General features: G+C 62.5%; 4 protein-coding genes across 4 annotated transcripts in view; 2 read left to right on the top strand and 2 right to left on the bottom strand.

Moving 5' to 3' along the window:
* Positions 1-637: 637 nt before the first annotated feature.
* Positions 638-12,892, bottom strand: UMAD1 (UBAP1-MVB12-associated (UMA) domain containing 1). Its single transcript, XM_051963427.1, has 4 exons — positions 12,801-12,892; positions 10,753-10,849; positions 3,905-3,960; positions 638-2,084 (listed from the first exon to the last, which is right to left on the bottom strand). Exons 2-4 carry the CDS (start codon positions 10,832-10,834, stop codon positions 1,839-1,841), a joined length of 384 nt encoding a protein of 127 aa, XP_051819387.1. The 5' UTR covers positions 10,835-10,849; positions 12,801-12,892; the 3' UTR covers positions 638-1,838.
* Positions 12,893-12,990: 98 nt separating this feature from the next.
* Positions 12,991-15,441, top strand: RPA3 (replication protein A3). The gene is made up of 4 exons (XM_051963428.1): positions 12,991-13,141; positions 13,525-13,599; positions 14,216-14,324; positions 15,212-15,441. Exons 1-4 carry the CDS (start codon positions 13,043-13,045, stop codon positions 15,292-15,294), a joined length of 366 nt encoding a protein of 121 aa, XP_051819388.1. The 5' UTR covers positions 12,991-13,042; the 3' UTR covers positions 15,295-15,441.
* Positions 15,442-16,920: 1,479 nt separating this feature from the next.
* On the bottom strand, positions 16,921-26,581 carry MIOS (meiosis regulator for oocyte development). Its single transcript, XM_051963426.1, has 10 exons — positions 25,188-26,581; positions 24,885-24,983; positions 23,853-24,113; positions 23,213-23,382; positions 21,497-21,562; positions 20,776-20,934; positions 20,416-20,568; positions 19,202-19,406; positions 18,407-18,536; positions 16,921-17,820 (listed from the first exon to the last, which is right to left on the bottom strand). The coding sequence occupies exons 1-10, from the start codon at positions 26,482-26,484 to the stop codon at positions 17,724-17,726; spliced, it is 2,637 nt and encodes an 878-aa protein (XP_051819386.1). The 5' UTR covers positions 26,485-26,581; the 3' UTR covers positions 16,921-17,723.
* Positions 26,582-40,369: 13,788 nt separating this feature from the next.
* Positions 40,370-60,948, top strand: part of COL28A1 (collagen type XXVIII alpha 1 chain) — a gene marked incomplete at its 5' end in the record, with an annotated part of 45,525 nt that continues 24,946 nt past the window's right edge. The window contains 21 exon segments of the mRNA XM_052001646.1: positions 40,370-40,754; positions 40,757-40,986; positions 42,775-42,795; positions 43,295-43,351; positions 43,879-43,932; positions 44,414-44,455; positions 44,665-44,691; positions 48,149-48,193; positions 48,510-48,554; positions 48,913-48,966; positions 50,952-51,020; positions 51,898-51,966; positions 52,455-52,523; positions 53,389-53,457; positions 55,630-55,698; positions 57,743-57,811; positions 58,280-58,348; positions 58,990-59,061; positions 59,441-59,509; positions 60,150-60,221; positions 60,540-60,608. Coding sequence (XP_051857606.1) covers positions 40,370-40,754; positions 40,757-40,986; positions 42,775-42,795; positions 43,295-43,351; positions 43,879-43,932; positions 44,414-44,455; positions 44,665-44,691; positions 48,149-48,193; positions 48,510-48,554; positions 48,913-48,966; positions 50,952-51,020; positions 51,898-51,966; positions 52,455-52,523; positions 53,389-53,457; positions 55,630-55,698; positions 57,743-57,811; positions 58,280-58,348; positions 58,990-59,061; positions 59,441-59,509; positions 60,150-60,221; positions 60,540-60,608 — 1,725 coding nt within the window.

Genomic DNA, 60,948 nt, shown 5'->3' with positions numbered 1-60,948 from the left:
AGGTCCGGCAGCAGCCAGGGTCGGAAGCTCTCGCTAGCCAGCAAAAGCCCGTGGGGGGGCTCCGTTCTGGGGGGGCTCCCGGCTGGCTTGGGCACTGGTGGGGGGTCATCAACATGCACCCAGCCTGTCACAGAGGAGGAGGCCGAGTCGCAGTTGGAGGGGCTGCCCGGACACCGAAATCTGTATTCCGTCCCAAATCTTGGGGGGAGTTAACCCTGACCCTCCCTGCCTGCGCTTTGGAGAGCGGTGTCGGCCTTTCAGCCAGGGCCAGTGGTTCCTGATCCTCAGCCACTGCACTGAAAAGCCCAGGCCAGGTCGCTGACCAGCCCGGCCCTGAGCCTTCCCTTCCCCCATGGGATGTGCATTTAAGACCAGTGTGTGTGAGTGTGTGTGTGTGTGTGTGTGTGTATGTGTGAGTGAGTGTGTGTGGGGGGGGGGCACCTCAGCCAACCACACAGGGAGAGGCTCCCCCTGCCCGCCCCCGCAGAAGCCCCCCTTCCCCAAGGCCCCACCTCCCCAGGGCTCCCGCTGCTCAGAACCGGGTTTTCTCGCCCTACGACCAGAAGCCGTTGGGGGCGTTCAGTATTTCTCAGAACCCGCGCTCTCCCCGGGCAGGGAATGACAGAGGACCCCGGTCTCAAGGCTCCACCTTTTATTCTCCCGGCTCACACGGAATTAGAAAAGGTTTCTGCACACGAATCGCGGGGACGGGATCAGACGCCCGGAGCGCTGGTGACAGTGGGACCCCAGCTCCGGGGGGGCCGGCTCCCGCACACTCACGCCTGGGTTAGGGTTTAATGCGCACACACCAGCGCACTCCCAGCCAGTGTAGACGCCCCGGCATCACGCGGGGTTTCACGGCTCAGTCCGGTTAGCAGGACGCAGCGCGGGCAAGGCCGGCGTCCCTCCGGCAGCAGCGCCTCGTTCCCCACGGAACTCGGGCAGGTCGGGGATGCTGGTTCTCGCCGCGCTGACGCAGGCCCTCCGCCGCCGGGCTCGCCGTCTCCCTGAAGGGGGGAGGGGAGGGACGCCACAGCCCCATTGGAGCCGGCACAAACAGAGCCTGAGGGTGGGAAGCTCTCCGGGCTCCCGTCTGCATCCAGTCCCGGTCCTCGGCATTAACGCCGGGATCCGGCTTTCTTTGGGAACGGAGGCTGAGCAAAAACACCCGCTCTCTGCCGGAGCCGGGGCCGTGGCTGGCGAAGGCCGAGTAACAAGCCCGCCAGCATTGGCGGCACTGTCTGCAAAGCATTTTACACCCGTTAATTCTCAGAGAAAGCGGCTACGACTGTGCCCATTTTACAGAGAGCGGAGGCCGCTGCAGGCGCCCGAGTCGCACGTGGGTCTTCCTGATCCGGCGGGCTCTCGACCGAGGGAACGTCCCAGAAAAGTCCGTGAAGACCGAGGCTGGTGAGCAAAGGAAAAAGGCGGGGGGGGGGGGGGGGGGGCAGGTTCCCAGGCAGTGGAAGAGCTTTATGGGGCCTCCCCTTGAGGCAGGGGGGCACGGAGACAAAGCCCTCCCGTCCCCCCCATGAGGCTCCCGTGGAGCTGCCCAGACCGCCGTGAGCCGTGACACCCACGTGAGACCCCGGGGTGAGAGGGACGCGGCCCCCTGGGACCGCGGGGCAGGCGCTACGTCCGGCTGAAGAACTGCTTTTATTTGGCTTTTCTCAAACGCGGCGGAGCGGCTCCACATCCTCCTGCTCGCAGGGAACGGCGCGGAGCCGCGCTTGCGGAGGGGAACGCCGCCGTAGCACAGAGGCGACCACCTGGGAGCGCGGCCCTCACGGAGCGGGACGAGGCCGGGCGGGAGAGTGCTGCCGGCCGGGGCGCCGGGCTCAGGGCTCACAGAGCACCGAGTTCTCCAGGGTGAAGTCGTACAAGAAGCGCGACAAGTCGTCGTGGGCCTCGGCGGTCAGGTGGCTCGGGAGGTCGCTGGCGGCGCCCTGTACCGCCAGCACGTGGGGCGCCAGCGTGAAGGGCACGTCCCGGAGCAGCTCCGAGGCCAGGGCGCTGCTCTCCACGGCCGGGCCTTCCCCCTCCTTCGCGGGGCCGGGCCCCGGGCGCGGGCCTCCCTCGTCTGCCTACGGGGGACACAAAGCACAGGGCGGGCCTCAGACCGGGGGCCAAACAACATCACCCACGAGGGCGCGGGCAGCCGCCCCACAGCCGGGCACGGCCCCTGGGCCTCTGCGGGGACACCACCCCCAAGGATGCCCTTCCCCCCGGGCTCCCTGAGGGGGCGTGTGGGCACAGCGGGGGGTCAGCTCCCCCAGACCCGAGGGGAAGGGCCGGCTGCCCAGACATGCCCGGGGCACACACGCACATGCCGCAGCGTCAGGGACCCCAGGGACGGGGAAGGGACAGAGAGGCTCCGAGGGCCCGCAGAGTATTCCCACTAACAGAGCATCGCTGGAGTCGGAGAAGGGCCACGGGGTACGGGCGGTCGGGATCCCACCCTGGAAGACCCAATATGGCCCCAAACCAGAATGACCGGCCGAGGCCGCGCTGCCAGCGGGGGCCGCCCACCAGGTCCAGGCTCAACGAGGGACCCCTGCTCCTTGCCCCGTTCCCTTCTGCCACAGGAAGGGCTGGGCCTTCAACAGCTTAGAGCTTCTCCACTCACAGCCAAAAAGAGCTAGCAGAGGATAGGCCCAGCACCCCAGCTCCCCGGCTCCCCAGCTCCCCGGCTCCCCGGCTCCCCATCGCCCTGGCTCCCCAACACCCCAGCACCCCAGCTCCCCAACACCCCGGCTCCCCAGCACCCTGGCTCCCCGGCTCCCCATCGCCCCGGCTCCCCAGCACCCTGGCTCCCCGGCTCCCCAACACCCCGGCTCCCCAGCACCCCGGCTCCCCAACACCCCAGCTCCCCAACACCCCAGCACCCCAGCTCCCCAACACCCCGGCTCCCCAACACCCCGGCTCCCCAGCACCCCGGCTCCCCAACACCCCGGCTCCCCAGCACCCCGGCTCCCCAACACCCCAGCTCCCCAACACCCCAGCACCCCAGCTCCCCAGCTCCCCAACACCCCGGCTCCCCAGCACCCCAGCTCCCCAACACCCCAGCTCCCCAACACCCCAGCTCCCCAGCTCCCCAACACCCCAGCTCCCCGGCTCCCCAGCTCCCCGGCTCCCCATCACCCCAGCTCCCCAGCTCCCCAGCTCCCCAGCTCCCCGGCTCCCCATCGCCCCGGCACGGCTCCAAAGAGAAGAACTTTCACAATGAGATGAATGGGGATCACTTGGGCCCTCTCGACAATCCAGGGGTCGGACCATCCAGACCAGAGGAGGACTCGGGCCGGAGCCGCCTCCATCCCAGCAGCCGAGAACCCTCCTCCCCGTTCTCTGGACTATCAGGAGAGGCCCCGGCTTTGATGGGAATGGTCACGGGGGCCCACCTCTAACAGGGGAGGGGGAGGGGAGGGCATCAGGGCAGAACAGTGGCCGGTGGGGGCCTCGAGAGCAGCTGCAGATGAAGCCGGACTCCTGACAGCCCCCCCCCCCACCCCCCAAGGAGACCTGTCCAGAGCTGACTGGGATAACGGGAGGGGGGGCTGCGAGGGAGGAAGGCGCCAAAGGCACAAAGGGGGCGGAGAGCCGGGGGCAAAAGGCTCAGCAACAAGCCCGGCCTCTAAGCAAAAAGAAAAGCCCCCAAAACCAGAGCCCGGCGTCTCAGAACAAGGAGGGGCAAGGACCGAGAAGGCCGCTGTGGAAGGAGGATCATGGGACGGAATCACAGACAGGAAAGGGCCCAGGAGAGCCATAGCACGCTCGGGGGCCGCTGGGAAGTGGGGCTGGGAAGACTGGGAGGAGCCGCAGCTCCTGCACCCCCGGGGCAGGGAGCCCCCCCCCCCCCCAGGAGTTCTCGCCACCCAAGCCCCAGGCCGGCAGGCGCCGCTCTTACCTCAGCCGGCTGCTTCGCTCCTTCTGAGGGGCCCCTGCGCTCGCCTGCCGTGTCACCTTCAAAGCAAGAGAAACAAGGGCGTTAGTGAGGGGCCGGGCTCTTTCCCGGGCTGGCAATCAGCGGGCGGCCGAGGCTTCGTGGTACCAGGAACCGCCAGAGCTCCTCAGCACAGACGGCCCGTGAGCGGCTTTGCCGTGGACAGAAGCTCTTCCGCTGCCTAGAAGAGCAATTACTCCGGACAAGCTGGACGTGGCGAGGGCAGAGACAGGGAAACACGCGCCACGGACAGGGCGCGCCTTCCCCCCGTGGCTCCAGCCGCTGCCGCCCGCCAGCTCCACAGTGGGAGGCCCCGAGGCCGTCTGCTGGTCCCAGAGCCGTGTGCGGGACACCCAGAGGCCAGCCCCCTACCAGGGGACGAGTCGCTCCCATCGGGCTGCCTTGGGAAGATTGTGCAGATCGCCCGCGGGAGAGGGGGCCGGAGCCTGGGGGCCGGAGCCTGGGGGCCGGAGCCTGGGGGCCGAGCATTCCGGCCCCACCGCAGCGGGCACAGCCCCGCCAGGTCTGCCACGTGCACCTGCCCAGAAGAAGTTTCCTGGAGAACTCTAGCACTAACCTGTGCCCCCGAGACCCTGGCCCAGGACCACCCGCACCCTCATCGGAGAAGGGGCCGGGCAGGAACACGGGGGCCCAGAGGCAGCCCCCGGGTGTTCACGGGGACTGTTTGTGGCCGAGCCCCCCGAGGCGACGCTGGTCGGCCCGGACACGTGGTAACTCGAGGCTGAGGCCATGCTGGGCCCCTCCAAGAACGGGGGAGAACCCCAGCCACAGACTCGCCCCAGAAGGTGGGGAGGCTCCAGGCCTGGGTGCAGAGGCCTGGAAGCTGCCGCCCTGCCGCCATCAGGCTTGTGATTGGCCCAAAGTGAGCGAGCGCCCCTGGTGGGGGGGTCCCTGAGGACCAACCAGCACAGGTTCCCTGGGTCTCAGAAACCGCTCCTGTTTTTTCCTTTAGCGTTATTTCTGCTTCCTCATGGAGCATATTGGGAATAAAAATGGAAAGAGACAAAGAAAAAACTAAACAAAGTCCAGGCTCCCTGCCTGAACAATTGTTACCACAAACTAAAGTGGGGGTGGGGGTGGAGGAGGGGGTTAGGGGGGAGAGGGGCGGTACAAGAACTGGTGTCCCACCCCCGGCCGCTCCTGCCCAGTGCCAGCCCTCCCTCCTCCAGCCTGCCACAGCCCAGCCCCTGCACGCACCCTCCCAAGGGGGCTCCCCCAGAACCTGCCATTGATTCTTCTCTGACCCCCTGCAGACCCCCTCCAACACGGCCCCCACCTCTTCCTTTCATGCGTTCTCTTCCCCAGGGCCCAGCTTCCTTTCTCCTAGTATCTGAACCCTCCTCACCGAACAGTTCCTGGTACACAGGAAGTACTCAATAAGTGCTTATGGCCCGCTGCTTCTCCCCTGGCTAGTTGTTGAGACAAGGCTTCCGCAGACATTGTGAGGAAGGGAATAAGAAGTGAGAATACTCCAGTGTAAACGAGCCAGAAAAAGCTGGGGAGAACCCGGCTGAGCCCACCAGGCCCCCTCCGAGGGGATTTAAGGACAGAGGCAGCAAGGAAGGAGGGCTCGAGCCCAACGATGACTCTCGGGGTCTCCCCCCATCTTCCGTGACTCCCTTGTTCTTCCCTTGTTTAAGATGGAGGGTGGGAACATGGGGTTCAGACTGGAAAGAACCTCGGAGGTGCAGCTCCCTCTTTGGGGTTTTCTGAGCGGGGCTGGAAGCTCCCTCCACCCAGGCCAGAGCGCCGAGCTCTCCCGGCTCCCTCGGCCTCCCCTCCAGTCAGCTCACGACCACCTCCTGCCCTGGCTTCTCGGGCCCTCACGCCCCTGCCAGCGCGTGCTCACAGGGGTTTCCACGTGGTCTTTCCCGCCAGCCTGAGGACTCTGTGGGGGCAGGGACGATACTGAGCACACAGGAAGGGCTTAATAAATGCACGCTGACCACAAAGCACAGCCCTAGGGAGTTACTCGGGGCACCCGGCCAGCATGGGAGGTGAGACCTGAACTCTTGTTTTCTCGCCTCTTCCTGCCGGCTCGGCCGCCTTCTTCCGTTCTCCAGAGGGACATACTGAGGCTCAGAGAAGGGCTCTGCAGTGACCACGGGAAGCGGCCCGGCTGGCAGAGGGGAGTCCCAGGGGCCGATGGCTGCGCCCACGTGCGGGGGGAGGGGGGTGACAGGAGGATGCGCAGCTCTCAGCAAGGGAACTGTGACGGTGAAGGGGAGCCCCCAGTGACTGCCGAGCGGGGTCTCTGACGCGGCTCCTGAGCTGGAAAGCCGACGCAGAGGCCAGTCTCCGGCTCGCCTGGACCGAGAGCCTGCCGCGGCGCCACGGCACTAATGGCACAAGCGGACTCACCTCGCCGCCACGGGCAGGATCCCCTCAAGGACCCCCTTCCCGCACCGTGAGGAGGAGGCAGAACTTCTGGAGCCGTCACCCCGACTGACGTCAGCGCCGTCTTCGCCAGAGGCGCGTCGTTTCCGCGCCTTACGGCCCAGAAGGCCCCGGACCTGGCTCCCTTTACCATGAGCCGGGGCGGCACACGGTCCCTCCCCTCCCCGAGACGCAGTCAGACCCGGTCACGTTTCCACTCAAGAAGTCTCCAAGGAAAGGGGGAAGTCGCCGCTCCGTCCGGGGCCAGTCGGGATCGTTCCTCCCCCGGAGGCAGATGGCGCGCCTCGCCCTCGGGAACGCCGCGGATCCTTCCACTGCCGAGGAGAGCCGAGCCGGCACCACTGGGTCCAGGTTCTGGTTCTGCTCGCGTCACTGCATCGGCTCACCAGGTTCTCCGGAAGTCGCCCGGCTCGTACAATAACAGTGACTCGCCAGCTCTCGGCTGCCGCTGACACCCGTGCGAAAATCGGTCCTGTTCCCTTTGGTGGAGCGTCTCTGGGACAGGCGGCGGCCCCTGGGATCACAGGGCACGCGGGGCTGACGGCCTCTGGGCAGAGTTCCGGGCAGAGCAGCTGGACCAGGCCGCTACCCCGCCAACAGCGCGCCCGTGCCCTCGCTTTCCCATGAACCCTCCAACGTCCGACAGCTGCCTTTTTTGGTCACATCAGCCGCTCCGATGGCGTGAGGTGGTGCCTCAGGCTGGCTTTAATTTACAGGTCTCTCATCCATGTGATTCAGAACATTTCCCCATAGCCTGACCAAGAACTTGGAAAACTGCTCATTCGTATCCTTGGGGACCATTTGTATTTTTGTAAATTTGACGGTTCTTTGCCCATCTGATAAACGAAGCTTTTGATTAGACACTTGTTGCAGAATTTTTCCAAGTTTCCTGCCTTCCTTATAATTTTGATTGTATTTTTTTTTCTTTGGGCGAAACCTTTTAAATCTTAATCAAAAGGAATAAGGAGTTTGATGATGCTGCTGGATAGATTTAGCTAGAACTACCAATTTTTTTAATATTGGCTCAGCTTACCCATGAGCACGTAATGTTTTTTTCCATCGTTTCAATTTTTGTGTGAAAGGTTGTTGGTTTTTTTTTTTTTTTTTGCCTTGGTGGATAGACTCCCAAGTATTTCACACCATCTACAGTTATTTTTAATGGGTTTTCTCTCTCTGGCTGCTAGACTTTGTACAGAAATGCTGATTTATACGGGTTTATTTTGCATCTCGCGCTCTATATTGCTAATAACTTAAGTCGTTTTTTGGCTGATTCTCTAGAATATTCTAAGCACGACATCGCGTCCCCAAACAGCAATGGTTTTGTTTCCTCACTGAATGTTCCAGTTCCTTTCCTTTCCCTATCGCTAACATGGAATAACAGGTGACGGTGGGTGTTCTTGCTTAACTTCTGCTCCTCCTTCTCTCCGCTGCAGGTCCGTGCTTACTGATGTTTGTTAGATGAATGTCATTTATCATTTTCAGGCAAACGCCATTTCTTCCCATAGACTCTCTGGTGTTTTTAACTTTAACAGATGCTGCAGCTTGTCCAAGGTGAATCGTGTCGTTGCTTTATCAGTCCATGCTCCGGCTCAGTCGGGCCCGGGCCCCCACAAAGGCGCGTTAATGAGATCCGCAAACCCAAGGGCCGCCGAGGTCCCCGAGAGGAGCCCGGCGAAGCGGGACGAGACGAGTGAATTCTGAGGTCACGGGGAGTGGGCGTCCGTGGGGCGGTCCTGGAGCCTCGATGGGAGTGCACGACACATGTAGAAAAGCCCATTTAGGGGGCATTAATCCACGGCAGCGACACATAACTCAGGACGGCAAAGAAGGGGAAGTGCGCACGCGCCACGGCGGGAAAGCCTCACCGCGGGTGCGATCCGAGGCCCCGCTCTGCCCCCCGATGGGGCTCTCTTCTTACCGGTCACTCTCGGTGTCATGTTCTGGGGTAACCGCTGGTGACCCGCTCGCTGGCCTAACGAGAGCCAGGATGGATCATTTCTGAGGCCGGGGGCGGGTCTGGGCTGGGGGCCACAAGCAGGATCCCGTCAATGGGACTCTGTCCGTTTGTTTACATGGGGAATTACGGCAGTCCTCCTGACGCTGACTGAGACTGAGACGCCGGGTTACGCGTGGTCCCTGGGATATTCTGCCGGGGCTTTATTTGCAATGTTTGCGTCACTAGGGAAAGCTCCTGCTTTGGGCGTCTGTATGGTCGGAGAATCTGGAAGGCCTCCTCCCCTCTTCCGGGCAGTTCCCGTGATTCTGGGATTAGTTGCTCAGCTCATCTGGGTAACTTGTGTGTTTGCAAGTATCCCTCGGTCTCAGTTAGACCGTCACATTCACCGGCACAGACGTGGACAAAGTAGCTCCCGACAATTGTCTCCCTTCCCTCTGTATCAGCGGCGAATGCGCCCTCTCATACCTGGTCCCAGTCACCAGGGCTTCGGCCGCTCTAAAATAGCTAAGCGACGGTTTATCTGTTCGGGTGGGTTTTTGTAAAAGCAGTTTCTCGTCTTATTTGATAACCGACTCTTAAAATCCACAAACACGACCCCACCGCGCGGAGGGAGGGCTTAGGGCAGGCCGCAGGCTTTCTGGCTGGGATCGGCGCAAAACTCACCACCGGACGCTTCTTCCGCCACAAATGGGTCGGCCAACAGACTCACTGGGATTAGAGTCCGATTTTCTGATTGTTTCCGACGGCTCAAGCCGCGCTCAAGACCTGCCACGGAACGGGCTCTGGAAATGGAAGCCAAAGAACGCTGCGGAGAGAACCTTCCTCTACGTTTCTCACACAGCTACGGGGGAGAGAGAGAGCTCGGCTCTTATTTCTTGCAGTCTATGGAGGGACACCGAACAGCCTTGTGCGTCACCCCCCCCCCCCATGTACACACACACACATTCACACTCTACACACACACTCACACACACTCATACACACACTCACTCACATTCACTCACACACACACTCACACTCACACTCCACACACATACTCACACACTCTCACAGGCATACTCACATACTCACTCACACACACATACACTCATACACACACTCACACTCACACACTCACACACACACTCACACACACTCATACACACACTCACTCACATTCACTCACACACACACTCACACACACACACACACTCACACACTCACACACACTCATACACACACTCACTCACATACACACTCACACACACACACACTCACTCACACACACACTCACACACATACACACACTCTCACACACACTCACTCATACACACACTCACACACACTCTCATACTCACACACATGCACACACACTCACACACACTCACACTCACACACACATACACACTCACTCACCCTCACACGCCCTGGGACCGAGGTCGGCCATTCCAGAGCTAACGTTCACCTGCCGAGCTCAGCACTTACAGCCGGCCCTTGGCACCCGCAGGCGTGGGGGGAGGGGCTGTCTCCCGGCCCCGGGTCTGGCCACCCTCGGCCCTTCCGCTCGTTTCTGATGCGCAGGAAGCCCACCCCCTCCCCGCCCGGAGCCCCTCTGCCAGCCTCCGGCCCCTATTTCCCCTTCGGCCTCGGCCCTGTTGCCCTCAGACCACGAGCCACCGCCCGGAACGCCAAACCCGGAATCCCCGAGCCAGCTGTTTGTGCGCAGGAAGCGCGCTCGCCGTGAGAACCGAAGTGCAGCTCGCGATGCCGAACGAGACGGCGGGGCCCGCGGCTGACCCGGCTGCGACCCGCTTCCTGTACAAGCTGTCGACACTGAGAAACGGGGAGGGGGCCCAGGCCCACGGAGCAGCCGCTGCCCCCCCCCAGGAAGTTTAAGGACCCTGACGTGGGCGCCAGCGGAGCCCAGAAGCCGCCGCCCTCGGCCGTCCAGGGCCAGAGCGAGCAGCCCAGCAGAAGAGGGGCTGGAGCTGGGGCTACGGGGGCGCAGCTAGAAGAGAAGCTCCTGGGGGAGCCGGAGGGAAGAGGGGGGGGTCTGGGGGGCAGCCTGGGCGTCCTGGGCCTTTCCCGGTCCTCAGGGCACCACTGGTAACGGGGACCGGCCGGGGGCGGGGGGGCCTCTCCCCCAACATCTGCCTGGGTGGTCTGCGCTGGCCAGGCCAGGCCAGGCCGCAGCCTCCGTGCCTTGGCTTCCTCATCTGTGCAATGGGACTATGCCGGCGCCCCTCCCCGGGGGGTCCCTTTCTAAAGGCTCCGCACAAGGCCGGCCCGCAGCGGGCCCTCGTCCACACCCTCGCCGGGCAGCCGACCGAGGAGCCGGGGCCGTGTCCTGGGCGGCCCCAGAACAGAGCTCTCTCAGGGCGCCCCCGTGCTCCGGCCCCCGGGGAGTTCTAGGGACTCAGGGAAGGGGGAGGGGACGGCCGGCCCAGCCGGGTCTCACCCAGGAGGACGAACCCGTCGGCTTCTCTCTCGGGCACCGGCGCCTTCTTGGGCTCGGGAGACTTCCGGAAGAAGTGGAACATGGCCGGCGGTCGCGTCTGCGGGGAGAGCCACACGCGGGTCAGGGAGACGGAGAGAGGGGAGCCCCCTCCCCCCACCGGTTCTTCTCTGGTGCCAAAGGGCCCGTGCGCCCCAACCCCAGCGATGTGGAGGGGGCCTCCCCCTGGGGGGCACCCCCGCCCCCCTCCCAACCACAGTCACATGTTCCCACAAACCCCAAAGGAGGCTGTGGGAGGTCCCAGGCCAGAGGAGACCCGGGGAGGGAGGGGGATGGGAATCAGCCCAACAAACTCTGAGCGGGGGAGGGGCTGCCTTGGCCCCCCCCCCACCTAGACCTTCCCTCAGCCCCCCCAGAACGGGTCCTTCCTCTTCTGTTGGCATTTGTCTTCTCCCCCTCAGCACAGAGCCCTGCACACAGTAGGTGCTCAATAAGTGACCGATGACAACTGTCCCACAAGAGCCCAACATGCGAACCAGCAGAGGCAACCGCTCCGTGTCTGCACTGGCCCGAGAAGCGGAAAGCCCCGAGTTCAAGTCCGACCTCGTCCCAGCCGGGTGACCCTGGCCAAACCGCCGAGTCTCTGCTTGCCTCAGTTTCCCCATCCGTGCCCGGGCCACTTGGGGGATCCCAGCTCTGCCCCCTCAACCCTGGGAGGCGAGAGTGACGGCGCACCCCCAGCCCCTGCCCATGGGGGAGAGTCCCCCACGCTGACGCGGGCCAACTTCACATGCGCGTGTGCCCACGGACACGGAGGAAGCTCCCAGACCACTGCGGGTCAGGGCAAAGGGCAAAGGGCAAAGTCCACACCCAACACGAGAGGCAGGATGGACACTCCGGCCCTGAATGCCTGAGGCAAGCCCCTTCCCTGCAGCCTGCCTTGGTTTCCCCATCTGTGAAATGGGTCACAGGGCAAGTCACCCGACCTAGCCTCAGTTTACCCATCAGTAATGGCAGGGGGTCCTGGAGACCAAACTAAAAGGGGGGGGGAGGTTTCACAGCGGGCCCCACGGCCCCCCAGGAGGGAGGCTTCCGGCCCTTCCCTGGAGGCCCCGGGGCTCATGCATGTGCTCACACAGTCCGCTCACACATACGTACACGCAGACAGCGGACGGGGCCCCTCTGGTCAGCACCAGGGCTCGAACAAGAGCTTGTGGAAGGAGACCCTCGGAATGGGGCCAAGGCCTCCGGACGCCAACCAAGGAGCCTCCCTCGGAGTCAACGCACGCGCGCGCACAGGCACACAAACACACACGCACACAAACACAAACACACGGGCGTACACACAGGCACACATAGACACACGCACACGCACGCACACACACACGCATACAAACACACACAAACACACACGCATACAAACACACACACGCACACACACACACAAACACACACGCACACACACACACAAACACACACGCACACAAACACACACACGCACACACACACACGCACACACAGACACACGCACACACACACACGCACACACAGACACACGCACACACACACACGCACACACACACACACGCACACATACGCACACACACACACACGCACACACACGCACACACACACGCACACACACACAAACACACACGCATACAAACACACACACGCACACACACACACAAACACACACACAAACACACACACACACAAACACACACACAAACACACACGCACACACACACGCGCGCACACACACGCACACACAAACACACGCACACACGCCGGCCCGCCCTAACCTGGGACAGTCCCTGCTCTCGGGAGCTCAGGCTCCAAGGGGGCCCGTCCCCCACTTCTCCTTTAGCCCCACCCCGCAGGGGCTGGGAGGGGGAAAGAGGGGCATCTTTCGGTCCGGGGGACTAACCACACGGGACGCCCTCCACACTCCCCGGCTTCCGACCCTTTTTCCTGAGGCGAGCGCGCAGGTTCCCCACCCACGACCCCGAGCAGCGGTCTCCCCCTCCCGCCACAGCGGACACCAGTACCTGGCCCCGTTGCGGTCTAGCCTCCTTCCCCAAGGCCACTTCCGGGGCACTGCCCCGGCCCGCACCCGCCCTCCCCAGCTTCAGTCACCGAGGCACTTCCGGGACGCCAGTCGTCACCAGGAAACCAACAGCGACTTCCGGAAGGTGAGGGGGAGCGGGCCAACTTCCGCCCAGGGCGGACCGGGTTGGCGCGCGGCAGCCGAAAGTCCCGCCCCCAGTTGGTCCCGGGCTCCTTTCCCGCCATGGCGGAGCTGCTGGAGCTGCCGCGGACGCGGATCGGAGCCGCGCATGTGGCGCACTTCATCGACCGGCCGGTGTGCTTCGTGGGGCGGCTGGAGAAGGTGCGCGGGGGCCGGGGAAGGGGCCGGGCTCAGATGCCCCTCCCGCGGGAGGCCGCCTCCTCCCGGAGCGCACTCGGAGCTCGGCACACAGCAGGCGCATACTCAGCGCTCGGACTTGGAAGGCTGGACGGCGCCCCCCCCCCCCCGGGCCTAACTGGGCGCTGCAAGCACGGGCACCGCGGCGCTCCCGGCCTCCGCCAGGGGGCGTCCGGCGCGGTGTCAGTGTCAGAGCCCCCGGGGAGGAGGGGGCGGCCGGGAGGGAGCAGCAGCACAGGGCCCCGGGGGGGGGGGGGGGGGGGGGAGGAGGTCCCGCGGGGGGGGTGTGGGGAAGGCGCCCCCACCTCTGCACGCCCCTCCACGGCCCTCCTCGACTTCTCTCTCAGATCCACCCCAGCGGGAAGTCTTTCATCCTGTCCGACGGGGAAGGCAAGCAGGTCACCGTGGAGCTCTCGGAGCCTGTGAGTGGGGGAGGGGCTGAGCCAGGCTGGAGGAGAGAATCCCCGCGGGAGGGGCTGCTGGGGTGATGGGGAGGAACCTGGGAAGGGGGGAGGGAGTGACCTGGGAAGGGGGGAGGGCATCGCCCGGGGAGGAGCTACCAGGGTGACCTGGCCCCCGGGGCACAACCCCCCGGCAGGGGAGCTGCCCCACCCTCTGCTTAGTGTCCCCCAGGAGCTCCTGGGAGAAGTACTCAGGGCCTGCCCACAGTAGGCACTTTATCAGCCTCCCCACCCCCTCTGCTCTCGGGTGTGCCCTGGGCTAAAAACTGCCCCCCCCACGCCTTGGGGAGCCGCCACTGTTTGTGGCTGGTGGGAGGGAGTTTCAGGCTGGACCCCCTCAAGGCCCCCGCTCCCCCCACTTGTGTTATCACGTCGGCCTCCGGGCAGCGCTCGGCGCCCTTGCCAGAGGTCCCACTGTCTCCCTGGGGCTCGGGGGACCCTCGGTCACTTTGTGTAGTTTCCGGGTCAGGGCTGCTTTCCTGGGACAGTCGGTGGTCAGCCTGGAGCGGGAGCCGGGCCTGCGCCCTCGAGGGAGGCTCCGGGCCTTGGGTGAGCAGGGCCTCCCTTCCTTCCTCAGCTCGAAGAGGAGCTTTCCGGCGTCCTGGAAGTTGTCGGCAAAGTGACAGCCAAGGCCACCATCTTGTGCGCGTCCTACATGCTCTTCAGAGACCACAACAACAGCTTTGGTGAGCGGGGCTTGAGCACGGCGTCCCCCTCCCCCTCACGTGTCTGCCTGGGTCTCACCATCCCTCGCCCGGGCCGCGGGGTCCTGGTCTCTGCACCCTAACACAGGGCCCTGCCCACTACACCCGGCCACGGGGCCCTGGCCTCTCTGCACCCGGCCGCGGGGCCCTCCCTTTATACACCCGGGCCGCGGGGCCCTGGCCTCTCTGCACCCCTAACACAGGGCCCTGCCCACTACACCCGGGCCGCGGGGCCCTGGCCTCTCTGCACCCTAACACAGGGCCCTGCCCACTACACCCGGCCACGGGGCCCTCCCTTTATACACCCGGCCAGGCTCATTTTAAAAGGCCTAGTTCCGGACGGCCCCAGCCGCCCTGAGCGCTTTTGCGCACTTTCCCTGGCTTTTTGCTGGCCCTGTTCTACTTTTCACAATAAATCATTGGAGCAGAAGGAGTAAGTTGGGGGCGTCTCCCGGGCCTATGGCTCAGAGGGGCCATCCTTGGGGCCCGATGCGCCGTGAGCGCGGCCTCCCGAGGGGGCTCCGTCTCTTTCTGAGGAGGGCGGCCGGGGGCAGAAGGGGGAGGGAAGGCGTAACCGGAGCCAGTGCCCCCTGGACGGTGCTTGATTGGAGAACGTGAGGAGGGGCCGTTGGCTCCCGGCGGGACCCCCTTAGCCTTGGCTCTGTCTCGTCCCTGCCCCGCCCGTGCGCGTCTGTCCGGCGCTGTCGTGGGTTCCATGTTTCCCCGACGTCGGAGGTCACCCGTGTGTGTGGAGCCCATCTGGGAGGGGGCGCCGTAGACAGCCAGGCGGGAGCCCCGGTAACTCGGTCGGGGGGCAGAAGCGCGGCCCTGCAGTCCGACTGCGGACCCCAACCCTTCTTCTCTCCTAGACCTCAGGCTCTACAACGACGCTCTCAAAATCATCCACGAGTTCCCGCAGTATTACCCGTTTGGGGCCACGCAGCAGAACTGACGGCGCGGGATCCGCTTCCGGCGGGGGGCGTCCCCCTCTGACCCGCGGCACCGGTGGTGACCCCGTGTCTGACTAGCTTAACTCTGGGCTCTCGGGCCTGCAAACGATCCTTTTATTAATAAAAAAGAACAATCATGTGCTCTTGAATGGAGTCCTCCTCGGCCCTCGGTCCCCGCCCGCTCTCGGTGGCTCCGGGTCTCTGAGGCCTCTGGCTCCCTTTGGATCACCAGGCCGGGCCGGGCGCCTCTGGCCCCCGAAGCCAGCAGCGAAGCTCCCGCCAGGGGCCCGCATGTGCTTCCGTCGCCGCCCCGTGCTGCCGGTGCTTCTCCCCCAGCCGCGAATCAAGCTCGTGACCCGTGCGGGGTCCCGGGGCCTCAGTGACGGCCTCCCGCTCCCCGAGGGACGCCTCCCGCCCGGGTGTGATGTTCTAACCCCGCGTTGGATTTGATGCATTTTGGCGGCTGCTCTTGGGCCCTCGTCCGCTACTATTGCAGAGCCTTGGACCTGGGCCAGTTGGGCCCCGCAGTGGCACCTCCCCCCAATCCCTGTGCTTGGGCCCACCGCCAGCCCCCGCCTCCCCAGCAAGCAGGGTCTGCCCCGACCGAGGCCCGCGCGCAGATGTAGCTCGGCTCAAAGGCTGCTTGGGTGTTTGGGCGCCTGCAGGCCAGTGCGAGCTCGGAAACGCCCGGCGGGGGAAGGGAGCTGCCTGCCTGGATGGGAGGGGAGGCCGCGGGAGGACCCGACGCTCCCTCCTGGGAGTGAGTTGGGGGCCGAATGTGGGCCCGGCCCTGAGGGACGTGGGCAGTGTCCAGGCCTGGCCAGCACAAGCCCCTACTGTGTGCCAGGTGCCGTTATCCCACTTGCTCCTCACAACCAGCCTGGGTCAGTGGGGGTGCCCCAGCTAGGAAGCCTCTGAAGGGGGATCTGAACCTCCTGGAGACCCTCGGACGTGCCCTCATGGGCCGCTCCTCCCCACTCGCAATGCCTTCCTTCTCTGTCCTGGCATCCCCGTGCCAGGCACACAGTAGGTGCTTCCTAAGTGCACGCCTCCTCCCCCAGCAGCGCTGGGCCCACAGGTTTCCCTTTTCCTTTGGCAGCCGGCTCCAAGGCGGCAGCTCTAGCACAGCCTGCCCAGAAGCCTCGTCCGCCTGTGGGCCCACAGAGCCCAGCCCAGGGGAGGGCGGGAGGTCACGGACGAGTAATGAGCAGCAGGAAAGACCCTCCTTCTGCACTTGGGACACGGGGGGTGGGGGGGTGCAGGGGGGGCTTTCAGCTGGGGGTCCCGTGATTGTGCGATGACAAAACTCACAGGGAACCCCAAAGAACGGGGATTTCCCTGCTGGAAGTGCCACGGTCATGCCCGAGACCCTGTGACGGTGGCGTGGGCCCCCCTTTCTGTTCCCCCAGACTGTTCCCAGCAGGCGGGACCCCCCATGAGTCAGTGCCCCCGATATCACAGACCCTGGAAGAAGGGCCGACCCCAGCCCAGAGTCCTGGATGCTCTGGGGCCACTGGGGGTCTTTGCAATTGCAGCCCCTGCCCGGGATGGGCCAGTCCTGTGGGCACTGCCCCCCACACCCCAAAATGGTCTTTCTGGAGCAGCCTGGCGTGAAATCAGTCAGTGCAGAGATGAAACACGCCGTCTTTACTAACAAAACCACTTCTGTACAAAAAGTATAAATACCGCCGGGGAGGCCGCGCTGCCAGGGGCACAGGCTCCCCCCACCGCTGTGCCGGCCCAGCCCCCCACCCGGCACTTCTGACCCGGCGAAGGACGGCACCGGGCAGTCCGAGACCCGCGGGCCACCACCCTCGGGGTCCGGCCTCGGCCGGTACAGCCGATTCCCCCGCGCCCATCACGGCCCACGTCGTCCTACTTGGCGGGCCCGATTCCCAGCCCACGGAGGGTCACCAGCGGGGGGAGAGACCCCGTGGGCACGAGGACGGATGGCAGCAGGCGGGGCATCTTCTCCCTCCGTCTGTCCATGGTGGGAGCTGCAGCCTCTGCTGTCGAGGCTCCAGAGCAGAGGGCAGACTGGCGGGGGGCAGGGCCACCATGATCAAGGACGGCGGGGAGACCCCGGCGCCAAATCCCATCCCCCCAGGGAGGGAGCGCTCACACCCACGATGGGCGCCTCACAACCGCTTTCTCGCACAGAGAAGTTCCGTTCGGGCCCCGTGCCCGGCTGGCGAGCACACGGCGGCCGTGTCGAGGAGAAGGCCGGGGGGCGGCGGCGGCTCCGGCTGAAGGCCCGGCTGCCTCCCCGGGAAGCCGTGTTTGCCACCGCCCCGTGACAAGGTCCTGCCTCTGGCTGGCGTCGGAGGCGTTCCGGAGCTCTGGAGGCTCTGGCCGGTGAGTGGGCTGCACCGCGGGAGGGTCGCGGGGCGGGAAAGTTCCGGGGGCCCGTCCCCCGGGGCAGGGGCCCGGGCTAGGGCTGCAGAGTCTCTGCCGGAACGAGATTGCCCGTGGTATCCAGCTGCATGCACTTGCAGGAGCAGGCGGACACGGGACACTCGGCGTGGTCCCTGCGTGGGGGGGAAGGCTCAGGGTCAGAAAGCCGCCTTCCCTCGGCAGCCCCCCCGCTCCCTGCCCCCCAGCCCTATCTCTGGGGTGAGAAAACCGGCCCCAAGGGGGAACCACAGGCTTGTCTTTCCCACGGCTGCAGCTCCTTTCCCCTTGGAAGCCCCTGGAGCATCCCCGGAGCAGCGGGAGGAAGCGCAGAGATGGGGGGAGCGAAAGCCGCCCCGAAGTCTCCACAGGCTCTCCCGAGGGGCGCCAGGCTTCCCGGGACCCCGCCTCACTGCTGGGGCTGATTACAGGGCCGACACCAGCTCACGCCCCTCCCCACCCCGGGGCCGTGGGTCAGGGACCACTCCAGTGTCAGCCGCGCTGGTGGTCACCCCCTCAGTTTGGGATCGGCCCCGCCCACTAGGGACATCAGACAGAAAGCCCACCATGGAGAAGGGGGGAGGGGGCACGTTCAGTTTTAGAGCCTCATGGGCCTCCGTTCTGTGGCGTTTCTGTGCTCACGGAGGTTCCGATCACAGCAGGATCTGCTCGAGCCGGTGCAGAACGGAGCAGGGCCCCCGTGGTCTCCATGGCCGCACTTACCTGAACCAGCTGAGCATGTGGCCCGCGTGGCCCCCGTGCCTGCAGTTGTGGCACCAGGTAAACCAGTTGTTGAACTGGGCCAGCTTCTTGTCCTTGCTGAGGTCCACTTTCTCGTCCGACTTGGATCCCCCTGGGGAAGGGAAGGCCTCTCGTTACTCTGAGGCCCCCAGCAGGAGCCCGTGGCCGACAGAAACATGGCAGGGGCTCGAGCCTCATGCTGACAGGGCCCGAGGCTGAAGGGCCGGGGGGCGGGGGGGGGGGGGGTAGGTCCTGCCCCCAGTCTAACAGTCAGTCAGGCAACGAGCACCTACTGTGTGCGGGCACCGTGCCAAGCGCTGAGGACAGCAGAGGGGACAAGACTCCTCCCCCCTCAAAGGGCTCGCGGCCCGCGTTGCCACAACGAGCCGCCTCCCCCAGCCTCTGGTTTCCTCAGGACACGTTAGATGCCCCTTTACCGGCTCCTGCCAGCAGAGGGCAGGCCCAAAGAGGGATACGGCCATGGGACCAAAAAAGGCTAAAGGAGGCTCGGAGTGTGAGACCTCGAAGGGCCAGGATCTGTCAGTCCCACCCCCTCAGGACTCGCGGCAGAGGCGCCGCCCACCTCGGAGGAAAGACTGAGGAAGCCTTCGGGAGGACGCCGTGCTCTGGCCAGCGTGTGTGGCTAACTGCGTCCGGCCGCTCGCCGTCCCGGGGGGAGGGGCTGGGCGTTCAGAACTTACACAAACTTAACAAACAAACAACAATTAAACGGAGGAACCGCGGGAAGTGCCCAGGACCTGCGGCGCCCAGACCTACCCGGGCAGCTAGACACGGGCGTCCCCATGTTGATGAGGCAGAGGGCGCAGCGCGGCAGGGGCTTGCGGCAGCCGGGGCAGCTCGTGACTTTGGACTTGGTTGGGGAGCCGCTCACGCCGTACTGGCTGAAGCCCCGGCCCTGGTGGGGCACGGCGGAGCAGCTGTAGGAGATGGACTTTCCGCAGAAGTTGCAGCTCACGAACACCTGTGGGACAAGGGGCGGGGAGTCAGGGGCGGCTGCGGGGCCCTGCCCCCCGCTCCCATCGGGTCGGGGGCTTTCAGCCCGGGCACCTTCACCCGCGGCTCCAGCCACAGCAGAGGAGGCGGCCCAGAGCTGACTCTGCAGTTCAGAGACAGCACAGCCGGGCGATGGAGGCCCCGAGTGGGTGCCCTGGGGCCTGCTGGGAAGGGTCACAAATGGTAGCTCCGAACGCCTGCCGGAGAAAGCAGGGACCGCCGAGGGAGGGAGCGGGGTCCGTGCCGATGGGCAGCTCCGGCGTCCCCCCCCCCCAATCAGTCCTGGCAGACGGAGGCTGTTGCCGGTGAAAGCTGCTGGCGGGGGGCAGGCCGCGGACCGTCCCACTTCCAAAGAAAGGAGGGGACGCGGAACATTCACGATAAAGAAACAGATCCCAGGCAGAAAACGCCAGCAGGGTGGAGACCAGAGGAACCGATATTTTTCAGATTTGGCAGAAAAGAACCAACAGGATCTCTACAGTCAGCACGGATTGAGATGGAAGTGATGGTTTAAATCCAGAGCGCTACAGAACACGCTGATCTACTTGGAGCTAATGCCCCAAAGGGCTAAGAAACAGAACAGCTCTGTGGCTTTTCTCCCACCCTGCACACTGGCAAACGCGTCAGAGCGGTTGTAGGGACAGGCCAGTTAGCCAAGGGGGAGGGGGCCGGCGGGAGGGGGACGGGGCCAGGGCCGGTGGGAGGGGGCCGGGGCCGGTGGGAGGGTTCCAAGCCCTTTGCCTCGTCACGTCCCATTTTGTCAGGAGACGGCTACTAGCCACGTAAAAAGGCTGGAAGCCAGGGCCACGTAGATGAGCAAACGAGGCTAAGTCAGTGGGTGGGACGCAGGAGAAGACCCGAGGATGGAAGGGCCAGCAATCACAAGGGCGCTGCCAGTCTTCACAAACGTGCCCGTTTCTTGGGTCGCAACATGAGGGGGACTCTCAAATGGCGTTAGGGCCGAAGCGGGCGTTTACCTGCGCTAAGGGCTTGGAACTGGGATCCAGCTTACTCCTGTGAATGTCGAATTCCGCGCGCTTGTGCCAGAAGCGCCAGGCGTCCAGCAAGTTCCTGTAGTTCTCGATCCAGTACTGGACCCTCTCATCTTTAAGCACGTCCAGCGGAGAACCCTGGCGGCGGGAAACAAGGCTCAGTATCTGAACTTTGTTACAATGTCCCCATTAGAACAAAGACCCTCTTGGCTTCGGTTCCGATGAGAAGCTCTGGGCCGGTTTAAATGCAACGAAGGCCCACCGAGCGCCCGCCGTTCTTCCCCACGTGGGAGGAGAAGCCCCAGGCAGCGGGGCAGAAGCCGGGCCCCGGGCCCCCACACCGACCTGGAGCATGCAGTAGCTCGCGGTCTGGACGTCTCCAGTTCGGTCCACGTAACTTTCCATTAAATCGACTCCGTCCTTTGTTAGACCCGTCAGTAAGATTCCTTCTAGGTTTCCCGCTTCTTTCATTTCATTGGTCAGCTTCTCAATGTATCTGTTCAACTAGATAATTCAAAAGTCAGTTTTTGGTCATTCGGTTCTAACCCTGAGTAGTTCCCCCATAAGATTTCACTCTGTTCCGGACAAACGCTCTGAAAAGGAGCCTGAAGCCCCAGCGGGCCCCGTGCTAGCGACGCTGTCCCCGTGCTCACGGCCTCCCATCCTCGGCCATTTGCAAACTAGCCGAGAGAAGGTCGTAGCTCCCCTTTCCAAGGCAGACATGGCCCTGACGGCACCGATGGAGGCAGGGGGACAGGCCGAGCTCTGCCCCGGGCACAAGGGGCACCTAGGACATGATTCTGGCCGTTGTTCATTAAAAGGAAAGGAAAGCACAAAACCAGCTGATGAAAAGGAAACCATGTTAGAGGACATAAGCCCACAGCCAGAACCCCCGCCCAGGCCCCATCACGCACAGAAAGGCGCCCGCCAGCTCCAGGAAGCTGTTCCGGCCAGACCTCTGCAGCGTCACCATCAGGAGCGAAGGCTTCCCTGCACCCTGGGAGAGCTCCCCGCCCCGCCGGGCTCCCCGCGCCCAGACAGGCCACAGGCCCCAGCCCGCTCTCACCTGGGCATCGCTGAGGAACTTGCAGGCAAAGGCCACCCGGTCCCGCACCGCCACCTTGCTCTCGTACTGAGAAGACAAGAAGAGGAGGACCGTTACTCCCGGCCCCACGCTGCCGTCACCCTCCACGTACCGCTTACCCAGCCAAGGGGAGCCACCTCCTCCCCCATCCTGCAGCGGTGCCGGGGGCGCTGTCCCGCGCCCAGAACCCACCAACTGGCACCGGGGCGAACACCTGGCGGTGCCCGCGGTCTGACAGGGCAGCGATCACGGTGTGAACCGTGAGTTCTAGACAACGGCCAAGCCTCCCCAGGCCGATGGTGACCTAAGGAAGCCTTTACAAAATCTCTGAAATAGGGAAACGTCAACAAAAGGACCGCGCGTGTTTCACCTACATTATCTACTGTCTGGGGGAGGGGAGGAAGATTCAGAGCACACGCGCGGGTTACCAGAATTATCTTGAAAATGATCTTTACATGTATTGGAAAAAATAAAATGCTTCTGGAAAAAGAACCATGACAATCTGTAAGTGGGTTAACGGCTCGGGACCAGACAATCGTGGGGAAGCCCCGGCGCCGGGTCTAACGCCGGCCCCCTTCCCGCACGGCCCCCGAGGAGAGGGCTTCAGACGCCCTCCGGTCACTGCCGAGCCCCGATGTGAGCCCGTCCCTGCCTGACCACCCGTGTGCTTCTCTGCGGAGGGAGCCGGAGCCAAACGCTCGGGACACGCCTCCGAGCCAGACGCGTAGAAGCCAAAGTCTCCTTGGGCCCCAGCCCCGGGGTCTGCTTGTGGTCAGCACGCTGCCCTCCGCAGGCGCACTCAGGCCAGGACCGGGGCTCGGCGGCGCCTTGGGTCTGACGGGGACAGACTGAACGGGGCGGCGAGGGCACAGCCCCCCAAGGCGCCATCGAGAGGCCTGGCTTCCTACGGGACGCCCCCTCGGAAGAGGGTCACTTCCCTGCCTGGGACTGGACTGGACTTTTGTGTTGCTGAGAGGGATCAGAGCGGCCGCGCCGTCCAGGCCCCCTTCGCTTTATAGAAGGCGAGAGGCGACCACGGGGGCAGGAGCCCTTCCAGGCCCGACCTCTGAGCCCGACGGGCGCCCTGGGAGACAGTCACCCCAAGGGTTACTCACGCCCTGCTTGCAGAAGCACAAGCTGAGGGGCAGAGCGGGCAAGCGGCTAGGGTCAAAAGATCCCCGCAAGGGGTCAGGAGTCACCGGGCTGAGCAGGAGGAGACCCCCTGTCTCGGAAGGGGAGCACGGGGCCTCTTTCCTCTCCCACTCCATCGCCTCCCAGTCTGAGAAGGCCATCGGGAGGGAGCAGGCACGAAGCACACGGCAGCCACACTGGCCGAGAGCAGCCCGGCCCCTCATGGAGAGGGGGCCGGAGGCCGGTCAGACTGCTCCCCGAGAAGGGGCGGCTTTGCCTCCTGGGTGGCTCTCCGCAGGCCAGGCCATCCCTTCTGGGGGCACCGGGCCAAGGATTGCTAGGAGTCCTGCCGGGGCGGGGTGAGTGCCGGGCACGGATCCGAGAAGCCGGGCAAGGCGCCGGAGGCCGGCCCCACTCACTGGCCGATTCACAGATGGGGTCATGAGTGGGAGCCGTTCTGGCTGGGCACCCGAGACCCACCACCACGTGCAGGAGGCTCACTCCACCAGACCCAAAATGGGGGCCGAGTGAAGGGCGACCCCCAAGGGAGCAGCCCCCGGAGCTCACCAAGACGCCGTCGTAGGAGCCGGGCTCGCTCGTCAGAAAGGCGAACATGACGCAGAGGTAGGGGTCGCTGAGCTGCAGCCGCAGGGTGCTGCACATCTCCCTCCAGAGGGAGTTCTTCTCGTCTGTGTACCCCGACAAGGCCATGGCTACCACGTTGAGGTTCAGGTCGCCTACGTGCCAGAAACAGCCCTGGTCAGCAAGGGCCCGAGCCCCCCGAATGCCCCTGCCCCACAGCCCGCCGGGCTCCACGGTATACGACGCCACGCGGAGGATGCTTGGACGGGGTCCTCGGGAGGCTGGGGGCTGCCAGGAGCTGACAGATGCCTTTCTAAAATGAGGTGGGCGGTCGTCTCTCTCCCCTCCAGCAGCCCCCAGCCCCACCCCGCAGGGGGCCCTCAGCATCCGGGACCCCTCCAGCTCCAAGGGCTTTCTCTGCCATGTCAAGTCGGGCCATCCTCCCACCTCTGAACCCCTTCCTCCCACTCAGACTCCTTCAGGTCCAGGTGAGTGTAAATGCCCTCACTCTCTGCCCGCCCCCGACAGCAGCCTGGGACTCTCGGAGGGGCAGGAGAGGATATTCAGACTCCCCGGGGACCCCCACGACCCAGGCCCCGACCCCCACCACGGGCTGGGCCAATACCTTTCTCGGAGGAGGCCCCCTCGTTCAGGATCTGGATGGCGCGCCGGATGTCCAGGTTGAACAAGGCCACGGCGGCCGCTCGCTCCCATTCTCCCTCCTGCACGAGGGAGCTGAGGAAGGGGCCCACGTCCACGTCCGTCCCCTTGTTTATCCAGCCACAGAGCTGCAAGGCCAGGATTCTCTCCTCGCTCAGGCTCGGGCCCTCGCTGGGCTTCTCGGGGGCCCCGCTCCAGGTGTGTCTGCTGCCAGTCTCTGCCATGCCTGGAGGAGGGGGGGCACGCTGTCGGGGGCACCGCCGACACCCCCGCGGTGACCTCCGCCCCCTCCCCCACTTCCTGTGTCAGCCGAGCTCTGAAGGCCGGGCCTCCCCTTCCTGGAGCTTGGGAACCCTGGGCAGCCCTGTCATTAGGGGGCGGGGGAATGGCCCTAATTACCACCTGGACCTTGGAGGAGGGAGGCCTGGGGCTCAGCAGCCTCACCCAGGAGGTGGGAGGGGGAGGGGGAGCTGTTTGAAAATCAAGTGCTTTTCTTCAACAAATTCACTGATGTAAAAAATAAACCAAGCCCTGGGGGGTAGAGAAAGGAGGGCCCCAGAACTTGTGGCTTGCTGTGCACTGACCTACTGCCTCCCTCCATAAGGGCGATACCAGGACTGACTGGGAACCCTCCTTAATAGAAAATTGTAAATTTCTTTTAAATCTTTCTTAATTCTTGTTAATTCTCATATGGAAAAGGAGTCTCCTGTTAGGACTGGCCACAACAGCCCGGCCTGAGGCAGGGGAGGAGGGCTGCTGCCCTCAGGGCCAATCACCAAGCGCGCCCCGCCTGCGGGCTCGGCCGCCCGAATGAGGGTGCGTCGGGCGGGGCCGCGGAGGACTAAGGAGCTGGAGGGCCCACTGCCAGCCAGCCGCCCCTCAAAAACGCTGCTCTGGGAGAAGCGCTCCCCAACTCCTTAACTCAAAAAGCTAAATCCAAGCCCCCCAAGTCCTCCGGAGCATTAAGTGACTTTGCCACAGAGAGGGTCGTCCTTACCCAAAGACGACTTCACGATGGTCTTGATACCGGCATAAACCAGCGACCCTTTGTGGCCTGGAGACTTCGGGTCCAAATCCTCCGTATACTGCTTCATGAGTATTGAAATGCATAGGAAACACTAAGGCTGGCCTGGAAGAAGCCTCCTTTTCGGGACGGAACCGGAGTCGGGGCTGCGGCCTTGACTAGACCCCTCGCTCCCTCCCCCACACCAAGGGCAGCACGGCGTGTCCCGGCCGTCCAGACGGCGCTGGCGGCCGGGCCCTTCCCCAGACGCCGGGCGGCTTTCACTTCAAAGGATATAGTAGAGCGTGTACCAGAGGGACTTCAGCTGGGGGTCCTCGTTGCCGGCTAACACGTGGTTCCTCCAGACCTGCTCGGTGTCCAGGCCGTAGCGGGACAGGGCCCGCAGGCGCATCTTGGTGGCGATGTCCTTGTCCGCGGCGGGGTCGCTGCCCTCCTCGGTGCACTCGTAGAGGTGCCGGCCGCAGGCCCACATCAGGGAGGTGACGGGGCTCCAGGCCAGGGAGATCCGCTCGAACACGGTGAAGTCGGACATGGTGCGGTTGGGCGTCACCACGATCATGCGGTTCTGGCTGGTGGGGTGCCAGGCGAAGGAGGCGATGTAATTGTCGCAGGGCTGCACGCTGCGCTCGATGATGGTGGGCTCCGTCTCGTCGGCGATGGGCGTGGGCGTGTGCTGCATGTCGTACAGCCGGATGATGTCGCTGTCCCTGGTGAGCGTGGCCAGCAGCCCCGTCCTCGTGGGGCACCAGGCCACCTTGGTCAGAGGCTTGGGCTGCTCCGTCAGGGTCAGCACGGGCTTCTCGAACTTCCGGAGGTCCCAGATGGCCACCTGGCCCTCGTAGAAGGAGGCCACGCGGTCGTGGAAGTGGGGGTCCACCATCACGCCCTGGACGGCCTTGGTGTTGACGAACATCTTCTGGCTGGTGTTCCGCAGGTCGAAAATGGCCAGGTTCCTGTGCATGCCGGCCAGGAGGAGCTTCTGGTCGCGCGGCAGCCAGCAGAGGGACAGGCAGGCGTCGTTCTGGCCCAGCTCGTACAGGGGCTTGGTCACCACCAAGCCCGCGTCCGCGTCCCCGGCCGACAGCCTGACTTTCTCCAGGGGAAGCGCGGCCTCGGGGCTGTACTTGCTGCAGATGTCCCAGATGAGCACGGAGAAGTCGGCGCGGTGCTTGTCCAGGCCGGCCGCCAGCCAGTTGCTGTCCAGCGGGTTCCAGGCCAGGGTGTTGCACTGCCGCGCGTGCTTGGGCACGAACTCCTTCCCTATCAGCTCCTTGAACCTGGAGTTGTGGTCCTGGCCCAGGCTGGTGAGCACCACGCGCCCGTTGGCCTGGCCCACGGCCAGCAGGCACTCGGGGTCGTAGCTCAGGTACCAGGCCACGCACTTCATGTACGGGGTGTCCGAGTTGATGGAGAGCAGCGTGGCCGCCGTGTCCTCCGACAGCCGCAGGGAGCCCGCCTTCAGCTCCGAGCTGCCCGCCGGCTCCACCTGGTACAGGCTCAGCTCCGAGTCGCACACCACGAACCTGTCCAGCTGGTGCGGGGCCCACAGGATGTCCGGCTTGGAGCCGCTCATGGCGAGGGGCGGGGCCGATACCGGCCTCACGCTGGACCCCCGCTCAAAGCCCCGGGCCGGCCGGGCGGGGAACGGGGCAGCGAGGCCGCAGAGGAGGCCGGGCTCTGCTCCCCACGGCCGGCGCTGGGCCCGCAGGAGCTCCCTCAGTGCGGGCTGCTCCCAACGGGGCCGGCGTCAGGGCCGGCAGGTGAGGGGCCCGAGCCGAGGGGAGCCCGGCCTGGAACGGGGGGGTCCGGGCAGGGGGCGAGGCTGGGAGCAACGGCTCCAGAAAGCTCTCCGGGTCCCCGGCCAGACAGCGGCGAGCCCGACCCGGAGCCCCGTGATTCTGGGCCCAATTCGGGGTTCCACAGCCACCCTCCCGGGCTCACCTGAAGCAGCAGCTCCGGGATCCGGCGGAGCCTGGAAACGACAAGCTCCACAACCAGTTCAGCTGCCTTACACTCTGTAACCCGATTGTCTCCGGAGCCTCTGCGCATGCGCTCAGTCCACTACGGAAGCTGAAAGGGCCCTAGAGGTCATCGAACATGCGCACCCGCCCGATCACATCCCTCTGCGCATGCTCACTTCCTTCTTTCCTGTCGGATTCTCCTTGGTTGGATCAGTCGGGGTCTGTACCCGCCCCTCTGGGTCCCACCCCTCGATCCGGATCCTATCCTGTATCCACCCCTGCTCCAGACCCCGCCCCATGGTCCGCCCACGCGCTTCTCCTTGCTCTAGACCCCGCCCCCAAGCCCGCCTAGAGCGCTTCCTCATCTCCAGGCCCCACCTGTGGCCCCGCCCCCGGATCGGTCCCACGAGCTCCAGTACCCCGGCTTAGCCCCGAGACTGATGCGGAGGATGGGGGACTGGGGACAGTGTGACCCCTAAAGGACCCCACAGAGTCCGGGCTGGCCCGCGGGGCCCTCCCCAGACTTCGTGGTCAGGAACGAGCCGGGGCCTCAGTTTCCCGCTTTGAGTCTGTTGGACCTGATGCGCGGGAGAGCCCACTGTCCCCGCCCCCCTTCTCCTGCCTCCGGCCACAGGTGGCTCCCCCCATCTCACCCCACCCCCCTCCTGCTCGGCTGCGGCGCCGACCCCGGGGAGTCATTCCTGAGCCTAGTGCTCCACAAATGTTCACCCGCGAGGGCGGAAGCAGAGGAGGCGCCGCGAGCGCGACCCGTAGCTCCTATCCGGGGAGGGTCCTTCACGTCCGGCTTCCTCTCGCCGCCTGAGCCCGTGCCTGCGGGTCCTGGAAGTGCGGAACACGGCCGGGGGGGGGCGCCCAGCTCGGAAGGCCCCAGCCGGGGCCCTTCGGGCAGTGTCCACCAGGGGGTGCCCAAACCATTCCCAAGCCGGTCTGGCCGAGCCCTGCCGAGGGGCAGTCTGTGGGAATGGTCGCAAAAGGTCCCGGGCCGGCTCAGAGAAGACAGAGGCCGGGGATCGAGGCTAGGAGAGCCACCAGCCAAACAAGGGGGCTCGGGCCAAGGCTTTCCCCGGCGGGTCCTTCAGCGTGGCAGGTCTCCGGGCTGCCCCCAAAGCATTAGCGCCCCCCCCATCTGCATATTCGAGAAATGTTTGCTGAAAAAAATTAAACATTTATTTCTGTTCATTTCCCTAAGAATATAATTCAACCTACTGACATAGGGCAGAGCTCACATTTTGTGTCTTTAAAAACATTGAATAGGTGACGTAACCTCCTTTCGCTGGAACTACTCTGTTGGGATAATTTGTCCACCAGAATTTGACGCCTCAATCACGAGGGTTCCGTTTGCACTGTGGTAGCCATAAGAAACAAATAACAAAATAAACACCAAATTAGCCTGGATTATGGGTCAGAAGTTAACTTTTTTCTTTTTAATTCAAGTTTCTTTTCAGTTCTGAATTCTCTCTCTTCCATTTCCCTCCTCCAGCCACTGAGAAAGCAAGAAAAAACAAAACCCACTACGAATACTTCTAGTGAAATGAAACAAATGGCCACGCTGACCCGCCCAGGGGGAGGGGACGCGCGTATGCATAAGTACGCATGGTGTGGGAGCAGACATGCGTGCACACGGGTGGGGTGGGCCCTGGAACGTGTGTGCTGTGCAGATGGTGTGCTGTGCATGTGCGTGTGTTGGGTATGTGTGGTGTGTGCAAATGCTGTGGCAGTGATTGTGCACATGCGGTTGCTGTGTGTGTGCGCGTGCATTACGGGGTGGGTGGTGTGTGTGCGCTGTGATGTGAGTGTGTGTCGCAGTGCACGTGTGCTTCAATCTGCCCTCTGGGTCCCTCCGATCTCCAGAAGGATGTGGGCCCCAGATTTCTTCTTCCGGTCCTCTAGAATTACCGATCCCACCGTGTCGGTCACAATTCTGAAGTCTTTTAAAGCTTTTTGTGGCGATAATATCGTTCTTTTTGCTCAAATTGTCCCCTTGGTTTTGCTCACGTCACTTTACATCGGCTCACTTCTCCTGGCAAGATGGTTTTCCATCACAATCCTTACTGAGGCGACCCCCAACTGACAAGCATCCCCTCGGTCGCCAAAAGAGCTCTATAAGTCTGTTTGCAAGGGAAGTTGTTCTCTTTGGGTGACAGATTTAGTAGTGGTGCTCCTAGCTCAAAGGGCACAGACAGTTGTTCTGTCTTGTTTGTGCACAGAGCCTTGTTCCAAATTGCTCTCCAGAATGCTTGGATCAGTTCACAACTCTGTCAACAGAGTTATCAGTGGCCCACTTTTCCCATATCCCCTCTAGCGTTGGTCATTTTTCCTTTCTGTCATATTAGCCAATCTGATGGGTGCGATAAGAGTACTTCTGAGGTGTTTTAAGTTACATTTCTCTAGTCATTCATCATTTAGAGTTTTTCTTGTGACTATTGATAATTTTGATTTCTTCTACTGAAAACTCCTCAAATGTTTTGACCAATTATCAGTTCTCTTATTGCTTTTGCTTTTTTTTTTCTTTTCTTTACAAATTTGACTCAGTTCCATCTATGTTTGAGACTATCCTAGTCTACTAAATTGTTGTCAAACATCGCAACACTTGCAATAACATTCTAAATAAATGTTGCAAGGAGGATAGCATGTATTTAACACTTTAAGGATATAAAGACTACAAATATTGTCTACAGTGTTGCCAGGATGATAGCTAGCATGTATTCAGCACTTTAAGGGTAGAAAGGGCTTTACAGATATTGTCTACAATGTCGCCAGGAAGATAGCTAGAATATATTCAGCACTTTAAGGGTATAAAGGGCTTTACAGATATTGTCTACAATGTCGCCAGGAAGATAGCTAGAATGTATTCAACACTTTAAAGGTATAAAGGCCTTGACAAATAGTCTACAATGTCGCCAGGATGATAGCTAGAATGTATTCAGCACTTTAAGGGTAGAAAGGACTTTACAGATATTGTCTCCAATGTTGCCAGGATGATAGCTAGCATGTATTCAACACTTGAAGGATATAAAGGGCTTTACAAATTATTGTCTACAACTCTGTGATGTAGGGATTGTTATTGGCCCTATTTTGCAGATAAGGAAACTGAGACTGAGAGCTAAAGTGACTTGCCTAGGGCCACTTATCGAGTAAATGTCTGAGGATGGATTTGAATTCAGATCACCCCGACGCTATCATTCCAGCACTCTATCACCTGTTCCATGTTGCCATACCAAATACTCACAAGTTCTAAACTGCAAAGGATAATCCATTTTCTAAGCAGAGACTTAGCAGATGATAGAAAACCACTGGGAGAAAGATGAGGAAAACATGATTCTGCCGGCTGTGGGAGGTGGGTCGGAAGTGCTGTCAGAAAGCCTGAAAATGATGAACTTACAGCCCAGTCATTTTGTTTGCTTAGGAAAGAGCAGCTGTTTTATTCAACTCCACAATAATCTTTTGAACATCAAGAAATAATAGCAGGATAGTGACTTGTCCCCAGATAGTTTTTAGTTGGACTTCACAACGATGAGGAGATGAGATCACCAGCACCATTTATCCTAAACAAATATGTGAAGGAAAATAGGGATCACAAAAGCCCAATTGTTCTTCCTGCGCTGCTGAGGGCGGCTTTCCCTCGGATCTCTCCCATTTCAGCTGTTGCAGGATCATGGGAAGTCAGGTGGGACCGCAGAAAATGAAAGAGATGTTGGTGTGAATTCTCCCAGAAGTTTTAAGGGTGAGCCTGTGAGAGACTACAGGAAGTGGGTTCTGGTAAAGGTTGGCCTTGCTCCCTTCCTCTTGCTGAGGCAAAAAGATGGTCGAATTGGAACCTCTGAAGAGATATCCAGAGGACATTACATGGGAGCAAGAGAAGGGTACTTAGGGGTGGGGCAGTCCCTGGCCAGGACCGGGGGACTCAGAAAGCCCTTTCCTCCCTTTGAGGAAGAGCTCATGAGAGGTGACTACCTGCCCTGGGACATAGAGAGGGAGAATACCAAAGAAGGGCAAGGGGAGATACTTTGGGTGGATTTGTTCCCCAGAATGAGGACCTTGGGCACTTTCTCCTGGGCCATGAGGGGAACTGCAAGGAAGAAACACCAAAAAGGGAAGAGACGCCCAGGAAGAAACTATATGGACACGGGAGCCATCGTTTAACTAGCCTCCGGGGAAGGCTTTGTTCCTCTGGGAGCATCGCTATGAGCTTTGACTTGGATCTTCCGAACAAGCTCTTCCCTTTGTCAACACATGGATTTCTTTTCTGAGCTTTGTGAGTTGGATGCTTGTAAGGGGACTTGGTGGCAACATTCCAACCGGTGTCAGACAAAGAATTTTCAGAAGCTTTGGGTGGGAACAAGGAGCTAGAACATTCTTGTCAAACTCAAATGGAATCAGGGGCCATGAAACTGCACATTAAGGTCCCTAAGAGCTACAAATTGATGTAGAAAACCACATGTCTATAGATTTCTCTCCTTTTTACAAATCAAGACATCACCAATTAAATTTAGAAAGGAACGACATTTCACTCTAGTTTGGACCACACTTGAGAGTGTCGTGGCCCACTTTCTAGCAGCATCCGACACCTAATTGCCAAAGAATAAGAATCCCCACAAATTGGCACCCAATTTGTTCGTGTCAGATGAAAAGCTCTGACACGAGGGCTGGTCGCAATGGGAACCTGGGTAGTTCCCTAGGGAAGTATCAGCTAGTTAAGTAAGGCTGCCTAGTACAGTCTAGAAAGGATCAGAAGGGAGAAGACTTGAAGTCAAATACTCCCTCCCATACTTACTGGCTGTGTCCCTCTGCCCAGAGCTCTTAATCTCGCTTCCTTGGTTGCCTCATCTGTAAAACAGAACTAATGACAATCCCTCCTTCCTGGGCTGCTGTGGAGACCAAAGGCAAATATACGTAACAGCAGTTTCCAATTTTAAGTTGCTAAAAGAGTTGTTGTGCATTGAACAGAAGCCCCACGGACTAGATTTCGACGGCAGGAATATGGCTACAAGAAGAGCCAGTCCCCCACAGCCGGGCGCAGGCAGAGGTGCCATCAAAGCCCTGGCTCCATCTGGAAACAGCCGGGGAGCCCGGCTGGGCTCCTCCAGATCCCTGTGCCTTTAAGTGGCCACGCTCCCACCCAGATCTCTCCCCTGGCGCCCTGCCTGACCACTCAGCGTCCAAGCGAGGCTGATGAGCGATCCCGACTCACCCAGGGTCCAGAATCAAAGCTCATTCTCATTTCCAGCAGAGCAGACCGTGCCCGAGGCGATCTCTCCTGCGAGCCTTCCTCCTTCGGCCGCTGAGATCTGCCCCACCGAAGGCAGGACTGCCGAGCCCTGCAGCCGGGTAAGCCTGTCAGTGACCTGTGTGCAGCGGCGGGGGCCGCCGGGAGAGGACCTCCGGGGGTGCTCCTGCCTTGGAGTCTCCAGGGGGCTCCTTCTCCACAGCTCCCGGGCTGCTGCTGCCCGCGGGCCCCAGGGTGCTAATCCCTTGAGTCTCCAAGGGCGTTCCCTCTCTATAACTCCCGGGGTGCCCTTTTCCTGGTCCCCAAAGGTGCTTTCTCCTTGGGTCTCCAGGGGCTCTCCCTGTCTCCAGGTCCTAGAGTGCTCCCTTCCGTAGGTCCTAGGGTTGCCCCCTTGATTCTTTAGGTTTCTCCCTCCCTCAGGGCCCCTTGAGTCTCTAGGGCTGCCCCCACCCCCAGTTCACTAGCTGGATGTGGGCTGAGACAGTGAGGAGAGCTCTCCTGGATCGGTTTTAAAACCTGACTGAGTGTGGGCTTTGCCCTGTCCGGGGATCTCCCGCCCATCCCTAAAACCTTCTGGGAAGAGGGGCTTGCCTTTGGGATCTGGTTCTTCTCACCAATGGGGGAGCTCCGGAGCAGGGGAAGGCTGAGGGCAGGAGGTCGGCCGAGCCTTGGCCAAAAGCAGGGCATCTGAGGGAACATCTCGGGGACCCGGGGACCGGTCGCTGGCAGCCCCCAGAAGGCAAGGACGGGGCTTAAATGGAAATGTCCTGAAGGCATTTGGTCCAATGTACCCCGACTACATGTGGTCCGGCCAATGGCAGGAGATTTTAGAGTGTGGAGGGCACCCTGGACATGGAGGAGGAGCCACACCCCAGGGAGATACGCAGGCCGACCTCCTGTCACCCCAAAAAGAGAAAAGGTTCAGGAGAACAAGGAGGTAATAGACGGCGGGGATCATGGGAGAATGATAGCTGAAGGACCCTCCAGCCACCTCCTTATTCACCTGTGGTCACTAAGACAGAGAAGTGAAGCTCCTTCTCTGAGATACACAGGGGTCACATGGGTGGTCACAAAGGAGATCACATAGAGGTTCATATTGGCGGTCACACAGGAGGTCACCCAGGGACTGCCCAGAAGGCAGAGCTGTCTCCATGTGGGCTTCAGGCCCCCCGGGCACCGTCCCACGTCTCACATCTGGGTCCCTCGGGTCGAGCTGAGCGGGCAGGACCGGACAGCCGCAAGGACCCAGGTTAGCCCATTCCCATTTGGGGGCCGCAGAGATCTGACATGACATCAGACAGGGAATGAGAGGCCACAAATATGCTCTAACACCGGGAGGGGAGGTGCTGGTCTTAGCGGGAGGCTTCAGGGGGATCTCTGATCTACACGCCAAGAAGGGCGTGGCGCTCCCACTCCGAGCCAAGGGGCAGGAGGACCAGTTGTCAGTCTGGCCTTCCATCGGCCGTCAGCCTCCCACCGGCCGGGCCGGGCTGCCCAGGCTCTCCAGGGCAGTGGGGCCGGGGACTGGCTCCTTCCCGGGCCAGACGCCTTTTCTGAGGGCCTCCGGAGGGGCAGAGTCCAGGCCCGAGGCAGTGCTGAACCACCTGGCGAGGAGTGACCTGAGGTTGAGACCCTAGGCCGGGCTGGGGGAGCAAAATGTCCCCCACCCCCACCCCGTCTGGGGCCAGGACCGGAACCCGGCTGCCCGAGGTGGGCAGATCCTCCTGAGGGGGTCCTTGCCACCCAGGCTGCCGGGTGTAAAGGGTCGGTACGGAGCCTCCCCCCTGGGATGAAGCCAGGCGGGTTCCCTGGCAGCAGGATCCCACCCCTAGGGCTGCCCAGCAGGGCCCCGACAGCAGCAGGGAGGCTGGGCTCAGGAGTCCCTAGTTGCCGGGCCGAGTGCTTCCTTACGTTGGAGCAGCTTGAAGGGAGGCAGCTTCGCCTGCCAGCTTCAGCCCTTTCCCGACCTGCAGCTCTCTTTGCAGAGCCAGAGAGCGTAGGGGAGAAGGGCGGGGTGCCATCACTCGGCCTGGAGGGGCTGGGCCCCCTCTAACTCCCCAGTTGGGGCGCAGGAGCTCCCGGGGGGTCTCGGGATGCCAGGCTCACCAGCCCGAGCACCTCCCCACCTCCCTGGAATGTAAGCCCTTGGCAGGAGGACCCTTGGGCCACATCCGCAGCTCCGCCCCTGCCCTGGCCCCCAGTGGCCCCTGGGAAGTGTTGGCTGGCGGTGTGAACGAGGGAGGGGTGAGCAGAGGGCATCAGCCACGGGCTCCACCAGGGAGGGACATCAACGTGAACTCACGGGCAGCAGGAGCAGAGAGGGCCCTTCAGGAGGGGCCGAGGGAAGCACCCAGCGGCCAGGCTCACCCGGGTGAAAGAGGGAGGGGGTGAAGGAGGGAGGGAGGGAGTAGATGAGCAAGTAAATGAACGAAGGAATAAATGAGTGAGGGAGGCCGAGTTTTCCACCCAACCCTGGACAAAACTCCTCTTGGCGACCTCCCTGACCCGGGTCATCGAGCTCAGTTCAAAGTCCTACAGAGAAGCAGAGCTCGCTCCCTCCTGAAGGTGCCCCCTCCCTCTTGGGAGGGAGTTCAGATTGAGTATTCGGGGTGTTACAGTCCCTGGGGGGATGGCGGGCTGGCGTGAGATTGTGGGGACCTGGGACTCTCCTTAGTAGGCAATAGGGAGCCACTGATGATTGGAGACAAAAGCAGGCGAATGGATCTGTGTTCCAGGGGGAGTGGGAAGGCAAAGGGGATGGAGGCAGATGGGAAATGGCCCCATCCCAGAGCAGTGGATGGCGAGGGGAGAGCTCCCAGAAAATGTGGTGAACGGTGGTGAACGGTAGTACTACAGGCGGAAACCGTGATGCTCTGAAGAGGAAAGAAGTGGAGGGGGAAACGATGGGCTGAGCTTGGGATGGGCGGCATTTGAGAAGCCACCGAGTTAAGGCAGGTGAGATTAAGAGGGACAAAGGGATCAAGGAATCATCTACCCAGAGACCCAGAGGTGATCACTGAAACCCAGAGTGACAGCAGCAAGAAAAGCACTTTACACAGCTCCTTGCAACTGATCCTCACAACACCCCTGGGCGGACGGGGCTGCTATGACCCCATTTTACAGAAGAGAAAACCAAGGCACAGACAGTGACTGGCCCAGGGTCACCTGGCTGCTTAGCATCTAAGGCAGGGTTCAAATTCAGCTCACATAGACTGCAGCGCTCTCTCTACTCCAGCGGCCTCAGAATAGAGGCAGGTCAGAGAGGAGGAAAGAGAAGCTCAGGTCTTGAAGAAGGAGCAGGGAGGAAGACTCCCAGAAAAGAAAGTGACTTTTTTCAATAGTCCCCTGCCAGAAGCAGGCTGCATGGGGGTGGGGAGGCAGGAAGGGGGACCAGGGGCTTCTGCTTTCAAGGTTTCCCTTCCCGCCAGGGGCTCCAGGAAAGGAAACCTCAGAAATAGTCTCTTTTCATGGCTTTGATTTCTTCACCAAGAACTCCCCGCTCAGATCCCCTGACAATACAGCCATTGTGGGGTGACATATTCTTATAAATTTGATTCATTTCTTTAAATATGTGAGAAATGAAGCCTTTATCAAAGAACTTACTGTTGTAATTACTGTGTCTTTCCCTCCAATCTCTTTTCCCCATTTAGCTTTCTCTCCTTTCACCCCATCCCTCCCTTCTGATTTTGCTTCTGACTCCCCCCGTGTGCCTCCCTTGGGTCAGTCCTGCCCCATCCTCAGCCCATTCCCTCCCTCTTCTTTGCAGACTACGATATCTTTTTATACCCAGTTGAGTACAAGTCATTCTCTCTTTAAAGGAGTCAGTTCCAGTGAGAAGAAAGTTCAAGCACTTCCTCCCACCCATCTTCCCCTTCACTATAAAAGTTCTTTTCTACCTCTTTTACGTGAGATAATTTCCCTTCTTTTCTCTCTCCCCTTCCCCTTCTTCCAGAGCTTTCCTTTCTCATCCATTCATTTTAATTGTTTAAGCTGTCATCCCATCACATTCAACTCCCATCCACGCCCTCTGTCTATATATTCTCCTTCTCAGTGCCCTAATAATGATAAAGCTCTTAGGAATTAGGAACGTTGTCTTCCCAGTTCGAGATGGAAACAGTTTCACCTCACCGAAATCCTTTTTCCTGCTCACCGTTTTCTGTCGAATTTTCTATTCAGCTCTGATCTTTTCATCAGCAATTCTTCCAAGTCCTCAATTTCATTAACTATCCATTCTGTCCGTCCCCCCGCACCCCTCCACCTGCCCCTCCTAATGATTATGCTCAATCTTGCTGGATCATTTTGGGTTGTAATACTCTCTCCTTTGCCCTCTGGTATTTCATATTCCAAGCTCTCCGACTCTTTAAGGTAGAAGTTGCTAAATCTTGTGTGAGCCCGACTGCAACTTGATACTTGAATTGCTTCTTTCTGCTTGCTTCCAATATTTTCTCCTTGAATTGGGTGCTGTAGAATTTAGCTATAACATTTCTGGGAATTTGCATTTGGGGGGTTATTTTAGGAGGTGATCAGTGGAGTCTTTCTTCTATTTTGAAAATATCAGGGCAGGGGCAGCTAGGTAGTGCAGTAGATAGAGCACTAGCCCTGAAGTCAGGAAGATCTGCGTTCAAATCTGGCCTCAGATACTTAAAACTTCCAAGCTGTGTGATAATTTTTTGAAAATGATATCTAGGATTTTTTTTTTAAATCATGGCTTTCAGGTAACCCAATAATTCTTAAATTATCTCTCCTGGATCTGTTTTACAGGTCAATTCTTCATCTAATGAGATATTTCCTATTTTCTTCTTTTCTCTTCTTTTGATTTTGTTTTGTTTCTTGATGTCTCATGGAGTCATCACTTTCTATCTGTTCATTTCTAATTTTTAAGGAATTATATTCTTCAGTGAACGTTTGTGCCACCTTTTCCATGTGGTCAATTCTACTTTTTAAGGAATTTTTCTCTTCAGTGAATTTTACAAGTTGGCAGTTTATGTTTTTTAAGGTGTTCCTATCTTCTGTATTTTATGTGCTTCTTTTATAAAACTGCTGACTCTGCCCCCCCCCCACAATTTTCTTATATTGCTCTCACTTCTTTGCTAATTTTTCCTCTTCCTCTTTTATCTAATTTTAAAAAAAAAATATATATATATATATATATATATATATATATATATATATATATTTCTAAGTGCTTCTGGGAGTTATTTTAGGGCCTGAGACCAATTCATATTTTTCTTTGAAGCTTTGAATGTAGTAGTTTTGACTTTGTTGGCTTCTGGGTTTTTTTTTTTTAAATCTTCCCTGTCACCATAATAACTTTCTATTATCAGGTTCTTTTATTGTGATTGTTTTTGACTCATTTTCCCAGCCTATTTCTTGACTTTTAAGTTGATGTTAAAATGGGCTCCGTTCCCAGTCTGGAGGAGGCATTGTCACGAGCTTCAGATTTGGGGGCAGCTAGTTTCAAAGCTAGTCTGAAGTTTTCATTTCTTTCAAGGTAGTATGATATGAGAAGAAGTGTGTTTACTATTCTCTTGGTCCGTGTGAGTGACTGCAAGCACTCTTTTTCACCCTGGACCTCTGACAGGTCCCCTGCTCTCCTGCGATCACAAGTGTTGATATGCTAGTTCTCCTTGCACTGGCACTGTGACCCAGGCTGGAGGCAACGCGACAGAGCCGTACTCAGTGCCAAAAGGGACTCGTGTCATTTCCTTCTGGTCAGTTGTCTGACCCACGTACCTACGTGAGCTGCTGCTGATTCGGTCGTCCCCAAGGCCTGCTGCTTATCTTGCCTGGGCATTGCCTGAGCTGAACTGGACTCCACCCTTACACCAGTGGAACAAGCCTTTCCTGCCCAGCTTCTAAGTTCTTTTGGATTCGCTTTTGTTTTGAGGCATCATATTAAAGTTATTTGGAGAGGAATTTGGGGAAGTTCAGGCAAGCTTCTGCCTTTTCTCTGCCATCTTGGTTCCTCCCTCTCCCCTAGAGATGCTTTTATTAATCCTATTTTAATTTATTTTTAAGTTGGCTCTATAGTTCTGTCAGTAAACTATCATATAATCCCGGGGGGGGGGGGAATCTTGTTCCTCTTTGCCTATATTTGTTCCCTCAGTTTCTTTTTTTCTTCTCACCATAGTTAGTATTTCTGATCCTGTTGAATAGTAGTGATGATACCATCCTTGCTTTATTCCTGATCTTACTTTATCTCCGTTTCAAATACTATTTGCTCATGGTTTTAGATAAATATCATTCACTGTGCTGAGAACAGTATTTCAGGTCTAAGTTTTTTTAAAATATAAATATATTTGGTCAAACATCTGTCATCGATATCATCACATGACTTATGTTGTTCTTGTGATTAACGTCGTCTATTGCATTTTATAGCTTTCCAAACGTGGAACAGCGCTGCCTTCCTGCATAAATCCATCCTGATCGGTTTGTTGTCTTTTTGATATGCTCTGCTGATGCCTTGTTTACAGATGTTCATTGGGATATTTGTCTGGAGTTTTCATTCTGTTTGGATTCTTTCCTTTAGACGCCCAGGCAATATTTGTCTCATGAGACATTTGGCAATCTTCTTTCTTTTCCTATCTTGGCAAGTCGTCTGTCTGGTGCTGGGCCGACTCGTTCTCTAAAAGCCTGGCAGAATCTGTCTGTCCGGCCATCTGGTGCCCATTTTTTGTTGTCGGTTCGCCTGTGAAATGGGTTAATCGTCATTTCACCGGGTTAACGGGCCACGTATATGAGTGCCCTGCAAAACTGGAGGCGCTCCATCCATGCCAGTTGCTAGCATAAAACCGTTTCCCTGCTCATAAGCCTTCGGTGGCTGATCCCGCTCCTTCCGCCAACGCCCCTGTACTTTATAGCAAACGCGGGAGCTCTCGAGGGGCGGGGAAGCCTTGTACCGTGCTAGGCACACGGCTTGTGACCCAGTCTCTGGTCTTGCATTGAAATGAATGCGCCCAGCCTTCGGGACACTTAAAGAGGCCAAGTTAACGTCAGGAGCACAGCCCTCGGCACGTTCACACGTGTTTGTGTGTGTGAGCATATGTGTCAGGTGTGTCACCATGTGTTATCTGGATTGTACATGTGTTGGTGTGTGTGTGTCACTGTGTGTTGTGTGGCTGTGTGCGTGTTGTGTGATTGTGTGTGTCACTGTGTGGCTGTGTGCGTGTGTTGTAGGATTGTGTGTGTTGTGTGGCTGTGTGCGTGTATTGTATGATTGTGTGTGTCACTGTGTGGCTGTGTGCGTGTGTTGTATGATTGTGTGTGTCACTGTGTGTTGTGTGGCTGTGTGCGTGTTGTGTGATTGTGTGTGTCACTGTGTGGCTGTGTGCGTGTGTTGTATGATTGTGTGTGTCACTGTGTATTGTGTGGCTGTGTGCGTGTTGTGTGATTGTGTGTGTCACTGTGTGGCTGTGTGCGTGTGCATCTGTGTAGCTGCATTGTATTGTGGGGGAGGTGCATGTGTGCATGTATACTATGGGGGGGCATATATGTGAGGGGAGGGAGGCCTTGGGGAGTAGAGAGTGGGAGGCGGAGTCTCCTTCTCAGGGGTCCCAGGTTCAGCCCCGGCCTGGGGGTCAGGATTGAGCGAGGCCCCGTAGTGCCTGCCGGCCTTACGCTGCCCAAGGCTGCTGGGCCACCCGCTGCACCTGAGGGATACCAGGTAGCAGGTTCCCCCCGGGAGCGACCCCTGGTCAGCCTCCAGCTCTGGACAAATGTTCCTTCATTCCCAGGAGGGCCGCCGCCCGGCCCATCCCCCGTGCCACGGAGCAGACACGTCAGGCGCCACGATGTGGACCAGCTGCCCCACTCCGCGCCTGCTCCTTTGGGTGGCCCTGGCCACTCTGCGGGTGCTTGGCCAGCGGAAGATGGGAAGCCCCCCATCAGCATCCGGGAGAGGGGACCCTCAGGGTGAGAGCATCTCCTTACCACTTTTTGAGCCACTGGAGGAGGCTGTGTGGTTGAGGGTCCCGGGATTAGCAGGACTTGCTGGGGCTCACGCCTTCTCCTTGGGTCTCCCCGAGTCACGCCCCCCTCCCCGGGGTCTGCTGGTCTCAGTGACTTCCCAAAGAGACCGTCCCAGAAGCGGGACAGACGGCCGGGTGGCCTCGTGGACGGCCTCCCCCCCTCCCCCCCAGCTGAAGCTCGGCAGAGCAGGGCTTGGCGCGTCCTCCCTTCCTTGGGGATGGGCGGGGAGGGGGGACGAGCCTCCGGCCGGACAGGACTGTGGTCCCCTGCGTCCGGGTCTCTGTGGGCGCGGGGGCTGCCCCGCTGCATCCTCCCCCCCGGCCTCACCCGCCCCTTCTCTTGAAGGCTTCGCCTGCCCGGTGGATGTGCTCTTCATCGTGGACAGTTCAGAGAGCTCCAAGATGGGCCTCTTCGACAAACAGAAAGAGCTCGTCAAGGCTCTCAGCGACAGGATTGGGCGGAGGCCGCCGGGCCCCGCCCCCCGCGACGTCCGCCTGGCCGCCCTGCAGTTCAGCAGCTCGGTCCAGATCGAGCAGCCCTTCGCCTCCTGGAGAGACCTGCCGAGCTTCCAGCGGAGGGTGGGCTCGATGGCCCTCATGGGCCAGGGCACCTTCTCCTACTACGCCATCTCCAACGCCTCGCGCCTCTTCCAGCAGGAAGGCCGCCGGGGGGCGCGCAGGCGGCCGTGCTCATGACCGACGGCAGCGACCACCCCCGGAGCCCCGACGTCCGGGGCGTTTCCGAGGCTGCCCGGAGCCTGGGCGTCTCCCTGGTCCCCGTGGGCCTCTCGCTGGCGGCCGACGAAGCCAAGCTCCGGCTGATCTCGGGCGACTCCCCGGGCCGGCCCGTCCCGCGGCTCAGCGACCCCGACGTTATTGAGAACGTACAGCAACAGCTGGTGAGTCCTCCCGCTGGGGGAAGGAGAGGGTCTCTGACTCTGTCAGAGGTGGGACAGCGGAGGTGATGGCATAGACGGTGCTCCGGGGACGCCCCAGTCTGTGCTCCCTGGCGGCTTTCCTGCCTGAGCATCCCCAGGACTGTCAGATACAAGAAAGGCCACTTCCTACCCCTCTGTGTCCCCAGACCAAGGCTCCCCTCCTTGGATGAGGGTGGAGGCTGCTTATCCTCTGAACCTGGCTCCCTTCCTCCCTAACATTGCTCCCTTTAGTCCCTGCTAGCATCCACTTGACCTTTGGGCAGGAATGACACTGAAGCAACTTGTGGCCCACTGTGGCTTTCGGGTCTTCCTCTGCTCTGCCCTGACCACATTTTTGGAACTCTGGGCTGGTTTTATCTCAAAGCTCCCCTCCATAGCCTGCCATGATCGCACCCCACAGTGGGGGGTTAATTCCCCCTGGCGTTCCCTCCCTGTGCTTTGGGCTTGCCTAAATCAGCAGCCCTTGCACCGCAGCCAGCAGTCTGTCTGTCTGGCTGTCTGTCCCCGTGTCCCCCGGTGCCTGTCGTGTACCTTCTGTCACCTCCGCTCAGTTGGGCCCCCTCCTGTGCGTGCTGTGACTCCCTTCCCAAGTGGTTTTTTAAAATAAAGCTTTTAATTTTCCAAATCTCTGCAAGGACAGTTTCCCATGCCCCCCCCCCTTGCAAAACTTTGTTTTTTTCTCTCCCTTCCCTCCACCCCCAACCCTAGCCAGCAAGTGATACAACGGAGGTGAAACATGCAGTTCCTCTGTACAATTTCCACAATTATCACGCTGCACGAGCAAAATCAGACCAAAAGGGGGAAACGAAGGGGGACGCGGGGAAACAAGGGAAAGGCGAAAGCGCTCTGCCCCCCTCAGACCAACCAGCTCCCCCCAGCCCCTGACTCAGCTCGCAGGCCCATCCCAGCTGATCCCCACAGACCCGCGGTTCTTGGCCTGGGAATCTGGGGAGCTGAATCCTTGGGCCCCTCAGCCGCCCGGCTCCCCGCTGGGCTCCTGGTTCTGAGCAGGAGCCGGGGCTGCCTGCGATGACCCCTTCGTGTCACCCCTACCCAGGGAGTGCTGGGAACACTTGCCACAGACACATCATAACGCCTGGTCTTCCTCATATTTTCTCCGTGACTTTCTCAAGTCTAGACAAGGAGCCAAACAGAACAATCCAGGCCAGATTCTTAGCACTGCTGATTTCTGGGGGTAAATGCTCTCCCGCAAATGGAGATAGTTCCCCCCTCTCAGCCTTGGGCGACTGTCTTCGGCCCCACCCCATCCCCCGTAGTCAGGCTGCCCCTCTCGGCCTCCGGGCCTCCCCGGGCCTCAGCCCGGCTCCCTCCCTCCGCCCCTCATCTCAGTCTCTCCTGGGTCACACCTGGAGGCGTTTGGGAAGAGGGCACCTCCCCCAGGGGGCTCCGGCCTGAGCTTCGCCCGCTCTATGGGCTCCGCCCGGCACCAAGGTTTCTGGCCAGGTTTGGACAGGGAAGCCGATGAGTTTGTGTCCCCTGCGTCCCTGCCGTCCTTGCCCCCCCGGAGCCTCCATCTATGGCCTCCCCAGAGCCTTCATCCATGGCCTCCCCTGAGCCCAGCCAGTCCCAGCTCTTGGCTCCCACCTTCCCCTGAGTATGAGGCTTGTGATCCTGGCCTGAGTCCTGGACAGCACGGAGCCTCCGTCCGCAGGGGCAGGGGCGTAGAACTCGGGAAACCTGCGGCGCCATCGCCCGGAATCACGCGGTTCCTCTTCTTTTTCTTTCCAGGAAGCCCTTTTTGATGAGAAGGTGAGCATGACCTCCCCGCCTCCCCCTGGCACGCTGGCACTGCTCCCTGGCACTGCCTATCAGGCGGCCCTCAGGAAGGGCTTCCTCTGACCGGGAAAAGCTCCCAGACAAAGTGTGGGCCCCTTGCTGAGGAGGAAAGTGGGCAAAGCGAGGGTTCGGGGCCCAGGGGGGCTGCGGGCAGCCAGGGATGCCCTCATGCTCACAGACACCCCCGGCCCAGTCTGGGCCCAGCTTCTCCCAAGCCACCGGGCACAGGGACAGGGGGCCGCAATCTCAGCCCCACAGAGCCAGGCACAGAGGGCGGCCCCAGCCCGCACCCATTCCCACGGCCACGTCCCCCGAGCGCTGGGGAAGGCCGGGACTACACATGCACACACGCGCGCACACATGTACACGCATGGGCACACACACGGGCACAGAACGCGCCTTGAGCTCTGCCAGTTCTGCCCAGGGGCCAGTGAGTGACCCTCCAGTCCCAACGCGCACCTCCCTGTTTCAGTGCAGCCAGAAGGCCTGCGAGTGCGAGAAGGGGGACCCCGGGGAGCCGGGAGCTCCGGTGAGTGTCTGTCCCCCTGGGTCGGGGAGGGGACAGCGCCAGATTCAAAGTCCGGGAAGCCGGCCTTGGGGCCGCCACTGACCGCACACGGGAGTCTCGTCTCAGGGAGGTGACAGGGAGGGGCGAGACGGTTCCTCACCCCCCAGCCCCGCCCCCACTCGGCTCTGGCTTTGGGGTTTGGGGGTGGAGGACAGAGCCCTGAGGGCTAGGACTACCCCCCCACCCCTGCCTAGTCCATGGGGGATGGCCGAGCTGGGAGCCAGCGGCAGAGAACTCCGGGCCCCTCCCTCCCTCCCCGCCCACGCCCTTTCTGGGGAGCCCCAGAGTGTGTGCCCTGGGGCTGCAGGTTAGCCTGGGTCCCGACCCCTGGAGAGCACCTGCAGCCCCTGGGAGGGGCCGCCATCCCCGGCCGGTCATTAACCAAACAGGCCCCAAACGTCCGGGCTCGGGATGAGAACAAGTCTTGCACCAGGGGCGCGGGGGGGGGAGAGGGAGGGGCTGCTCCTAGTCCTGCTTCTCCCTCACAGGGCACTCACGGCTATCCAGGCAGCAAAGGAGAGCAGGGGCCCAAAGGGCAGCCGGTGAGTGCCTTCGGATCCATCCTTGTCCCCCCCTCCATCCCCTTCCAGTTTTATTTCAAACACAAAGGCCCAGCACAAAAGGAGCCATCCTTCCCGTGGAGCCGACTCCCGGGACAGCCCTGGCCCCTGCCCCCAGCCCCGGGGAGCTGCGTGGGATGCCTGTGGGCCCCCGAATGCCCCGAGCTCGTGCACCCTGCCTCTGGGTCCTTGGAGGACCTCAGCATGGCGGCTGGCCACAGAGGGGCTCAGGCCAGGGGGCCCTGACTCACGCAGACATGACGTGGGCTTTGCCCGGGCTCGGCCCGTCTGGGGTTGCACGGACGGCTCTCACAAGGTCAAGGCCGAGCCCAGCAGGTGGCTCCTGTCCTTCCGCCGGCAGGCTGGCTCCCCTGAGGGCCTGAAGCTGGTCTTGCTACAGGAGTGGGGGGAGGGCCAGGAGTTCTGGTCCACCTCCGCTCTGACCCTGCTCTTTGTGTGACAGGGGGATGCCCAGAAAGGAGAGCCCGGAGACAAAGGCCCCGAGGTAAGAGGCGGCAGGCTGTCCTGGGGGTTTCCGAGCCAGGGGGTCACCCTGCGCAGGGCCTGGCGCCGAGGGGCCTGGGAGAGCCGGCCCCTTTCTCTGCGCACACGGCCCCGCCCCGCCAGGCCCCTTGGCCCATTTACCGACCCTGGCTTGGGAGAGACTGGCTGTGGCCTCTCACTGACACTCTCCTTCCCCCCGTTCTTCCGCAGGGAGATCCTGGCTACAAAGGGGACAAGGTAAGGGGCTGAGGCGACCAAGAGACTTGGGAGCAGAAAACAGGGGACCCGGAGCCCCAGAGAAGGTCTGTGCTCCGAGGGAGAGCTGGAGGGGCCTCGGGGGCGTCCGGCCCAATGGGTCCCTCAAAGGAAGGCAGGGTCCAAGTGATGCGTCCGGGATCCGGGTCCGAACAAGGCCCTTCCCGCTGGCGCCCCGGCCGGGCGGCACCCAAGGAGCGGAGGCTTTTCTGCCCGAGACAATCTGGCCCTTCACAAATCTTCCCTCAACACAAAAGCTGCCCTCGGGGCCCGGCCCTTCCAGACCTGCTGGCCCAAGCGGAACCGCGCTCGGCCAACGATTTGGGGCCCGTTCTGGGACTGACTCATTGGGTTCCCGTCCCCGGGATCCAACGGGCCCTGTTCTGATGGCCGCTTTCCAGCCGAGTCCTGCTCCTCCGAGAACCTCCTCCCCGAGGCCTGTGGGAAGAAACCGGCCCCGTGGGTCCGGGCCGGCTCCGGGGCTGGGGCAGCCCTCGTCCTTTTCCTTTTCTAAACATTCTTTATTTTTCACATCCATTTTTTGCTTTGAACTCCCCTCTGTCCGGCCGCTTCCCCGCTCACCGAGGAGGCAGGGAACGCTCTCCAGTACAGGGAGCCAGGCCAGAGGCTCCTAACTAAGCGTGTCGCACAAACGGGCAGGAGCCAGAGCACGGCAGGAAGTGAGGGTTCCACTCCGGCCTTGGCTCGGACCCCGCGCCGGCCTTGGCTCGGACCCATCCTCCCTCCGGAGCGGGCAGAGACCTGGTCCCTGTCCCCCGGCCCGGGGGGCCTGGGAAGGGCTCGCTGGGAGCAGCCGCGCCTTTGAAGCGCCCCGACCCCGGCCCCACGGGGTTACTGTGCCCAAGCTTCTCCTGGCTCTGCTCCCTGCGTCCCCGGCTTCTCTGAGACCACCCCCCATCCCCACCCCCACCACAAGCTGTTCCTCCCCCGCTGGTGGGCGTCCCCCACCCTCCGGGCCTTTGCCAGCACCAAGAGCAGCGCCCCCCAATAGTGCGGGTGGTTTAAGGTTCGAGAGCTCGTCACCCGCGGCCGGGGCCGGCATGTCGCCACACTCGGGGCTCACTCAGGGCTTACTGCTGACTGGTACCTCCCAGCGCCCCATAAGCCTGGGAGGCAGGCGCCATTCCTCCCATTTTGCAGCTGAGAAAACTGAGATACGAGTGGCTTGTTCAGGGTCACACAGGCTCCCACCCGACTCCAGTCTTCCTGTGCTCCCTCGGCTCCTGCCTCGGCTGCTTCGGAGGCTCCCGATGGGAGGACTTGGAAGGGAATGTCCCCCCCGCCCCACCTGCTGTGGTTGTTTCGGGCGCCGGACCCCCAAGGGGCCAACACCGTCCCCACGAGCAACGCCGAGCGATTCCAGAGCCGCCCAGGGCCCCGAGGTGGGGGACTCGACTGGCCCGCTGGGCAGGGGGATCGTGCAAGGCCCGGCCCGGCAGAGCCCGACTTCTCCCCCTCCTTCGGGCAGGAGGGAGGGTTTTCTGGTCTCCCGGCAAATGTCTCCGCTCCTTCCGCTCTCCTGAGCCAGATCCCTTCCGTGCGGGCCCAGCGGGGTCTGTCTGCCCAGGACCAAAACGGGGCGCCCGACGGGCCCAGCAGGGCGGCGAGGGCCCCCTTCTGGCTCCTCTGCCTCTCGTCGTGGGCCCAAGATGGAATCGGCTGGAGCGGGGGAGCTGACCCCCGGCTAAGTTTTGGGTCCCGGCCCCTCCAAGGCCGTCGGGTCTTCACTATCCCCGGGCCGCACTGGCCAGTCACTCTGGGGGAGCTTCGGGTAACGCTCCGTGCTATTTGTGAGGGGAGGCAGCAGCGGGAGGGGGTCAGTCATGGACGGTACCGCAGAAAAGCTGGGGCCCGCGGGGCCTCTGGCCAGGCCCTCTCTGAGCCTCTCTGAGGTGGGGCCATGCCCAGGGCCTCCAACTGGGCCAGGGCCTCCAACTGGGCCCAGAGCCTCCAACTGGGCCAGGGCCTCCAACTGGGCCAGGGCCTCCAACTGGGCCCAGAGCCTCCAACTGGGCCAGGGCCTCCAACTGGGCCCAGAGCCTCCAACTGGGCCAGGGCCTCCAACTGGGCCAGGGCCTCCAACTGGGCCAAGGCCTCCAACTGGGCCAGGGTCTCCAACTGGGCCAGGGCCTCCAACTGGGCCAAGGCCTCCAACTGGGCCAGGGCCTCCAACTGGGCCCAGAGCCTCCAACTGGGCCCGGGCCTCCAACTGGGCCCAGAGCCTCCAACTGGGCCCGGGCCTCCAACTGGGCCAGGGCCTCCAACTGGGCCAGGGCCTCCAACTGGGCCAGGGCCTCCAACTGGGCCAGAGCCTCCAACTGGGCCCAGAGCCTCCAAGTGGGCCCAGAGCCTCCAACTGGGCCCAGAGCCTCCAACTGGGCCCAGAGCCTCCAACTGGGCCAGGGCCTCCAACTGGGCCAGGGCCTCCAACTGGGCCAAGGCCTCCAACTGGGCCAGGGTCTCCAACTGGGCCAGGGCCTCCAACTGGGCCCAGAGCCTCCAACTGGGCCCGGGCCTCCAACTGGGCCCAGAGCCTCCAACTGGGCCAGGGTCTCCAACTGGGCCAGGGCCTCCAACTGGGCCCAGAGCCTCCAAGTGGGCCAGAGCCTCCAACTGGGCCAGGGCCTCCAACTGGGCCCAGAGCCTCCAACTGGGCCAGGGCCTCCAACTGGGCCAGGGCCTCCAACTGGGCCCAGAGCCTCCAACTGGGCCCAGAGCCTCCAACTGGGCCTAGGGCCTCCAACTGGGCCCAGAGCCTCCAACTGGGCCAAGGCCTCCAACTGGGCCCAGAGCCTCCAACTGGGCCAGGGTCTCCAACTGGGCCCAGGGCCTCCAACTGGGCCAGGACCTCCAACTGGGCCAAGGCCTCCAACTGGGCCAGGACCTCCAACTGGGCCCAGAGCCTCCAACTGGGCCAGGGCCTCCAACTGGGCCAGGGCCTCCAAGCCAGCTAAGGGGTCCCCTTCCCTCTCATCCTATCATGGCCTGTGGAGATTGTCCTTTGTATCCTGCCTCTGGGGTGAATTCCCCACCTCACCCTTTCCCTTTGATTGTCTGCCTCCCAATCCATCCCCAAGGGCAGGGAGGTTCTGGTGGGTCAATGAGTGACTGAAAGGCGGCAGCAGCCAGGGGGAGCCGGGGCAGGCCTGGGGGGCTCCCCCTCCTCGGGGCTGGGGGATGGGGACTGAGGCAGCCTTGCACTCCCCCCCCACTCCCAGGATGTCTGGGAGGATTCCCCTCTTGTGGCCAAGCTAGGGGTGACCCGCGCCCATCGCCCGGTCATCTCTCTCCTTGGGGTCAGGATGGGAACGGGGGCCCCCGGCGCTCCCCCTGAAAGAGCTCCCCCCGAACCTCCGGGGTATTCCCGCTGCCTGCTGGCGGCAGCCCCCACCCTGAGCCGGGCTGTTTTATATTCCAGGGGGAGCGAGGAGAGTGCGGCACGCCAGGGACAAAAGGAGACAAGGTGAGCCAAGTGGGAGCGATGTGGCAGCCGGGCCGCGTGGCCAGGGGACTCTCGGACGGGAAGCACGGGGGGGGGGGGGGGTCCGTTTTGCTGAGCCCAGCCGCATCCCCGTGCTCCCGGACCGCATTCCTCCCGGGCCTGAGGACAGAAAACCCCACCCTGAGGGCACCAGGGCTGAGCGGAGTGAGCGCTGACCCAGAGGGCCCTGCTGCCAGCCGGGAGGGCGGCCGGGGGTCCACAAAGTGGCCGGGTCACGGGCCCCCCAGCACCCACCCGTAAATGGTCCCTCACCTTGTGGTTTCTTCTTGCTCCTTAGGGACCACCAGGGCTCCACGGCCCCAAGGGCCCGCGGGGAGCTCAGGTACGAGAAGGGGGAGTACAGGGGCTGGGACTGGGGCCCACCAGCTCAGAGACCAGCGGACAGTCATTCCCCGGGGGGGGGGGGGCTGCCTTTGGGCCAGTCATCCCATCTGAGGGCACGAGCTGGCAGCTGCGGGGCTGCCCCCCATGGACCCCGTCCTGCATGGAGCTGTGCCCCAAGGGGAACTTCCAGCTCTCAGGCTGCTGCCCAGGAGCCCCCAGCCCCAGGAGGGCCCAGCAAGGCCTGGGAGAGGCGGTCGGCGCCCTCGGAGCTGGGTCCCCTGCCCCGTAGCTAAGGGCCCCGAGGGGCTCCTCGTTCCGCGTGTGACTGGCCCGTTCCCCATTTTTCCATCGGCCAGGGCGTCGGAGGCCCGCCGGGAGAACCGGGACCCAGAGGCTTTCAAGGCAACAAGGTAATGTCGGGCCCTCGCAGAGGGGGGCCAGGGGCCTCCAGCACCGTGTGTGAGGGTCCGAGGCCCAGTGTCCGGCCCACGAGGCCAACCAGGCCCGTGCCCTCAGCCCTGCGGGGCCGCCTGTGCACAGGCAGGGGTGGGGCTGCCCGGGGTCCCCCCCCCCTGGCCCATGGTCACAGCCCTACTCTGTAACGAGGGAACGGAGCCCCCACCCCCGGCTGGGCCACGACTGCTCCCCATACAGACAGGGACGTTAGGAAGATGGGGGCTGGGCCAGGGTGGGACCTGCTGGGCTCAGATGGACTCTGGGAATCTCTTCTGAGGTGCTGGGGGGCGGGGAGAGAGTGGGGGAAGGGGGGCGGTGGCTGATGGGGAAAGGAGAGAGATTAGGACCAAACAGAGCCAAGAAGCCCCTGGGACCGAGGGGACCCCAGCGATCCCATTCAGAGGACGGAGAGCCCAGGGTCAGGCGACCAGGCCTCCGGCTGCCCTCAAAGGTCAGGCGTCTGATGCCAGGCCCAGGCCCTGGTCTCTCAAGGCAGAGCCAAGTGCCCTCTCCACCGCACCACCCGGCTGCCTGGCAGGAAGCTGAGAGAGGGCCCCCGCCGCTCCGAAACTCCCATATTCCTGACGTGGGGGGGGGGGGGGGCTGCAGAACTGGGAGGGCAGGAAGGGGGCACACGCTCAGTCTGGGCCCTGGCACGCTGGCAGTGCCCAGCAGGGATGAGGGAAGGTCTGCAGAAGGACACGTCCAGCTGTTTTTCTGGAGGCTGCAGTGGCCCTGCCTCCCCCTGCCTCCTCCCAGCCTCCCAGCCTCCCTCCCTCCCTCCCCCCCGAGCGGGTTCTTCCAGCCTGGGGCTCCTAAAGCCCCCGTGGGCCGGGAAGGCCACGGGAGCTGGGAGACTCGGAGGCGTTTGTCTTGGCTGGTTACCCTTCTGATGGGGGGCATTCAGGTGCCAGCCCCCATCCTGGGGCATTCAGAGGGCATAGGTGCCAGCCCCCCGTGCTGGGGCATTTGGGGGACGTGGCTACATCTGCAGCTCCTGGTGCCTTCTTAAATGGCCGAGGTCCCAATGCTGGCATAGGAGGCCTCTGAGTGTCGTGGGGGGGATTCTGGGTAAGGGGCCAAGAGTTGGCGCCCCACGGCAGCGCCCTCGATCCGTGACTATCCTGGGAAAGGGGGTGTGGCCGGCTCTCCGGCCCCAGGTGTTTGGTCACTCGCCCCAGGGGCCCGGCCTTGTCTCTGGAGGTCACAGAGGATCTCTGGGTCCTTGGCCAGGCTCCCCCTGGAGCGTGCCGGCTCTTGCCCCGCTCCTGCCAGACTCGGCAGGCTCCGGATGCCTGCGGCCCCGGATGCCTGCGGCCCCGGATAAGAATGGCCTCCGGGCTCTCATCCCTTTCAGTGGGATTCATGCCTTGGGACTGGGAGGACTCTGCCTCCTCCACTCCCGCCAGCCTTCAGGCATCCCAGAGGCTCCCGCCAAGTGCGGGCCACGGACAGCTAGGGGCGCCTTCCACTGGGAGAAATGGGGACTGCCTTTGCCACAGAGGCGGCTCGGTCCTAGTGAGCACGGCGGGAGGAAAGCCCTCTGGAGGCCCCCTTTTCTCAAAGCGAGCCCAATTGAGCCATCCCAGGGGGTTCTCTGGGGGGCTCTCCCAGGGGGCTCTCAGGGGGACTGTCCCAGGGGGCTCTCCTAGGGGGCTCTCAGGGGGGCTCTCCCAGGGGGCTCTCGGGGGGCTCTCCCAGGGGGCTCTCAGGGGGGTTCTCCCAGGGGGCTCTCCTAGGGGGCTCTGGGGGGGAGTTCCCCCAGGGGACTCCATTTTTTTTTGAGTTAAAAAAGGTTCAAGATGTTGTTTCTGAAGAACAGAGCTTCCTGGGTTCAGGCTCAGTCAGTCTCGCACTGAGAAACCAGAGGATCCCAGGAACTGCGGGCGCGCGCTGATCCCGGGAAGAATCTGCCTAACGTGGCGCTCTCTGCTTCTAGGGCGAGCCGGGTCCTCCTGGCCCCTACGGTCCTCCGGGCCCCCCTGGCATCGGACAGCAGGGGCTCAAGGTAAGGATCCCGGCCGTGGCGGAGCCCAGTGGGAGCCGGCGCTGCCCTCGGGCACATTTGGGGGGTGGGATGTGTCCCGAAGGCCTTCTCCAGCTCTCCCCAGCCCCCCTGCTGTTTGGGATGTAGCCGCCTCGGGAAAGCCAGTGGGAGTGACCGGGGTCAGGGACCCACAGGGCACTCCCGGCCTTCCTGTGGTCCGGTCACCCCCGTGGCTCCCGTGCCCACCCACCAGCTCGAGCTTGACGCTGTTTGCGGACAAGGAGGGCACCATGGGGGTTGGGGCGCACAGGGCAGAGCCCGGTGGCACTAAGGAAGGCTCTCAGAGCAGGGAGCCCACAGCCTGAGCGTGCCCCGGCTCCGTGTCCCTGCCTCACGGGCAGCTGGCGCGCCCAGACGGAGGCTGCAGGGCCTGGCGGAGCGCTGGCGCGTCCCACTTCCCCTTCGTGGCACGGCTGGGCTCCCCCCTCCAAAGCATGGCCGTGTTCTACTCCGATGCTTTGGAGGGTCCATCCTGATGGGGACAGTCCCTTCTCTGGTGCAGATGCCCTCCACGCCATCCTCCCCACGGCGTCCTGGATGGCCGCTCCTGTGGTCGGGGCTCCTCTGTGGGAGAGCATCAAGGGGCCTCTGGGGAGCCGGGAGAGGGCGCTTCGGGAGCCTCTGAGGTGGGGTCTGGCCCAGAGCATTCCTGGTCCCAGAAGGCTTCAGACCACGGCCGCGGCCCCTCCCTCCCTCCCTCCCCCACGCCGTGCTCCCGCTGCATGCTGGGTGCTTTGGTCACCCCCCCACTCCATGTATCACTCTCCAGATCCCCGAAGATGCTTTGGGGGCTTAGCCAGAAACGGCAGCAATCCCTCCATGGCCCCCTTTCTTGTAGGGAGAAAGAGGGCAAGAAGGCCGGACTGGAGCTCCCGGGCCCATTGGCGTGGGTGAGCCAGGACAAACGGTAAGTGCCCGCGAGTACCGGGACAAGCCGCGGACCCTTGGGACCACGGGCAGAGGCGGCAGCAGAATGACAGAGCTGGCCAAACTTGGGCAATGAGGGGGGTCGCCAGGGGGTGGCGGCCAGAGCGCGGGGGGCTGTGGGGAGGGCGCCTGGGCCCCCTGCCATGAGGCCACCAGCCTTGGGTGCTGGATGTGCCGGGGATCCGTCGGAGCTTCAGGACATGGGCAGGGGTGCCCCATATGAGACCCTGCCCTCACTTTACTCCACCACGATACCCCATCACAGAGAACCCCACTGGGGGGCATCCCACTGCAGAGCACCCCACCATAGGGAACCCCACTGCAGAGCACCCCACCACAGGGCACCCCACTGCAGAGCACCCCATCACAGAGCACCCCACAATAGGGCACCCCAGCGCACAAGCCCCTCAGTAAACACCATCTCTCTTTTTTCCCCCCTTCTTGCCCCCCCATCTCCTCCTTCCTCAGGGTCCCCGGGGTCCCGAAGGAGCCCCAGGAGAGAGAGGCATGCCTGGAGAAGGAGTTCCCGGGCCCAAGGTAACGCCCCATCCGCACGTGGGGCCGGCCGGAGGAAGGAGCGAAAGCGAGGGGGGCCGATGGCCTTCGGGCGGACAGTGCCGGCCACCCGCCCCCAGAGGGCAGCTGAGCGCAGGACACTTGCCCAGCCAGGGGGGTTGTGGGCCCGGGTCAGGGAGCCCCTGAGACAGAAGACCTTGGGGAGACCCCGTCCTCAGGGTGCAGCTCAAAGGGGTCCCTCCCTGCCTCCCCGGGCACGGGTGGGCTTTTGCACCAAGGACGGGCCTGACTTAAAGGGGCTGCTGGGGGGAGCTGGGCGGCCTCAGCACAGTCCCCTGGGATGGGGAATTCTGGAGCCGGGGGACAGCCTGGAGCAGCATCCCAGGGCAAGGGCTTAGCCTTGATCTCGAGACCCCCAGGGGGATCTCAGGGGCTGGAGGCAGTGAAGGGGGCAGGAGACTGACCCAGAAAGGGGGCACTGAAAGGGCAGAAGTCCCCTTGTCCGAGCCCCTAACGAGCTCCTGTAGCTGGAGGAGACCTGGGGGCTTCAGAGAAGGATGGCCGCCCTACTGTGTGCACCCAGAGGCCACCCCGAGGGCCCTGAGCCCAGGAGGAGGGAGGGCAGGGGCCCCAGATGTCCTCCTCTGGGGCCCGGGCTGGCCTGGAGGTCCCATTCTGGGGAGGACATTGTCAGATCCGGAACCCTGCAAACAAACACTGGGGGGAGGCTCCTTGGGAGAGAGTGGGCTCTGGGGGCACTGGGTGTGGAGCACTGGAAGCTTCCTCCCAGGGAGGGCCGCCCCCCACAAACACCGAGCTGGCGTGCCGTCGGCTGCTTTCCATGTCCTGGGGCCGCAGGCGCTGATGGCGGTCTTGTTGTTTTCAGGGTGAAAAAGGTTCTGCCGGGCCCAGTGGCCCCCAGGGACTGCAGGGTCTGTCCATCAAAGGGGACAAGGTATGTGCCTGCCCAGGTCACATAGCGAGAAAGCTGCTCTGAGGGAACACGTGAATGAATGAATCAGTGGTATTGTGGGTGCCCTGAGCCGGGCCCTGAGCCGGACACTGAGCCGGACACTGAGCCGGACACTGAGCCAGACACTGAGCCGGACACTGAGCCGGACACTGAGCCGGATACTGAGCTGGATACTGACCCAGGCCCCGAGCCGGACACTGAGCTGGGCCCCGAGCCGGACACTGAGCCGGATACTGAGCCGGACACTGAGCCGGATACTGACCCAGGCCCCGAGCCGGACACTGAGCCGGGCCCCGAGCCGGACACTGAGCCAGACCCTGAGCTGGACACTGAGCCGGGCCCCAAGCCGGATACTGAGCTGGACACTGACCCAGGCCCCGAGCCGGACACTGAGCCGGGCCCCGAGCCGGCCCCGAGCCAGACACTGAGCCGGACCCTGAGCTGGACACTGAGCCGGGCCCCGAGCCGGACACTGAGCTGGACACTGACCCAGGCCCCGAGCCGGACACTGAGCCGGGCCCCGAGCCGGACTCCGAGCTGGGCCCCGAGCCGGACCCCGAGCCGGTGCCAGGCAGGGTACACTGGTGTCTGGCTGAGCCGCTTCATCCCGCCCCCCATGCTGGCTCTGACGCTGTCCATTGGCTGGGTCACTGGACTCCCAATAACTTGACGCATCCAGAATTTGGCTCTGGGGCCTCCAGCATCCCTGGGCAGTCCCCTGGGCCACATAGTCCGGCCTGGAGTCTGGTCTCCCCCAAGAGCTGAGGGACCGAGGCCCGGTGCCGTGGGGAGCAGCCAGGGCTCCCGGCTCCACATTCAGGCCCCGTTCTTTCTCCCGGAACGTGATGCTGCAGGACAGACGGGGGTCCGAATGTCAGCTCGGGCCTTTCCTAGCCGTCCCCCCTGTGACTCTCCACGTTTCCCATCTGGGGTGTCGGGACCCAGGAGGAGACGTTCTGGAGCAGACAGGATCTCTCCCTCCCTCCCTCCCTCCCTCCCTCCCTCCCTCCCTCCCTCCCTCCCTCCCTCCCTCCCTCCCTCCCTCCCTCCCTCCCTCCCTCCCTCCCTCCCTCCCTCCCTCCCTCCCTCCCTCCCTCCCTCCCTCCCTCCCTCCCTCCCTCCCTCCCTCCCTCCCTCCCTCCCTCCCTCCCTCCCTCCCTCCCTCCCTCCCTCCCTCCCTCCCTCCCTCCCTCCCTCCCTCCCTCCCTCCCTCCCTCCCTCCCTCCCTCCCTCCCTCCCTCCCTCCCTCCCTCCCTCCCTCCCTCCCTCCCTCCCTCCCTCCCTCCCTCCCTCCCTCCCTCCCTCCCTCCCTCCCTCCCTCCCTCCCTCCCTCCCTCCCTCCCTCCCTCCCTCCCTCCCTCCCTCCCTCCCTCCCTCCCTCCCTCCCTCCCTCCCTCCCTCCCTCCCTCCCTCCCTCCCTCCCTCCCTCCCTCCCTCCCTCCCTCCCTCCCTCCCTCCCTCCCTCCCTCCCTCCCTCCCTCCCTCCCTCCCTCCCTCCCTCCCTCCCTCCCTCCCTCCCTCCCTCCCTCCCTCCCTCCCTCCCTCCCTCCCTCCCTCCCTCCCTCCCTCCCTCCCTCCCTCCCTCCCTCCCTCCCTCCCTCCCTCCCTCCCTCCCTCCCTCCCTCCCTCCCTCCCTCCCTCCCTCCCTCCCTCCCTCCCTCCCTCCCTCCCTCCCTCCCTCCCTCCCTCCCTCCCTCCCTCCCTCCCTCCCTCCCTCCCTCCCTCCCTCCCTCCCTCCCTCCCTCCCTCCCTCCCTCCCTCCCTCCCTCCCTCCCTCCCTCCCTCCCTCCCTCCCTCCCTCCCTCCCTCCCTCCCTCCCTCCCTCCCTCCCTCCCTCCCTCCCTCCCTCCCTCCCTCCCTCCCTCCCTCCCTCCCTCCCTCCCTCCCTCCCTCCCTCCCTCCCTCCCTCCCTCCCTCCCTCCCTCCCTCCCTCCCTCCCTCCCTCCCTCCCTCCCTCCCTCCCTCCCTCCCTCCCTCCCTCCCTCCCTCCCTCCCTCCCTCCCTCCCTCCCTCCCTCCCTCCCTCCCTCCCTCCCTCCCTCCCTCCCTCCCTCCCTCCCTCCCTCCCTCCCTCCCTCCCTCCCTCCCTCCCTCCCTCCCTCCCTCCCTCCCTCCCTCCCTCCCTCCCTCCCTCCCTCCCTCCCTCTCCCCACAGGGGGACTCGGGACCCGTGGGACCTCAAGGGCCGAGGGGAGCGCCTGGACTCGGGACTCAAGGGGACCAGGTGAGTGCCTGCTTTCCTTTCACCTTCTAGAGAGTCCTCCCCAGAGGCCTTCCCGGGAGGCTGGCCCACAGGCTCTGATTCCACGGGACTATGGAGACTCGGGCTGGCAGGGCCAGGTCCACCAGGCCTTCTGGGCTGGGTCCTGTGCACAAATTTATACTCCTGCTGGCCAATCAGCGTGCAAGAGGCTCCACTCACTGGGCACCAATCCGGAGCCACTCGTGCTCTCCAAATGAGGTGCCAATGCTCAGGACCACGCCCTCTGGGGCAGAATTAGGCTCAGATTGATTGAGGGGGATTCCCTTAAATATGGCAGAGTGAGAGCAAGAAAGAGAGAAAAAAGATGGAGGAAGGAAGGAGGGAAGGAAGGAAGGAAGGAAGGAAGGAAGGAAGGAAGGAAGGAAGGAAGGAAGGAAGGAAGGAAGGAAGGAAGGAAGGAAGGAAGGAAGGAGGAAGGAAGGAAGGAAGGAAGGAAGGAAGGAAGGAAGGAGGAAGGAAGGAAGGAAGGAAGGAAGGAAGGAAGGAAGGAAGGAAGGAAGGAAGGAAGGAAGGAAGGAAGGAGGAAGGAAGGAAGGAAGGAAGGAAGGAAAGAAGGGAGGGAGAAAGGGAGGGAGGGAGAGAGAGAGGGAGGGAGAGAGGGAGGGAGGAAGGAAGGAAGGAGGAAGGAAGGAAGGAGGGAAGGAAAGAGGGAGGAAGAGAGGGAGGGAGGAAGGAAGGAAGGAAGGAAGGAAGGAAGGAAGGAAGGAAGGAAGGAAGGAGGAAGGAAGGAAGGAAGGAAAGAAGGAAGGAAGAAAGGAGGGAAGGAAGGGAGGGAGGAAGGAAGGGAGGAAGGGAGAGAGGAAGGAAGGAGGAAAGGAAGGAGGGAAGGGGAGAGAGAGAGAGGTGCTTGGTGCACTGTCCTCCAACCTTCTCTCTTCAATCCCTTCCCTGCCTCCTCTCCTGGCAGCAGACCACCTCACCCCTTCCCAGCCCCTGGGCCTCCATCCTCATCCCGAGGCTCCCGAACTACATTTACTCTGAAGAGTCTTCACAGAGAGCTGCACCTCTCCCTCCCTTCCTCTCCCTCCCTTCCTCCCTCTCTCTCCCTCCCTTCCTCCTTCTTTCTCCCTCCTTCCCTCTCCCTCCCTCCCTTCCTCCCTCCCTCCCTCCCTCTCCCTTCCTCCCTCTCTCTTCCTCCCTCCCTCCCTCTCTCTCCCTCCTTCTCTCTCTCTCCCTCCCTTCCTCCTTCTTTCTCCCTCCCTCCCTCCCTCCCTCTCTCTTCCTCCCTTCCTCCCTCTCTCTTCCTCCCTCCCTCCCTCTCCCTCCCTCCCTCTCCCTCCCTCCCTCTCCCTCCCTCCCTCTCCTTCCCTCCCTCCCTCCCTTCCTCTCCCTCCCTCCCTCTCCCTCCCTCCCTCTCTCTCCCTCCTTCCCTCCCTCCCTCCCTCCCTCCTTTCTCTCCCCTCTCCCGCCCCTCTTCCCTCTCTCAGTTCTGCCTTTCCCCCGCTTGCTGGAGGCTCCCTCCCCAAGTCCTCCCCCAGACTTCCCGATCTCCGTCCTCCCCCCAGGCTGCCCATTTTGCTGCGGGGGCTGCTGTGCCTCCATTTCCCACATCCAAGCCCTGGGCCCAGTGCCCGGCACTAGGAGGTGCCCGCCCTCCCTCCCCCTCACTCGCGGTGAGGTCCGCCTGCCTTTGTTTCCGTGCCCTGGACAGCTCAGAGCCTGGCACACAGCAGGAGCTCCATAAGTGCTCGCTGCGTGGCTTGAGCGGCGCACATTGCGGGCCCCACTCGGCATCTCGGCGCCAGCGCTTCTGGTCCTTCCGCGTTCTGGACAGAAAGTCGGCCTCAGAACTGCGCCGGAGCCTGCTAGGCCGAGAGCCGGGGCGGGCCCGCGTCGGGAGGGGAGCAGACGTGTGTTTCCCACGGGGGCCGCGCTGTCCCAGGCCCTCTGGAGGAGGATGAAGAGGAGTCTGGGAGACCCCGTGTTCCCCGTGGACCCCATCCAGCCCAGGAGGGGAAACTGGCCCATTCACTTCTTGACCCAAACTTTTCTTTTTCCTTGAAAGGGAATCCAAGGCCCCAGCGGCCCCCCTGGCCCCCAGGGACCCCCGGGCCAGGGCTCTCCGGGGCCCAAGGTAAGGTCTGAGCAGAGATTTTAACCTGTCAGGGCTCGCGTCGGCTGGCAGGGCCTGAGAGCGCACAGCTGGAGGGGCAGGAAGTGACTGTTACAGTCATTCTGACCTGTGCACGAGCCCCCCCCCCCCGCCCCCCGCCAAGGCTGGCCCAAAGGCGCAGAAGCCCCCACCTCAGCAAGGGCCCCTGTGACCCTCCTGCTCAGCCCATCTGACAGCCCAGACACACGAGGCGCCCCCAGCATTTGCTGCCACAATTACAAGCAGAGCCACCCGAGGGTTTCCCTCGTCGGGGGGCCGGGCACACACCGCCTGCCCCGTGAGCGCTTCCTTCGGCCCTTCTCCTTCCTGAGACCGGGGTCACCGGTGACCCTACACGGACCCTCAGGAAATGATGGGCGTGGGACCCGTGGGGGGGGCGGTCCCAGCCGCCTTTCTGGCACCAGAGTGAGGCTGTCCTTTCCCTCCCAGGGAGAAGCGGGCCGGCCCGGACCCACCGGGCCGCGGGGACCAGGAGGGATTGGAGCCCCAGGTCCAAAGGTGAGTGGGGCGGCCTTGGCTACCAGGCGGGGTTTGGGCTCTGGGCGCGGGGTCTCTCCTGGTGCCCCGTTTCTTTCCCCTGCCGGGGAGCCAGCTGCCGTGCTCAGAGTACGTGTGATGGCGCGGCGGCAGCTCTGTCCCCGGCGCGGAGACAGGCTCTGTCCCTGGCTCGGTGACGCGCTCTGTCCCGGCCCTGGCCCCATCTCTCCAGCCTTTGGGCCTTGCGCTTCCCCCTCTACCCTTGGACCTCAGGGCCTGAGGGCCGCTCCCGGGTCACTTTCAGAACTCCTTGCCCCATATTCAAGCCTGAAGGGTCTGTCCCGGGGCTTCTGCGGCAGAGGGGCCCAGCCTGTGCTCCAGCTCTCTCGGGAGCTGTCCAGCGTCTGCTGCCAGAGAGAGGCGGGTCCTCCAGGCCGGGGACTGGGCGGCCCCGCGGCTGCCTCCGCCAGAGCTTTCCAGGGGAGGGAGGCCAGCCCGGGGGGCGGGGCTGGGGCGGGACTTCTGACCACAGCCCGTTTGCGGTCATGGGCCCTCCGGGCCATTCAGGCTGGGGGGAGGCGGGGAGCAGGGACTGGCCCAGGCCCAGGGGCTCTGGCCCAGCAGGCAGAAGTTACAGGTGCATCTCTTTGCTTTCCCACCAGGGGGCGCCGGGGTCCTTGGGGCTGCCGGGCCAGCCAGGCTCCCCAGGAGAAGACGGAGCTGCCGGCAGGAAGGTGACGCCCCTTTTCCTCACCTAGGGGCTCCCCCTGCAGACCCAGCGGCTCTCCCGCCACTAGCCCCCGCCAAACCCCCTGGCCCAGAGAGGAGGCTCTCAGCGGCTCTGGGACCCTGTAGCCCAAGGGGCTGAGCTGGAGAGCGCCCCCCACTGGGCAGGGCCAGGAGGTCGGGAGAGCCCTCGGACCCTCTAGTCCAGCTCCTCCTTCGGCGGAGGGGGAGGCGGGGCCTCAGGAGTTCGGGAGCGCCGAGGCTGTGGGGGTGGGCGCGGGCGTTGGGGTCGGGGCTGGCGCGGCCGCCTGTGGGGGGCACTGGGGGCTGACCATGGGTGGGCGCTGGGGAGGGGGTCGCCCCTAACGCCAACGTCCTCACCCCTAGGGGGAAGCCGGACTGCCGGGGGCGCGAGGTCCAGAAGGAGCCCCGGGCAGAGGAGAGCCCGGCCCCAAGGTACCCCGCATGGCCCCTCCGCACATGGCCCTCTGGTGACTCAGGGAGGGAAGCGCCCCCCCCCCCAAACACCAACATCCGGCCCAGCAGACGCTGCCCCCAGAGCGCCGGGGCTCGCGGCCATTTCCTCCTCCATCCACTTCCCGCACAAACGTCCCGGCTCTTCGGGGGGCACTGCCCGCGCCATGACCCGGGAACAGCCCCCGGAGTCTGCGAAGGGCTTTGAGCGCCAGAGGACCGGGCCGATGCGGACCGGGACTCAGCGGACTTGATTGGCTGGGGAGGTCACGTGGCCATGCCAGTCCTCTCTGACTTGGGGGTCCCTTCCCGGGATTTTCCGGCAGAGATACGGGGGGCGTGGCCGGCTCCTTCTCCCGCTCATCTCACAGATGAGGAAACTGAGGCAGACAGGCCTAATGGCTTGCCCAGGGCCACCCGCTAGAGTCCAGGCCCAGCGCTCGCTGCGCCCCTCACTGCCCCCCTCACTGCCCTGGCCACGCGGTCTCGCCGCTCCTCTGGGAAGGTCACTTTGACTTGGGGGGCGGGGAGACTTGGCGCCGAGGCCTGGAGCATGAAAACTGGTCACTTCCTCCCGGGCGGCCTTGGGGGCTCGGGAACTTTCCCCCTCCTTGCTTTTCAGGGCGATGAAGGGAAAAAAGGGAGCAAGGGCAGCGCGGGCCAGAAGGGCATCGTGGGTCCCGAGGGGCCGAAGGTGAGCATCCCAGGGCGCCGAGGCTGGCACGGGCCAGAGGGAGGGGCCGGTCCTGCAGGGCGTCCCTCCTCGGGGGCAGGACCCGGCTGTTCCCAGGCCGGCAGCGCCAGGGGGAGGCAGCATAAGCCACGGGCTCCCGGCTCTCCAGCCCTCGAAGGCCAGGTCCCAGACTTCCCAGGACCGGGTTCCAGTCCCACGGCCTCCCTTTCCGGTGTCTACCCCTCCCAGCCCGGAATCAGAGGCCCTGATGGCCTCCGGGGACCCCCTGCAGAGCTTGGGGACTTTGTCCAGGAGGGTCTTTGGTTTCCTCCCACTCAGGGTGAGCCCGGCGTCATGGGGCCCTTCGGCATGCCGGGGCCGTCGCTCCAAGGGCCTCCGGGGCCAAAGGTACAGACGTTCTCTTGTTGGGGCCGAAGGGGGCGCCTTTGGGCCATTGGGGGGGGGGGAAGTTGGGCAAGGGCTGCTCTTGGCCACAGGCTCCAGCTTCTCTACACCCGGGGGTCTCCCCCACTGGGAGGTGGCCCTGACTACGGATGAGACTGAAAGTGGGGCTTCCCCTCCTGTGGGGTCTCCTGGTCCCGGCTCCTGTGGGGTCTCCTGGTCCCCACTTCCCGGGGCTCCCGGTCCTGGCTCCCTGGGGCCTCTCAGTCCCAGCCCCACGGCCCCTCCTGCCATCCCTGAGCCTGAACGCCCTCGCTTTGCTCCTGGCCCTCCAAAGCTGGGTCCG

This window comes from Antechinus flavipes, chromosome 5, assembly GCF_016432865.1.
Source record: "Antechinus flavipes isolate AdamAnt ecotype Samford, QLD, Australia chromosome 5, AdamAnt_v2, whole genome shotgun sequence".
Classification (NCBI taxonomy): Eukaryota; Metazoa; Chordata; class Mammalia; order Dasyuromorphia; family Dasyuridae; genus Antechinus; species Antechinus flavipes.
The sequence above is the reverse complement of the archived record's forward strand: the minus strand, read 5'-3'. Positions and strand labels throughout refer to the sequence as shown.

Coding starts and splice junctions, on each gene's coding strand:
- RPA3 (XM_051963428.1), top strand. CDS start 13,043: ATGGCGGAGCTGCTGGAGCTGCCGCGGACGCGGATCGGAGCCGCGCAT. Junction 13,142..13,524: donor TCGTGGGGCGGCTGGAGAAG/GTGCGCGGGGGC, acceptor CTTCTCTCTCAG/ATCCACCCCAGCGGGAAGTC. Junction 14,325..15,211: donor AGACCACAACAACAGCTTTG/GTGAGCGGGGCT, acceptor CTTCTCTCCTAG/ACCTCAGGCTCTACAACGAC.
- UMAD1 (XM_051963427.1), bottom strand. CDS start 10,834: ATGTTCCACTTCTTCCGGAAGTCTCCCGAGCCCAAGAAGGCGCCGGTG. Junction 3,961..10,752: donor CGACGGGTTCGTCCTCCTGG/GTGAGACCCGGC, acceptor CTTGCTTTGAAG/GTGACACGGCAGGCGAGCGC. Junction 2,085..3,904: donor GAGCGAAGCAGCCGGCTGAG/GTAAGAGCGGCG, acceptor TGTCCCCCGTAG/GCAGACGAGGGAGGCCCGCG.
- MIOS (XM_051963426.1), bottom strand. CDS start 26,484: ATGAGCGGCTCCAAGCCGGACATCCTGTGGGCCCCGCACCAGCTGGAC. Junction 23,383..23,852: donor GGGGGCCTCCTCCGAGAAAG/GTATTGGCCCAG, acceptor TCTGGCACGTAG/GCGACCTGAACCTCAACGTG. Junction 21,563..23,212: donor GCTCCTACGACGGCGTCTTG/GTGAGCTCCGGG, acceptor TTGTCTTCTCAG/TACGAGAGCAAGGTGGCGGT.